Source organism: Lissotriton helveticus, chromosome 10, assembly GCF_964261635.1.
Source record: "Lissotriton helveticus chromosome 10, aLisHel1.1, whole genome shotgun sequence".
Lineage (NCBI taxonomy): Eukaryota > Metazoa > Chordata > Amphibia > Caudata > Salamandridae > Lissotriton > Lissotriton helveticus.
The window spans coordinates 650,858,621-650,930,709 of NC_136071.1; positions in this window are offsets into that span (position 1 = coordinate 650,858,621).

The window sequence follows — 72,089 nt, forward strand, 5'->3', positions numbered from 1 at the left end:
TAAAGTATGGGCACGCCCTAAACCAACACAAACAGACCTTCTTAGCAAATAATATAATATGTGTATTAGGGAGGGTGAGATATAAGCAGCCGCGGGCCGTGGAGGGAGTTACGGTGGGGCAGGGAGGCGGGGAGGGGGAGGGGCAGGGTGGAGCCCTCTCCACCCTGCCCCTCCCCCTCCCCGCCTCCCTGCCCCACCGTAACTCCCTCCACGGCCCGTGGCTTCTTATAAGTGTTGATAACTCTTATTCATTTACAGCATGTTAACATACTGTCACCATTCGCTTTTTATGTCCTAGTAACTATGCTGGTAATTTTGCTACTGATAATATGTGTACTTGTATTATCTAAGATACTACGCCTGAGAAGACGGCATTAGTAAATAAACATTTCAAATACACATGTGTTCTTCTTAACTCCATGTTCTGGTTTCTAAGAAATATATAACGACCGACTGTTCATGAGTTCCACGTATCCTGAGGTACTATAAGTTCATATTCTGGATTGTCTAAACATTGAGAGTTTGTTATATCCAATGTGACACTGTACCTAGCTTGCTAAGGGGTTTTTGAGTACTAAGGTGAGTTTTGGGGCACCCTAATTCGCCGAGGTTCCAATCCTCTGTCCACAGTTCTGTGTGAGAACAGAAACCCTGCGACAGGGGCACCCCCGACCCTTCCTGGAGCTTCATCACACTTGCGATACAACTCCAGCAATGCGCCACCTTTACGGCACAGTTACATCACGCATCTGTGCTGTTTTTGCCCCATGATGCGCCGCATTGTAAATGCAGCACACCATAGGTGATGGAACAGCGGCACAGAATGACTAACACATCCCTGGTGATGCGCCAGTCATCATAAATCTATCCCTATGCTTCTTATCTTGTTCGAGATGAACCGCCATATGTATCATCAAAGTTTTTTGCATTTCCTAAATAGCGAACTTTAAGGAATAAATAGCGATTCGTTACCATTCCTAGTTTGCGATGAGCTATTTGCTAATTACAAATTACCCATTCATTTCCTTCATTTCCATAGGGCGGTTGGACTCACTTTTAGCTCGATAGGCTGAATGGATTTCCACGAAACTTGGCAAAATTGTAGGGACTGGTAGCCCGATGTGCCTTTGCTATGTCTCAAGATATATGCTCCAGTGGTTTTTGCGAAAATTAACTTTGAAAAATATATATTGGGCTACATTGGCCTATATATATGTTGGAGCCCAAATGTAGCCCAATGTAGCCCAATGAAGCCCAATGAAGCCCAATGTAGCCCAATGTAGCCCAAAGATGGCCGCCAGAGACAAAAAAAACAAATGTAGCCCAAATATCAGCCAGATGTAGCCCAACTATAGCCCAGTGACAGAATGACCAATCAGCTTCGCAAACCTCCGTTACGCGAAGCGGAGCGCTGTTACAGATATATATCTTTTTTTGAACGTTAATTTCTCAAAATCCACTGGAGCACATATATTGAGACCTAGCAAAGGCACATCGGGCTACCAGTCCCTAATATTTTACCAAGTTTCGTGCAAATCCATTCAGCCGTTCGATTATTATTATTATTTTTTTTTTTGCCCCGCGGGGCCCTTTTAAAACCTCCACATCAAACCTAGGGGGTCAGCGAGGATCTACTATGCCCCCTTATGGTCATTTGCCCCTTCGCTTTGGCCTCCTCTTGTCTCTCGATCCTACCGAGAGACAAGATGGCGGCCGCTACGGACTGTTTGGAATGTTTACAGACGCCGGAGAACCAATCAGCTTCGCTTCACAAAGCTCCGTTGCGCGAAAAGTCCGCGAACCGGAGCGGTTCCCGGTCCGCTGTTACAGATATATATCTTTTTTTGAACGTTAATTTCTCAAAATCCACTGAAGCACATATATTGAGACCTACAAAAGGCACATCGGGCTACCAGTCCCTACAATTTTGCCAAGTTTCGTGCAAATCCATTCAGCCGTTCGGGCTAAAAGTGAGGCCAACCACCCTATGGAAAACTCAATGTTAAAAACACGTTTTGGCACCCCCATTTTTTCTCGACCCCCCCCTTGACAAACCCCCCCCCAAATTTTCAAGGGCTGCTCAGAAAGAAAATGTGCCATTTTCCTGAAAATTTCAGCCAATTCCGTCCACAAACGCCAAAGTTATTAGACATAGAATTTTCAAAAATCCCATAGAGAAAAAATCCTAACTATATATATATATATATATATATATATATATATATATACACATATATATATATTCACTGAAAAAACCATAGGTTTCACACATATTATAGTTAGCTGGAAATTTCACTCATACAAAACCATTGAAATTACCCCGTTATAGTTAGTTCAGCTAACTATAACTTGCGCGCCCGAAATGCACTGCTGATGACGTCACATATTACATCACTCATGACATGGTCAGTGACATCACTCATGACATCACTGATGACATCTCAAATGACATCACTGATGAAATCACTGATGACATCATCCAGTGAATGTGTGTCTTTCTGAAAAATAAATATTTTTTATATATGTATATCTAAAGGTCAATGGAAGAATAAATGGGTAAATAGGTGTATAAATGGATGTTTTTTTTTTAATTGATTGCATAACTGACTTATTAAGTGTATCTTAGTGAATACATGTATTAGCGAGTAATGTTTAAATATGTAAATATCTGTATTAGTTAGATTTTTGAGTATCAGAATGAGTGTCTGTATGGTTTGGTGGGGGTATTACTTAGCGCACAAATGAATGACTGACTCACTGTTTGTATGTGGTTTGAAGACAGCATGTGTGCAGGACTGTATGAGTGGATGAGTGTGTGTATGGGTGTGTTAGTGAGTGAATGACTGTCTCAATAGTATCTTTATGAGTAACTACATATGTTTTAAACTAGTATATGTGAGTATTGATGTATATAAGTGAGTATATGTGAGAGTGAGAGATTGGAAGAGTTCCTGTATAAATAAGTATGTGTTTCTATAAGTGATTGTTTAAGAGAGTAAGTATGTGTACGTTTCTGTAGAAGTAAGTGTAGTGGTGTGTGCATAGCTGTATATGCAAGTAAAAGGATGTTTGATAGTTTATTTGTATGTGTGAGTATGTGTGTGAGTAACTCTATGGATGAGTATTGGTGTGTATGAGGATGTATAGGTGTATGAGTGCATATGATGAGTGAGTACATGTATGAGTGACTATATAGAACTGTTGGTGAATTAGTGTATGTGTATGTAGATGTTTGAATTACTGAATAGGTTGTTGTAACTGGTATTGGTATCTCCATTTTTTGAAATTTTAGTTTCTATCTTTGAATGTGCGTATCAAAGGTTATTCTAGGGTGAGAGGAGGTCTGCCACTCTTTCACAAGGATGATGTCATCAGTGATGTCATCAGAGATATCATTTGAGATGTCATCAGTGATGTCATGAGTGATGTCACTGACCATGTCATGAATGATGTAATATGTGACATCATCAGCAGTGGATTGCGGGCGCGCGAGTTATAGTGAGTACAACTAACTATAATGGGGGAATTTCAATAGTTTTGTATGAGTAAAATGTCCAGCTAACTGTAACTGGTGTGAAACCTATGGTTTTTTCAGTGAATTTCAAAGGTTTTTTAAATTCTAATTCCTAACTATAACGAGAGTGAAACCTATGGGGCCTTATTTACGAGCCCCTTGCGCCCCTGGAACGTCACTTTTTGTGATGTTCCGGTGGCGCAGAAGACTGAGTGATATTTATCAGGCAGGACTAAGCCACTTTTTGTGGCGTAATCCTGCCTGATAAATATCAGTCCCTTTAACGCAGTGTCCTGCGTTAAAGGGGCGTGCAATGGGTGTTGCTGGGGGCGTTCCCAGCAGCATCTATGGACTTGAGTAATTTATAGCATCCTCAAAGTCAGTCTTTCAAAAATTCCAAAGTATAGGACATGATAATCCAAATCCAAATGTTTCTCAAGAAAAGTCATAAACCGTGTCCGTGGGTCATATCTGCCCAAACGCCGATATTCCGAACAATTGAAAATGACTTTTCTTGAGAAACATTTGGATTTGGATTATCATGTCCTATACTTTGGAATTATTGAAAGACTGATTTTGAGGATGCTATAAATTACTCAAGTCTGCCCAAATTGTGTGGGTAAAATTGATACCTAGTCACTTTGAATAAGAATGTACTTACGACTCGTCTAACATTTGGAAGAAATATCTAGTTATATGACAACAGGATACCGACATACTTGGGCTACATCTGGGGGGATATTTGTGCTACATTTGGGCTCTTTTGTCTATGGTGGCCATCTTTGGAAACTTATTTGTTATGAAGTTTCCTAATTTCCTCATTTACTACAGTCTCCTCAGTAGGAAATACTTTCAGTTTTCTACTTTGATTCCATCAAGAAGGCATTCAGATGTGACACACATTTGCCATGAATTCAGAATGTTAGCACGCTAGTTGCTTATTAGATCAATGTAGTAAAGCTACTGCTCACCAGGGAAGTCTGCTGCTGGTATTGAAAGTGCATGTTTCAGTCTGCATGTCAGAATTTTTTAATGAAATAGAAGAGGATTTGAGAAGTCACTCAAAATGTGCCCTAATTGTTTTTTCTGAAGCACTAATCATACTTTCCATGGCAAAATGAACCCTCATTTTGTTCCTTTTTAAATTAAATTTTTTCAGACTTACCACTTCATTCCAATCAAGATGGCTTCTGGTGTGCCATACTTTTGTCATAAGTAAGACTGTTAGCGCTCTAGTTGTTCTCTAGAACACTCTGGGACATTCTGTCATTGGGCTATACTCGGGAAGATTCGTCAAGCGGGGGCCGAGAATAAAGGGGGGGTCCCAAAATGTGTTTTCCCATGTTAATTTTCATAGGACGATTAGACACGGCTACAGCCCGAACCGCTGAACGGAATTACACTACATTTGGGAAAATGGTAGGGTCTGGTACGCAGATCACGCTTTTGGTTGAATGGTGTAAATCTCTCCAGTAGTTCCTGAGAAAATCAAAAGGAAAAATATATATGTATCTGGGCGGAGCCTAACCACACATCTCATCGTGAGATCTGATTGGCTGTCAGCACTTCATCCAAGAAGTGTTGGCAGTCATCTTGGGACCAATATACATGATAGCACCTCATTAAAAATCATTGTAGTTAATAGAGGGTTTTAGGACTTTAGTTACATTATAAATCATTTGTTGATGGTACCATACTCATTTTAGGAATTGTGGTGTGTTCTAAGGTGATTTTACCATGTGAAAAAGCCTTCTGCTGGGATATCATGAATCATGTTTGAAAGAAAACTATTATCTCATGCTTTTCCCACAGTGGTTTGGAAGGGGATCTATAAGCTAAACTGAAAGCATATTTTCTGTAAATTCACATTATTTTTCTCAGTCCTGTGAGAATGAAGTCTGACATTCTCAGTAAAACATGTACATCCAACAAGGACAGAGACTGTCAGTTGATTCCTTTGTGTTCTACTGCAGCATCCTAGAGTGTTCTAAAGAACAACTAGAGCGCTAACACTCCTACTTATTACAAAGGTATGGCACACCTGAAGCCATCTTGATTGGAATAAAGTGGTAACTCTTAAAACATTCAATTTAAAAAGGAACAAAATGAGGGGGTATATTTTGCCATAGAAAGTATGATTAGTGCTGCAGAAAGAAAAATTAGGGCACATTTTGAGTGACTTTTCAAATCCTCTTCGATTTCATTAAAACATTCTGACTTGCAGTCTCCCAAGATGGCCACCAGAGACAAAAGAGCCCAATGTAGCACAAATATCACCCAGATGTAGCCAAAGTACAGCCCAATGACAGAATGTTCCAGAGTGTTCTAAAGAACAACTAGAGCGCTAACAGTCTTACTTATGACAAAAGTATGGCACTCCAGAAGCCATCTTGATTGGAATGAAGTGGTAAGTCGGAAAACATTTAATTTAAAAAGGAACAAAATGAGGGGGTTCATTTTGCCATAGAAAGTATGATTAGCAGCAGACTTCCCTGGTGAGCAGTAGCTTTACTACAGTGATCTAATGAGCAACTAGAGTGCTAACATTCAGAATTCATGGCAAATGTGTGACACATCTGAATGCCTTCTTGATGGAACCAAAGTAAACAAGCATTGAAAATGCAGTAGATCTCGCCCTCGTTTAAGTTAAAGCCATTCTGTTTGTAATGAGGTGAGTTTTTAGCTTTGCTTTTATTAGTGTTTTTAAAACTTTCATGTAAATAACATGCATATGTATGCATATATGTATATGTATGCATGTATTTATATTTGTATTTATATAGATATGCAGAATAAATATGTTTATATATGTATGTATATATATATATACACAAATGCATATGCATATATATGCATATATATATGTGTATATGTGTGCGTGTAGAGAGAGGTAGAGAGGTAGAGGTGTAGAGGTAGAGAGGTAGAGGTAGAGAGGTAGAGACTAGTAGAGAAAGAAGTAGAGAGAGGTAGAGAGGTAGAGAGAAGAGAGTGAGTAATAGAGTATAGAGTGAGTAGTAGAGAGTAGTAGAGAGCAGTAGAGAGAGTAGCAGAGAGCGAGTAGTAGAGAGTAGTAGAGTGAATAGTAGAGTGAGTAGTAGAGAGTAGTAGAGAGTGAGTAGTAGAGAGTAGTAGAGAGTAAGTAGTAGAGTGAGTAGTAGAGAACAGTAGAGAGTGAGTAGTAGAGAGTAGTAAAGAGTGAGTAGTAGAGAGTAGTAGAGAGTGAGTAGCAGAGAGAGAGAATAGTAGAGAGTAGTAGAGAGTGAGTAGTAGAGTGAGTAGTAGAGAGTAGTAGAGAGAGAGTAGTAGAGAGTGAGTAGTAGAGAGTGAGTAGTAGAGAGTAGTAGATAGTGAGTAGTAAAGCGTGAGTAGTAGAGAGAGAGTAGTAGAGAGTGAGTAGTAGAGAGTAGAGTGTAGTAGAGAGTGAGTAGTAGAGAGTAGTAGATAGTGAGTAGTAGGGACTGAGTAGTAGAGAGAGAGTAGTAGAGAGTAGTAGAGGAGTAGAGAATGAGTAGTAGAGAGTGAGTATTAGAGAGTAGTGGAGTAGTAGAGAGTAGTGGAGAATATTCCAAAGTTTGGCACAGCACCACTTGCACAATAAGTCCAATCAAATCATATCACTTAGAGTCCTTATTGAAGCGCTGCATCTTGGTGCATATTCAAATGCTTTTATTTTCCTTAAGTTTATGTACCACAGCCAGGTGACGCGTTTCGTTCTGTACAACAGAACTTCTTCAGGGCGTTCTTACTTCCTTCAAGTTATGTCGGTATCCTGTTGTCATATAACTAGATATTTCTTCCAAATGTTAGACGAGTCGTAATTACATTCTTATTCAAAGTGACTAGGTATCAATTTTACCCACACAATTCGGGCAGACTTGAGTAATTTATAGCATCCTCAAAGTCAGTCTTTCAAAAATCCCAAAGTATAGGACATGATAATCCAAATCCAAATGTTTCTCAAGAAAAGTTATTTTTAATCGTTCGGAATTTCGGCGTTTGGGCAGATATGACCCAGGGACCCCCAGTATGCAAGGGGAATTAGTCCCCCCTCTGCAAACGCGCCAGTGGCCTGCGTTGCAGAGAGGTGTAAAAAGAGGCATAGCCTCATTACACCTCTGTGCAATGCAGCCCCCTGGCGCATACTGGAGGTTCCAGGTGGGCTAGTTGGCCCCCAGGGACCCCCAGTATGCAAGGATAATTAGTTCCCCCTCTTCAAACATGCACGGGGGCTGCGTTGCAGAGAGGTGTAAAAAAGGGTGTGGCCTCATTACACCTCTCAGCAATGCAGCCCCCTGGCGCATACTGGAGGCTCCTGGTGGGCTAGTTGACCCCCAGGGACCCCCAGTATGCAAGGGGAATTAGTTCCCCCTCTGCAAACGCGCCAGGGGGCTGCATTGCAGAGAGGTGTAACAAGGGGCATAGCCTCATTACACCTATGCAATGCAGCCCCCTGGCGCATACTGGAGGTTCAAGGTGGGCTAGTTGGCCCCCAGGGGCCCCCAGTATGCAAGGGGAATTAGTTCCCCCTCTTCAAACATGCACAGGGGCTGCGTTGCAGAGAGGTGTAAAAAGGGGCGTGGCTTCATTACACCTCTCTGCAATGCAGTCCCCTGGCGCATACTGGAGATTCCTGGTGGGCTTTCAGGTCTTATATAGTTAGGAATTAGCATTCAATGCAAATTTCTATATATATAATGCATATTTAAATAACGAAGCAAGCCACATTCACTGGATGATGTCATCAGTGATGTCATCAGTGATGTCATTTGAGATGTCATCAGTGATGTCACTGACCATGTCATGAATGATGTAATATGTGACATCATCAGCAGTGGATTGCGGGTGCGTGAAATATAGTTAGTAAAACTGACTACATAGGAGCAATTTCAATGGTTTTGTATGAGTGAAATGTCCAGCTAACTATAACACCCCTAAAACGTACAGTTTTTTGAGTGAATTTTAAAGGTTTTTTAAATGCTAATTCCTAACTATATAAGGCCTGAAACCTATGGTTTTTTCAGTGAATATATATATATATATATATATATATATATATATATATATATTACCTACTGGCGGTCGCCAGTAGGTATATATAGTTAGGATTTTTTCTCTATGGGATTTTTGAAAATTCTATGTCTAATAACTTTGCCGTTTGTGGACGGAATTGGCTGAAATTTTCAGGAAAATGGCACATTTTGTTTCTGAGCAGACTTTGAAAATTTGGGGGGGGTTCGTCAAGGGGGGGCCGAGAAAAAAGGGGGGTCCCAAAACGCGTTTTTCCCATGTTAATTTCCATAGGGCGGTTGGCCTCACTTTTAGCCCGAACGGCTGAATGGATTTGCACGAAACTTGGCAAAATTGTAGGGACTGGTAGCCCGATGTGCCTTTTGTAGGTCTCAATATATGTGCTCCAGTGGATTTTGAGAAATTAACGTTTAAAAAAAGATATATATCTGTAACAGCGGACCGGGCAGCGGCCTAGGACGCGTACTTTTCGCGCAACGGAGCTTTGTGAAGCGAAGCTGATTGGTTCTCCGGCGTCTGTCAACATTCCAAACAGTCCGTAGTGGCCGCAAACAGTCCGTAGTGGCCGCCATCTTGTCTCTCGGTAGGATCGAGAGACAAGAGGAGGCCAAAGCGAAGGGGCAAATGACCATAAGGGGGAATAGTAGATCCTCGCTGACCCCCTAGGTTTGATGTGGAGGTTTTAAAAGGGCCCCGCGGGGCAAAAAAAAAAAATTATAATAATAATCTTACGACTGAATGGATTTGCACGAAACTTGGCAAAATTGTAGGGACTGGTAGCCCGATGTGCCTTTGCTAGGTCTCAATATATGTGCTTCAGTGGATTTTGAGAAATTAACGTTCAAAAAAAGATATATATCTGTAACAGCGCACCGCTTCGCGTACTTTTCGCGTTACGGAGCTTTGCGAAGCGAAGCTGATTGGCTCTCCGGTGTCTGTAAACATTCCAAACAGTCCGTAGCGGCCGCCATCTTGTCTCTCGGTAGGATCGAGAGACAAGAGGAGGCCAAAGCGAAGGGGCAAATGACCATAAGGGGGCATAGTAGATCCTCGCTGATCCCCTAGGTTTGATGTGGAGGTTTTAAAAGGGCCCCGCGGGGCAAAAAAAATAAATAATAATAATAATCGAACGGCTGAATGGATTTGCACGAAACTTGGTAAAATATTAGGGACTGGTAGCCCGATATGCCTTTGCTAGGTCTCAATATATGTGCTTCAGTGCATTTTGAGAAATTAACGTTCAAAAACAAGATATATATCTGTAACAGCGCTCCGCTTCGCGGAGATAAAATTATATCTGTATTACCTAGCTGTTGCTAACACCAGTTAGCGACGGCTAGTAGGAGATAGCGACCATCTTGGGCCCCACTTTGCATGTGAGTGATATTTATCACTAATGACATGCAAAGTGGGCATGCCAAGATGTTAGCGACTGGAAACAGTCGCTAACATCGCTATCTCCTATTATCAACTTTTGGAAATATTCGAGATAAGCGCGAATATCTCCAAAAAGTAACAGCTGCCCTGAGCAGTTCTTAGCCATGTTATCCTATGGGAGGTGGATAACATGGCTAAGAGGATTAGCTCGGTAATGCATGAATATCGCTGAGTTTTCAGCGATATTAATGCATTGCGGTCGGTTTTTATCGTATTTGCGATAAACTTTGATAATAGCAAGGTTTATCTGCGATTATTTCTGACGGTAAAAAAATCTTTGCAATGCATCGTTAGGGATAAATATCGCTTAACTTTGGTAATATGCCCCAACGTCTGTTAACGTTCGATTCGAAGGAAATCAGGAAGTGTTGAAAAACATTGTCTGCGCCATCTTGTCTTTTTTCAAATGCCACACTTTTGTCGTGCACGGCAGCCATTTTAGATGCCTTGACCAGACCCACTCTGTGCACGCTGTCGATCCTTAGCATGGCTCCCCACCCTCGCAAGCATCTCCCCCAGGCAGTGGTCACCCCCGCTCTCTGTCTTATGCATGGGTAATAAACCTCCCCCCATCTGCGCTGCTCTTTCCTGAGAATCACACCCTGTGCCCGCCCGACACCTCCCTTTCGCCCTATTCACTACTGCACCCTCTGACACTCCTTTTCCTCTGTGTCCGATTGTCCAGGCTGGTCCTAGGGTATCAGCTAGCCCTGCAGATGTAGTTTATGGCCACAGCTGTAAAGATTCACCCCTCTTCAAAGGAGTTATAGTAGATCAAGGCCCACACTCGATGAGATCCGTCACAGCAGAAGCGTTGCTATTATCTGAAAACCATCCTGTATTGTGATTGGGGAGGGGACCGAGCGTGAAGCGGAAGATTCCAGGGATGACTCTTTGTACATCAAAGTTTTTACAATTATGTGTCACATTAAAAATATATAGCACTCCGACAAAGTAGTAAGATTATAAAACTTTAATAATTTATAAATATATACAAGAAAACAAAAATAGTAATAACATATAAACATTTTTAGGGAAAAACAACGAAGTAGCGGTCGGCTGTGCGAATAGTCCCAACGCAGCACAACGTCCAGATTTCCGGCGTGGGGCGGGTCATCAGTAGCAAACTGTTGTGCGAATAGTTCCAAGGCAGCAGAACGCGCTGAAATCTAGATGACACGAAAGTGATGTCTAGTAAGTTGCCACCCAGCAAATAACGGCGTGGGGCGTCGCGGGGGGTGGGTCTTCAGTAGCAAACTGTTGTGCGAATAGTTCCAAGGCAGCAGAACGATGGCACCAAGGTGATGTCCAGTAAGTTGCCGCACTGGTTTTGGTATCCTACAATGCTGCTCCGAATAACGGCGTGGGGCGCCCCGGGGGAGGCGGCGTGAACGGGCCTCTCCAGGTGGAGTGTCATCTGTTGTAGTGGGGCGCCCCTTTACCGTTTCAGTTGCCATTCCGTCCGTTTTTGGTCCACTGTGTCAAAAGCCGCAATTCAGCTGAGTTGCGCCCACTCTTGCGGTGCAGCGATAGGCGGCTGTCACAGGACTCTCAAAATGGCGGCAGGCTCTTTCCTTTTTGGGCCTGGTCCACTGAAATGGCCCTGGGACACCTTGGAAATCGGACGCTTGTCTGCTAGGTCTTGGACCCCATTCTCGAAAGCGTCCCCTCCGCCTTGAGAATTCATCAAAAGTTTTGGGGGCCCCGACTCCTGCAGGCTTCTGGTGGGGAGCGGCTGCCATGATTGCTCGCGGAATGACCACGACGGAGCTACGAGATGGTGGTGCTCTCATGCTGACGCCAGCTTCAGTCTGAAACATCCAGAAACAAGGTGGGGCTTTCATCGTTTGGAAAAAAAAAAAAGTTTTCATCCAATGAAAAGTGTTGTTTTTAGGTCATATGATCAAGCCTTCCATCATTAGGAAACCAAAAGTAAAATGAACCAATGAAAAGTTTTATAAACAAGTCACATGACCTGTTATGCGGCATAGGGTATAAAATGCGGAGAAAATACGTTGGCACGTGAGGCGGCGTCAGTAGCGGACCGATGTGCGAATAGGCCGAAGGCAACACAGCGCGCCAAGATCCGGATGGCACCGAGGTGGTGTCCAGCAAGTTGCAGCACTGGTGTGGCCATCCTACAATGTTGAAAGTCGGCGTGGGGCGCCCCGTTGGCCTGTGAGTTTGCGTCAGTAGTGGACCGATGTGCGAATAGGCCGAAGGCAGCACAACGCGCCAAGATCCGGATGGCACCGAGGTGGTGTCTAGTAAGTTGCCGCACTGGTGTGGCCATCCTACAATGCTGAAAGTCGGCGTGGGGCGCCCTGTTGGCCTGTGAGATGGTGTCAGTAGCGGACTGATGTGCGAATGGGGCCAAAGGCAGCGCAACAATATTTTCTGACTGACACCACAAGGCGCTGAGATGCCAAGATCCGGATGGCACCGAGGTGATGTCTAAGTTGCGGACTGATGTGCGAATGGGGCCAAAGGTAGCGTAACAATATTTTCTGTATGGAAGATACCACTAGGCGTTGAGATGCCAAGATTCGGATGGCACCGAGGTGATGTCTAGCAAGTTGCTGCACTGGTGTGGTCATCCTACAATGCTGAAACTCGGCGTGGGTCGCCCCATTAGCCTGTGAGATGGCGTCAGTAGCGGACCGATGTGCGAATAGGCCGAAGGCAGCACAACGCGCCAAGATCCGGATGTCACAGTGGTGGTTTCATAGTTGAGAGGCACTTCATCTGCAGTGGGGCGCCGAGATCCGGATGGCACCGAGGTGATGTCTAGCAAGTTGCTGTACTGGTGTGGTCATCCTACAATGCTGAAAGTCGGCGTGGGGCGCCCCATTAGCCTGTGAGATGGCGTCAGTAGCGGACTGATGTGCGAATGGGGCCAAAGGCAGCACAACGCGCCAAGATCCGGATGGCACCGAGGTGGTGTCCAGCAACTTGCCGCACTGGTGTGGCCATCCTACAATGCTGCGCCGAAAGTCGGCGTGGGGCGCCCCGTTGGCCTGTGAGTTCGCGTCAGTCAGTGGGGGCTGTTTGAGGATCTGACTGCATTGGAAAGCAATGTGATGCTGTGCGTCGCCCCCAAGATGGAGGTTCCTCGGCTGCAGTGGGGCGCCCCTTGGTGTTTCACTCGCTATGCAGCTGAGTTGCGTGCGCACTTGTGGCGAATAGGCCGAAGGCAGCACAACGCGCCGAGATCTGGATGGCACCGAGGTGGTGTCCAGCAATTTGCCGCACTGGTGTGGCCATCCTACAATGCTGCGCCGAAAGTCGGCGTGGGGTGCCCCGTTGGCCTGTGAGGTGGCGTCAGTAGCGGACCGATGTGTGAATAGGCCGGAACCAGCACAAGGCGCCAAGATCCGGATGGCACCGAGGTGGTGTCATAGTTGAGAGTTCTGAGCAGCGCTTGTAACACTGTCTGAAGCTTATTTGCACCTGCTGCAGCTTCACTATTGCCCTGGTGTGGCCTAAGATCGCCCATGACATAGGCGGCCACCTCCCGGGGTCCGGCGGAACTTTTTTCCTTTTCCTTTGTGCATCTTGTCCCACAATCCGTTTGACCTGAAGACACGACCAGGTCCCTGAATGTGTGCAGGGGGACGCTATTGATTGAATCAAAATGGCGGCTTCACACAAAGCTGACTCAAGCGTTGCTGCTGATGCTATACAGACAAAAACTGGTTTTCAGTTTGTACATTCTTCAGGATTTTTCCATCCAAGGCTGGTTGAGAGTTTGTATAACAATGGCTTCAGATTTTCAACATACTACTCTTCAACATTCTTCCTAAATGTAACAATGTGAGACTCACTAGGAGAACGGTGTAGTGAGGGCCACAAACGGCTGTTTGTCTTTCCTTTCAAAATGCTGCCAACAATATTTTCGGAATGGAAGACAACACAAGGCGCTGAGATTCGGTTGGCACCGAGGTGGTGTCCAGCAAGTTGCCGCACTGGTGTGGCCATCCTACAATGCTGCGCCGAAAGTCGGCGTGGGGTGTCCGAAGGGGGGGGGGGAGGCGGCGCAAACAAGCCTCTCCCGCTTCTCCATGTGGAGGCAGTTCATCTGCAGTGGGGCGCCGAGATCCGGATGGCACCGAGGTGGTGTCTAGCAAGTTGCCGCACTGGTGTGGCCATCCTACAATGCTGCGCCGAAAGACGGCGTGGGGTGCCCGAAGGAAGTGTCCTTATCCAGGGCATTATCGCTGTATCATGTCCTCCACTAAAATGGCCCTGGGACACCTTAGAACTCGGACGCTCGATTTTTTTTTCCTTTCCTGTACATGCAAAAAAAGGTAAATGCCCGGTACGTTACACGCTTCATCTGCCACGATGAACTCTCCAGAGGAACCGAAAAAAAATATAGTTGTGGTAACTATACCATGCATCGTCATATGGAGAGATGGCACCAATTAATTATAGTGCTGCATAAAAGAGAGATTTGGAGGAGAACCCCTGACCTGCTAGTACATTCATCAAAGAAGTGGCACTGAGAGCTTCAGAGGCAAGGGAAACGGTCCCAAATATTTAGAAGAACTTTGGAAAGATTAAAATGACATGTTTAGATTGTGGCAAATTAATTTCATGTGGACAGATGAGTGTTACTCTAATAAATACAGCATATGAACATCATCATAGTCGATGGTTGGTAGAGACATTTTGACTATATCCTGGACCTGCCCGTCCTCGCCCAAAATGGCGCCGGAATAAATGGGACTCGTAACTCCTTGTTGTGTACTGGTTGCAGAACCTTGAAATCACGAGATACGTATGCAGTTTTGAAGCACATGGCGGGCGGGGACGAGAATTGATTGAATATTTCGACATCCCTATTGATATTAAGTTCTGATGTGTTATTGATTACTGTACTGTTGAAAGTTCGAATTAACGTCACCCATGGTACTTGCCCGCAAATGTATATCTAGATAATTTTATTGTAACTGGCCCTGTCGTATTTTAATTATAAAATGTACGTCCACCGATTCCGTAACTGTTAGACACCTTAGTTCTTGCAACCTAATGGCCCGCCCGTTACGTTCCTCTACAGTGTAAATGTCTACTCATCACATACGATTACAGTTTGCTCCGTGGCCGGCCCACGTGGTTATAGGCTCGTATTTGTATAATGAAATTTTCACAATAAAGGTTTTTAAAAGAAAACATGGTAGTAGTATATACATTGGTAAAGTTTGTAATAATAGTCACTGTTTTAGAATCATTAAAAGGCAAGTGAAATAAAGCAGACCAATTACATGAAGGGTAAAAGGTATAATACGAAGGAACGCAGTAAAGATAAATGGTCAAGGGCTGTTGTGTTTTCTATTCCTGCAACATAAAGTGATCGATAAGAATCTCATATTCAGGCGTATCGGCGACTAAGACAGCAGGTCGACCCTCTTTTGCTCAACGGCTCCATCATGGGACGAAGAAACGCTCTTTTTCTCGAAAAAAGAATATATTTTACTTGCAGGACAGTTGTAAAATTTCCGGGAAAGTACATTAGCCTGGAACATTATAACATATATTTAAGAAAAAATAATGTTCGGAAGTAATGAAAAGCGTAATTTTTAGGTCATATGACCAAGCCTTTCATCATTACAATAAGAAAAGTAAAATGAACCAATGAAAAGTTTTATTAACAAGTCACATGACTTGTTATGCTTACGTTACGCGCTGCGCGCCCCGGATGACTTCCGGATGCGCTAACGCGGCGCGTCATATGACGCATTACGCGACAACGCAGGTCCAGAATATAGTCAAAATGTCTCCACCAACCAGCGGTCGGAACACAACCCCTTTCAGCAGGCTAAATAGTTCTGTTAAATGAGAACAGAAGGGACAGGCAACAAGAACCATCAGTCAAAGAGGGGAGGGCTAGTTCTTCTCTACCGGGTTACATTGGGGCGCTACCGGAACTGATCGAATTGGTAGTCTACAGTGTTTCTGGATGTTTCAGACTGAAGCTGGGGTTAGCATGAGAGCAGCATCATTTCGTAGCTCCGTCGTGGCCATTCCGCAACCAATCATGGCAGCCGCTCTTTATCGTTATTTTGGGCGGGGTGGGTGGCGGAGCCGAGCTGTTTTGCAGCCATCATTGTGTGGAGTTCAGTTCATCTCACTAGTTTTGTATTTGTCATGAGGGGTTGTTCCTAATGTTTCTATTTTAGCGAGGTCAAAAAGAGATCCCATTAGTGGCCTACTGATTTTGCTCGATTCCTTTTCTTTTTTTTTACACGATTTTTCGTTATCTGCAAAGACTAAACAGAGTATTGCGACTCTGTGTTTGTTTGTAAATAGAGAATGAACCAAAGAGAACTAATTCTAAAACAGTAAATACTTGGATAACAATCAATCAAATGGAGAGAGAAGCAGGCACGACGGATTACAACGGGGGCAAAGGCCTGCGTTAACTACCTTTCACTATCTGCAAAGAGAGAGTACTCCTAATAGAAATGAGGGGGGGGGGGCACCATTCAAAGCAGATCAGTGTGCATAAACACGAAAATGTTTTCACTTACCACGTACTTGACATTCGACAGCTTATGATATTTGCTATTAAAAAACCATTGAAATTCACTGAAAAAACCATAGGTTATAGACCATATATAGTTAGGAATTAGCATTTACAAAACCTTGAAAATTCACTGAAAAAACCATAGGTTATAGACCATATATAGTTAGGAATTAGCATTTAAAAAACCTTATTTTACTCACACAAAACCAATGAAATTCCATATATAGTTAGTTGCACTAACTATATATCGCGCACCCGCAATCCACTGCTGATGATGTCACATATTACATCATTCATGACATGGTCAGTGACATCACTGATGACATCACTGATGACATCTCAAATGACATCACTGATGACATCACTGATGACATCAGTGATGACATCATCCAGTGACTGTGTGTTTCTGTAAAGTTTAAATATGTTTGATATATTGAAGAATGAGTGGATGTATAAGTGTCTGGATGAAGGATTTAGTAGGTGCGTGACTGACTGTATGAGTGAGTGAATAAATGTGTCGTACTAAATGCATGGGTTAGTGACTAAACTGTCTGAATGTGTGCATCAGTATGTCTGTTGTGATGTAAACTGCTGCATGTGTTGATCATTAGCTATACGAGAGGCTATATGTGTTATTGATTGGTTGCCCAAGTATTTGTATGGGAGATTAAGTTTGTGTGGGGGTGGCTGGGAGGTGTGTGACTCTGTGCATAGATGTGTGAGCAGTTGATTTACTAGGTGTATGAGTTCAAGAGTGCATGTGGAAACAGCTACATGGGCGGTTGACTGTGTGCATGAGTGTATTGATGAGTGAATGGATATCTGAATGCTACATGTCATAGTAAGTACATATGTAAAACACAGTACATGTGAGAGTTGGCATATATAAATAACTGTGCATGAGAGCCACTGAATGTGTGAGTGGCTGTATGGATCATTGTGAACTTGTATCAGGGATTGTATAAGAGAGTAAATATGTGTTAGTATATGTTTGAATAAGTAAGGTGTGTATAACTGTATAGTTGAGGAAATGGAGGTGAGATTGTTTCTTTGCATGACTGACTAGGTGTGTGAGTAACTCCATGGATGAGTGACAGTGTGTGAGTGTCTGTATACACTGAGTGTATCTAAGGTTATATTAGAGTCTGAAGAGGTTCATCGTATTAGCACAAGAATGATGTCAAATGAGATGTCATCAGTGATGTCATTTGAGATGTCATCAGTGATGTCATCAGTGATGTCACTGACCATGTCATGAATGATGTAATATGTGACATCATCAGCAGTGGATTGCGGGTGCGCGATATATAGTTAGTGCAACTAACTATATATGGAATTTCATTGGTTTTGTGTGAGTAAAATAAGGTTTTTTAAATGCTAATTCCTAACTATATATGGTCTATAACCTATGGTTTTTTCAGTGAATTTTCAAGGTTTTGTAAATGCTAATTCCTAACTATATATGGTCTATAACCTATGGTTTTTTCAGTGATATATATATATATATATCTCAATCTGAGTCTCTCCACTGCATTTTGAATGTTTTAAATTTGGATTATCCAGTGAATTTTTTTAAGTGTATTGCTAAAAACGACAATATGGCATTAGCACTTTATTTACTGTTGTTTGCACATTGCTACACAGGTTGGAATCAGGGATTATCCCGTGATGAACTCTGCATTGATATGTTGTCTATGTCTATGACATTATTCATTTTACATGTGACCATGTTCCACCAATGAGTGTACACTAAAACCAGCACTAGTACTTTAAAAATTGCCTCCTCCCTAGCATGCGTCATGTGATCAAGGCCTCTGTGAAGGCCGAAACGTCATGCTGAGGTGTGCCGTCTCCCCGACGAAATAAAATACACTGCTCACCTGCACTTGGGTCTCCTCTCTTCTTCTGCGCTGCGGTATCCAGGATTGGGCTCCAGGTGAGAGCAAGCAGGGACTGTTTCATCTCTACAAACCGGCAGTGTGCTTCGCTGGTATTTGGATGACCCCTTCTCCTACAAGCGGCGGAGCAACAGGAAGCCAAGACCTCTGGTGATCCGGAAGTCGTTTGTCTCTCCCGTTAGGGAGTAATTGCTCCAGCCCCCGGCTACTGTGAACGCCGATCTGGTACACGGACCTGACGAGGAGCACGGAGAGCGTCCTGCTCTCTACGAGACAGCCGAAGTCGGGTTGCGGTGTTTCGAATCGTGCACAGATTACGCCGGTAAGAGTAGTGTGTGCCTGACTGCTCGGCGGCTCGCATTTGCTGAATTCGTTGAGTAGTTGTGAGAACGCATTGAGCGTTATACAAGCGGGGAAGCGGCATGTCGGCTGACGCATTGAAAGCAAGGGAACGGGTAGCGCTAAATGCGTTTGATGACTCCCCGGCTGGGGGGTCCTCTGTACCATCTGCACAAAATGTACCAGCAAATGAACTTGGCAGCGTTCGTGACAAATTCAAAAAATTGGAAAAACTAATGAAGCGACAACTCTCAAAGTGGTGGGAGCACCGCTCCCTGAGTAGGTACTTGGAGGTCAATAGGATACCGCGGGGTCTGCGTGTAATGCTGGCCCCAAGTTATGAAGACCCAGACCCAGAAATGCTCAGGGAGTGGGCGGACTGCAATTTGGAGTCATCGCGCAGATTAGTCCAGATACTAGTGCGCTATGCGGAGAGTGACCGTCTCAAAACGCAGACTAAAATCGAGGAGTTAAATCAGGACATTGAATCATCCAGTGGGGATTGTATGAGTGAATGTACCAAATTAAGAAGTGATATGATGGCAAGGCTCCAAAAAGAAGAGGAGGAAATCAGCAAAAGAAAGGCCTACAAATATCAAAGAGACAAGGCTGACTATGCGGAAGGGCGCATTTTGACTTTTGCAAAAAAATATGATGCCATCAAAGCCTCAAGACGACTTAAAGCTGTGGCAACAGTAAACCGCCCTACCCAAGGACATGGATCAGGGGCAGCACAGCAGGATGATTCTTCAGAGTCCAATTTAAGCTCTTGTGTAAATAGTGATTCGGACTCCAATTTGTCACAAACTGAGGGGCAATTGGGGTTTACCAAACTTACACCAGCAGAGGAACTCGACTGCATAAGGAAGGATTGGCGCGAGACTCTACGCCCGAGAACCCAGTTGCACTCCGGAATAAAATCCGCAACGCCAAGCGCTACCAACGCCGAAAGGCCAAATCAAGAGGAAGAAAAAAATCAGCAGAAAAAGAAGAAAAAAAGTACGAAAAGATGGAACAGGAAGTGAGCTCTCAATCAGGAGTAATAGACATTGCCCCCTCCATTATCAATCTGACTGACATGGTCTTATCAGAGACTGAACATCGCATTTTGTCAAAAGGCCTTACATTTTGTCCTCCATGCGACTTTAATTATGTGGACACTAGAATTGATTTATACAAATTTGTCCGCAAGATAAAGTTGCAGAAACATTTTATGGGTGGTAAAACACGTAGCACCCCAATGAGGACTGAATCAACCAATGAAGGGCTGCAAGTTCGTGATGCTCCTGGTCTGGAGGCTTTGGAATCCCTAAGAATAGAGCAATCAACATCCCAAGAAGCATCAGGATGTGAGCCAAATAGGGTAGGGGGGTTAACATCTTTTAAACCACGCTCCACCTATACTCCTGTGATGCTATACGATAACCTTGACATCTTTCATGATGCTGCTGTAAAGGACATCAAGTTGTTGCATTCAAAAGTGCTCAATTCTAAACGGAAGAAATACACACAGAATGATCAGTACCTGCGACTCATCCATAAGATCCAATCAAATGAGAATGTCATTGTCAGGCAATCTGATAAGGGAGGGAATATAGTTTTATGGCCGCGAAAACTATATTTGGAGGAAGCCCTCTCTCAGTTGAATGATTCAGACTGCTACAGACACAGTGACATCACCCTGATTAAGAAAGCCCAAGAAGATTTTTATTCTTTGTTGATGGGGTGGAGATCTTTTGGATTGTTGAGCATGTATGAGCTCAAGTACCTAAAAAATAACAACCCGGTCATGCCTGTTCTATACATAATCCCGAAGGTCCATAAGAACCCGGCAAAACCCCCTGGCAGACCAATAATAGCAGCTTGCGGGGGCTTACTTGAAAAGACAACTGTCTATGTGGACTTATTCTTACAGGAGTTCGTACAGAGCTTACCATCCTTTGTTCAGGACTCTAATGATTTTGTGAGGAAAATTGAAGATATCAAATGGGATTCGGATTCGTGGCTTATTACATTAGACGTCACGTCTTTATATACGAGTATCAACCATCAAGACGGACTGAGAGCCATAGAATTCTATTTAGGTTTGAGACCAATTATCATGGCTGACCATAACCGTATGTTACTATCTATGATTTCATTCTGTTTACACCATAATTTCTTTATGTTTAACAACAGATACTACCAGCAAGTCAGGGGTGTAGCCATGGGGGCCTGCTTCTCTCCCAGTTATGCCTGTCTCCACATGGGCTACTGGGAGAGACAGGTCCTCTTTGGCGAACACTCCGACATTGCTAGGCGGTCTATTACACGGTGGTATCGTTATATAGACGATGTGTTCCTAGTCTGGAAGGGCACTCGTCTAGAAGCTGAGCAATTTGTTGTTATGTTAAACTGTAATGATTACAACTTGAAGTTTACCTCGACAATCAGTAGAGACCAGGTACATTTTCTAGACATGACAGTTACACCAGGAGGAGAGAAACTTGAAACTAGGTTGTACCGAAAGCCAACGGCTGGAAATACAATACTCCATGCCAGCAGTCATCACCCTGCTCACCTCATACGCAGCATCCCGTATGGCGAGATGCTGCGTAACAGACGATTGAGCAGCACTGAATCTCAATGCCATCTAGCTCAGCAAGCCAGTAGGTCTAGATTTTTGGCAAGAGGGTACAAGGCTGCAGTGGTTGATAAGGCCATAACCAAGGCAAATGCCCTGTCACGTAGTCAGGCCTTGCAACGCAAGGTCGCGGTTGCGCCTACTGCTTCCCAGGATCAAAAAGTGAGACTGATCTGGGCGTACAATAGGCAGCATGGGGCGCTTGGCAAAATCATCTCTAAACACTGGGGCTTAATTAAATGTGACCCCGTGATAGGTGACAAAATTCCAATCACGCCATCAATCACCTATAGGAGAGCATATTCTATGCAAAATGCCTTAGTGAAATCCAGCCCAGAGGTTTCGACACGTAAGAATTGGCTGGATAAGAGTAAAGGCTTCAGGAAGTGCTCTTCCTGTAAGGCATGCCAGCATGGGTTAAACAAAACCGAATATGCAGTACCATTCACCCCCAGTGCGCGCAAGATCAAAAAACAGCTGACTTGTAAGAGTGAATATGTGGTTTATGTGCTGGAGTGTCCGTGTGCCCTGGGGTATGTGGGTAGTACCAAGCTGCAGGTGCACAAGAGGATACTCCAGCACATAAGGGCCATAAACACCAACGACCCGGCATACCCGGTGGCCCGCCATTTTAGGGAGCACCACAACAATGATAGCACCCTTCTACGTTACTATGCTGTAGATTGTGTAGGCCCTTTAAGGAGAGGAGGTGATAGGGATGGTGCACTTAGAAAATTGGAGACCAGGTACATACTGGAAATGGACAGTCGAGCCCCAGGGGGATTAAATTCCACAGAAGATTTTTACACTTGTCTTTGAATTACCTACAGAAGTGTAACGTGAGGTTCTATCCTATCCAGTAATAATTCATCTACCCAGGATTTCTGTCTGGTTATCCGACTGGCAGTGGTTATTTGATAATTTCTATCCATTGACCAGTACATGTCTAGATCTGCGGAAGGTTTCAGAGTGCAGTGCAGCCTAGGCTTAGGCTGCATGGTGTATCAAATGCTAAGTACAACATCGATAATGATAAAGCATGTTTGCATAAAAAATAAGAAGATCTTTAGATAAGAAAACTTTATAAAAACCGAAAAATATGTGCACATAAACTTTTTTTCACTTCTCACTCTTATGCTTATTACTGGAATGGTGTTGTTCAATTCATGGTCACTTGCTACAATATGGAGGTATGGGAGGTGAGGCAGCGATGTTCTCCAAACCTAGCGGTTGGTTAGCATCTCCTCTCCTCCCAACCCTCTAGCAGTACATAGACACATGATTGGCTAGTGCGTTGAATATAGTCAGGATGTTGCGACCTCGGTGTATAGGCTTAAAACGCATTTATGCAGCTATGGTTCCAGATCACTTAAGGTCTCATCCTGTGTAAACAGTGTATGTCTGGTGTATATATATTTATTGAGAATATGCTTGTACATTCGTGTTTTTATACATATATTTATATATGAATAACTTATAGTCTATATATATTTTTTTACACCTGATTTTAACATGATATTTCAAATCAAGTATATTTCTGATATTTATTACTATGACAATTGTTTACTAGACACTATTTGCACTTTATTGACGTGTTGAACATTGCCAATTTTGCACTGCATTTTGAATCTTTTAAATTTGGATTATCCAGTGAATTTTTTTAAGTGTATTGCTAAAAACGACAATATGGCATTAGCACTTTATTTACTGTTGTTTGCACATTGCAACACAGGTTGGAATCAGGGATTATCCCGTGATGAACTCTGCATTGATATGTTGTCTATGTCTATGATATTATTCATTTTACATGTGACCATGTTCCACCAATGAGTGTACACTAAAACCAGCACTAGTACTTTAAAAATTGCCTCCTCCCTAGCATGCGTCATGTGATCAAGGCCTCTGTGAAGGCCGAAACGTCATGCTGAGGTGTGCCGTCTCCCCGACGAAATAAAATACACTGCTCACCTGCACTTGGGTCTCCTCTCTTCTTCTGCGCTGCGGTATCCAGGATTGGGCTCCAGGCGAGAGCAAGCAGGGACTGTTTCATATATATATATATATATATATCTCAATCTGAGTCTCTCCATTATCCGCTCCCAATCTTCGGGGTGGTGTGAGACCGGCGGAGAACACCGGTAATTACTATCCACCAAAAAGCAGAGTCCCAATCACGCTCTCAGAGTCAGCCTGACACAGGAAATTCCAGGAAAGGTTCAAGCACATTGGGGGTTTATTCACAATATAAATATATATAATGTCTGCTAACGGTCGCCAGTAGGTAGTTATAGTTAGGACCTATTATCCCCCAGGTGTGCCAAGTCCCGGGGGCATCTCAGAAAATATTTGCGGGGGCCCCGGGGGGACCCTGGCAGCCCAGGGTACCGCCACCCCCTTGGGCTTTCTATAAATGTTTCCAGGGGGCACACAGCCCCACCGCAGCCCCGGGGACTGCCACCCCCTGGGGTTTCTTTTTTACATGTATGAGGGTCTCAAAGGCCCCCCAGCCCCGGGGACCGCCATCCCGGGGCTTTCATTCATTAGTGTGGGGGGGCACATGGCCCCCTGCTGTCCCAGGAACCGCCACCGAATTTTTTTTTTACCTGTGTGGGTGGCTCAAGTCCCCTCACACGCCTTGGGGACTGCCACCTCCCCGGGGCACTATTATGTAAATTTGGGGGTCTGTTAAGGTCCCCCAAGCCCCGGGGACCACCACCTCCCCGGGGCTGTGTAGATATTGGGAGGGTGCCACAAGGCCACCCTCCTGGAGCCTGTGATGGCCCTGGGGACCGCCACCCCCCAGGGCCGGCTCCTGCAGTGTCCCGGGGTGCCAAACCCCGGGACACTGCTGTTTGCTGTTTGCCTAGCGGCTCCTGCCCTGTCATAGCAAACACTGGTTTGATTTTGGGAGAGAGAGCAGGAAACCTGCTCTCTCTTCCAAAATCCAAACCAGATTGCGTTTCCACATGGGGAGCTGTATCTTAGCAGCTCCCCGTGTGGAAAAGCGATGCTGGCTTCCACAGGAGGCGGGGAGCCAGCTTAGAACGAGGGGGTATTGGGGCTCCGCCCAAGATCCCAACCAGGTGGCCAGTTTGCCCGGGAGGTGGGTCACGTGGCCGCCTCCCTCATTAGAAAAATAAATAAAAATGCAAAGTCCCGCCCGGAGGACAAAAAGGATGGCCAGGCCCCCCTCCCCCTCAAATTTTTTTTTAAAAAAGGCAGGCCCCTGGGGATGGGATCCCCGGGGCCAATAGAGGCCTTAGGAGGGGGGCCATGCATCCCCCCTTCCTATAATAAACAATATGTTTGGCCATGCCCCGGGGGATGGGGTCCCCGGGGCGGAATTGGCCACGGGAGGAAGGCCCATGCGCCCCCCTTCCCGCTCATTTTTTTTTTTTTTAAAAAGGGATCGGGCCCTAGGGGATGGGGTACCCAGTGCCCAAAAAAAGGGGAAGGAAGGGGGGCGTTTTAAATTGGGCAATTAATTCCCCTTCTATACTGGGGGTCCCTGGGGGCCAACTAGCCCACCAGGTACCTCCAGTAAGCATCACAGGGCTGCGTTGCAGTGAGGTGGTGCAGGCCACAACCCCTTTTAACACCTCTCTGCAAAGCAGCTCTGTGGCGCTTACTGGAGGTACCTGGTGGGCTTGTTGTACCTCAGAGACCCTTAGGATTCAAGTGGTGAAGGGAGGGGGCGGGGCCTGAGGTGACATGTGTGCAAACACGTCCTGTGGCGTGTTTTAAGTTGGGGAATTAATTCCTCTTCAATCCTGAGGGTCCCTGGGGGCCAATTAGCCCACCAGGTACCTCCAGTAAGCTACACAGAGCTGCGTTGCAGAGAGGTGTAAAAAGGGGTGTGTCCTCTGGACACCTCTCTGCAACGCAGCTCCCTGGCACATACTGGAGGTACCTGGTGGGTTAGTTGGCCCCCAGGGACACTCAGGATTGAAGAGGAATTAATTTCCCAACTTAAAACACGCAACAGGGCGTGTTTGCACACATGTCACCAGGGGGCCAACTAGCCCAGCAGGTGCTTCCAGTAAGCGCCACTGCGCTGCGTTGCAGAGCGGTGCTCCGGACTATGTCCCTTTTTACACCTCTCTGCAACGCAGCTCTGTGGCGCTTACTGGAGGTACCTGGTGGGCTAGTTGGACCCCAGGGAACCTCAGTATTCAAGGGGACTTAATCTCCCAACTTAAAACGCGCCACAGGGCGTGTTTGCGCAGTGGTGAAGGGAGGGGGCAGGGCCTGAGGTGACATGTGTGCAAACACGCCCTGTGGTGCGTTTTAAGTTGAGGAATTAATACCTCTTCAATTCTTTTTATTTTTTATTCATTTTTTTTACTTTTTTAATTTCAGGAAAGTTACACTGATTTCAAAGAATTACAGTCGTACAGCATAATACAATGACTGATACACAAAAAAAACAAAATGAAAACAAAAACAAGAAGCAAATAGCAAAAAGGAAAAAGAAAAATACAGAGAAACTTACAGGATGAACTTCGTAACCAAAAGAAGAGAAAGGGAAGGAAGAAGAAGCCCTATAAACTTCGGATATGTCTAAAGTAGACAGGGCTAGAAGGGGCCATTGAGTACAACCGATCAAAAGAACAGGGACTACAGATATTAAATCAAGCATTTGATTTCAACCCTGTCCTTGCTGCTCCACCAGAGGCCCCCAAATTTGCAGCCCTTTTTTCCTGGCTCTGCTCCCCTCACAATTATATAGTGCCATTTCCAAATTAAATATATGGAACAGTCTGGCATACCAAGCCTGAAATGTCGGGAGATCCTTATCCTTCCACTTAGAGGCGATCATTATGCGCAGAGTTGCTGTTACCATGAAACAAAAATAGACTTGTGTTAATTCTAACTGCAAGGACTCGTCACAGCCAAAAAGAATTAAAGTCGGAGTTAGTAAGTCTGATCGTCCTATGATCTTACACAGGAAGGTATCAATCCCCTGCTTTACCATACCCAGTTCGCAGCACTCCGCAAACATATGAACCAGGTCAGCAGGAACTTGCCCACACCTTGGACATTCATTAGACTCCCTTTTCCCCCATGCCCAGAGTTTGGCCGGTGTGAAATATAATCCTTATCTTGTTTTAAAATGTTGAGCCTTTAGATTGGCAGATATAAGAACCTTCTTAGACAATTCTAAGGACCTACATGAATCCACATCTCAATTTCCGAGTTTAACTGCCCAGCCACTTTCTATTTTGACTATATTGTCGTTGCTAGCTTCCATCAACAAAGCATATACTTCCTTCACTAGAGGTTGTTTACGAACCAGGATATCTAAAAGTGGAGAGCCAGAGTGGGTGGTAAAGTTTGGAATAACTAATTTAGTTTTTTCCCTGACCTGTAGATATTTGAATAAGCTTCGGGGATCTATCTCGAATCGGTCCTGGATCTCTGCAAATGTCATAATACCAAATTAATTTATAATGTCTCCAACAAAGTTAATTCCTGCCTGTTCCCACTTGCTACCAACTTTATCAAACAGGAAATCTGGAAAGAATGATGAGCGCCATAGTGACAGGTAGCGATGGATTTTCGGGATATTTAGTAATTTACTGGTTCTCTGCCACACACTCCAGGCTGCTCTAAGAGGTCATGTCTTCTTATAGTAACTACTCTCCAATTGTCTGAGTAATAGCCCTGGAGCGTGATTGTCCACAGCCAATTCAAAGATGGATGGTGGAGTCTCAACATCCAGTGTTTTAGGCTTTGGTCTAAATAATATAGTCATCTGTTGAAATATAATAGCCCAGTAGTGATATAAAATATTTGGGACAGCTAACCCCCCTCGATTTTGTGGAAGGGACAATAATTTCAAAGATGTCCTAACCTTCTTATATCCCCAGATAAACTGCGAGAAAATAGCCTCACCTTTTTAAAAAAAAAAAGATTTGGAGGCTCCAGTGGTATACAACGTAACAAATATAGGGCCTCATTTATGAGAAGTGACGCATCGCTGCGTGAAAACAGCAATTCGTCACTTCTCAGTGCGCCCTCCTTGCGACACGATTGATGCGTCATATTTACTGTATGACGCATCGTGTTGCAAGGAGTTACAGATACGGCAGTATTTCTGACGTATCTGTATGGCGCAAAAGTGACGCATTGCTAGAGTGTGTCACAAAAGTGACGCAACTCCAGCAATGTGTCCTTTCACATGGGGCAAGCCCCATGTGAAAGGGCTTGCGTCAGTCTTACGCCTGCTGTGAGGCAGGCATAAGATTTTGACACATTTGAGTCCTAGAAAGTGGCGCAGTGAAATCTGGTAGATTTCACTGTATCACTTCTACGACCTTTCTTGCGTGGGAACACCCCCCCTGCATACATTAAACCTGGCGCAGGTATAATGTAGCGCAGAGGTTTACAGAGTGGCGCATCTACCTAGATGCGTCACTTTGTAAATATGGTGCAACAAGGCACATTTTTTACACTGCTGGTGCGTTACAAAAAGTGACGCACCAGTGGTGCAAAAGTGACGCAAGGGATCATAAATGAGCCCCATAGTATTTTTGGAAACATAGTAATTTTTATGACATTTGCCCTACCAATGATAGATAAGTGTAGGTTATCCATTCTTTTTAAGTCAGCACTTATTTTACTGATAAGAGGGTCTGCATTGATATTCCAGATTGTATCAACATCTGCTGCAATTGAGATCCCTAAATAGGTTGCTACCTCTGTCCTCCTGGGATCCTGCCAGGAAACTGACTTAGAGCAAACAATCTTGGTTTTATCGGTATTTGGCCCATACCCAGATTCCTCCCCAAACACCCGAGCCAAGTTTTTGATTCTACCTATCGTCACCTAGGGGTCAGGGGTGACTACCGCGATGTCGTCTGCGTAGGCTAGATCCTTAGTACTATATCCCCTGACCACCACCGGCTTAATCACTGGATCGTTTAAGATCGCTCTGATCAACGGATCTATGTATAATGCAAAAAGAATAGGGGAGCATGGGCAGCCCTGCCTTGTCCCTCTTCCGATCTTAACCTGCCCTGACAGCCGCCCCATCAGTTCTATTTTTGCATATGATTGAACATACATGGCTCCTAGGGCTGTAAGTATATGTGGTCCGAAGCCATTTGATCTTAAATTCTGCCAGAGATACCCCCATTCCACATTATTAAACGCTTTTTGAGCATCCAATAGTATTAATGACTTCTGTTGCCCTGAGATCTCAGCAATATTAAATAATGAAATTATCCTTTGGATATGATCAGTCATACTTCTACCAGGTATAAAACTGTGTTGCCACGGGCTTACCAGAGAGTCGATGATCTTGGATAGCCTCCTCGCTAAGATTTTAGAATGAAGCTTCTCGTCAGCATTTATCAGCGTAATTTGTCTGTAGGAGGCTGGATCTTCCGTCGCCTTCCCCTTTTACAAGAAAATTACTATACTAGTCTGCTATGATTTGGGTGGGATCCCTTTCTGCTGAACTGCTAAAAACAGATCCAACAGGAGAGGGACAAGTTCCTTTTGCAATAACTTATAGATCTCCATGGGTAGCCCGTCTGGGCCTGATGCCTTCCCAGAAGCCATAGACAACAATACCTCGTTCACCTCTTCTAATGAGATGTCTTCTTCTAACTCTTGAATCAGAGGCTGGATTCTGGTACCGACACCTACTGGGGCGTTAAGCCTAGACTTATAAAGATCTTGATAAAAATCTTGAAAGATTCCCACTATCTCTTGAGGTTCATTAGAGATTGTGCCATCCTTTCTTTTCAACTTCGTAATACAGCTTGCCGCTATTCTTTGTCTAATCCGAAGTGCAAGATGTTTCCCTGTCTTTTCCCCATATTCATAAAGATCTTGCCGACCAGTTTGAAACCTTTCAGCTATAGCTTGATTATACACCCCATCTATCTTAGCCTTAGTACTGATTACTTTTAATTCGATCTCCAATTGCAGCTGAGTCTGTTTTTGTACGATGGTTACCATATGCTCTAACTTATATCTAATCAGCTCCTGCAATAGTAAAGCAATAGCCCCTTGCTGTTTTTTTCTTATGAAACCCTGCAAAACTGATTACCTCCCCTCTAAGCCCTGCCTTATAAGCGTCCCATACATTTTCCCTTGAAGTACTGTACCTATTAGCTTAATAAACCTGGATAGTCCAGCGCTTTATATGATCAATAAATCCATTAGTAGCTAATAGTTTCATATCAAAGGTCCATTTTACAGGGGGTTTTATATACCCTGGAATTTCAATGTCCAAAACCAAAGGGTTGTGGTCCGAGAGAACCTTGGGTAGCTTCCTTATTTGATAGTTTTTTACTAATGAAGTGGGAATAAAGAAGTAATCTAGCCTTACATATTTTCTGTGTGGGCATGAATATTATGTGTATCCTGGGTCTCCAATTTTATTTATAGGCCACATGTCTACCAGCCCATGGCTGTCGGCTAATGCCTGTACTGCTTGAAAAACTTGTGGCTTCCTACCTTGGTACCCACCCCTCCCCACCCCACTTGCATCAATATGAATGTTAAAATCCCCACATTTAATCAGTGGGGCAGGCCAGGAAGGGAGCTCTTCTTCTAATTCTGTCAGCAGATCTGCGTTGTCTAAATTCGACCCGTAAATAGTGCAAAGTGTGCCAAAGCTGGGAATTAAGGCAATTGCCCACCGGCTCCATTTGTCAGATAGTGTGCGTTTACTAGGTGGCAGCCGGTAAGAAACATGAATTGCCACCCCTCTGGTGTTAGAGGCCTGTGAAGAGCAGATTGCTTGTGTGAAGCCAGGAATGTGATTGAGACCTCCCTTCTGCCAGGGGATGTGAGTCTCCTGCTGACATATAAAATCCAAGCCCGTGGATTACAGCGCTTCACCAGTCCTGCCTCTCTTCACGCGATCATTCAGCCCCCCAATGTTGATCTTACAAAAGGATAGCTTACCCATCCCGATATTTTCCTTGGTACCAACTTTGCCTACTCTGCTTCTTGAACCAAGCCATCAAACTACCTCGAGCCCAAAATGTATTTGGTAACAGTAATTTACTTTCTTGAATTTGTTTTTTATTTTTCCCCCTCCTGCCCTCCTCCCTCTCCCCCCAGCCTCCCCTCCTGCCCCCCCGCCCTGTGTCAAGAAGCAACAGACATTTCTCGGTCTATGGGTGATGGTTAGTGGTGTTTCCTCACTAGAGTGACATATAAGAAAAAAGAACAAAAAAGAAAATGATGATTTTCCCCCTGCTTCTCTCACCCCCTCAGTTCCATTCCTGCACCTTCACTGACGCCCCCACCACATCAACATTAAATGGTCCCATACTAATGAGGAGAAAGAAAGAAAAAGATTTAGACAGTCTTGTGGCCGAGAAGGAGTGCTATAGAGTCCTGGTCAGTCTTGCTTGGGTATTATAATCCAACGCGTACCAAGTCCGCCTAACCCCTCACAAATCATTTGCCTCCACGGTCTAGAAACTCCTTAGCCTTGATTTCTGAGGTGAAGACTCTAACACGGTCCTTCCACACAACTTTCAACCGGGCCGATTTAATAGGATGGCTTGTGCCCCCTTTTCCTGGAACTGAGAAATCATTTGGCGTAGACGCCACCTTCGTTCCACAGTGATGTGGCATAAATCTGGCCTAGTGAAGAAGGAAAACCCATCCGAAGCCTGTTGTGCATCTGGTATAGCCTTCTCGAACACGTGTTGCCTCAATAGGAAATCCCCAAAATAGACTAAAATTGCCTGGGGTTTGGCATCGGGACGTATTGGCTGGCGTATATTGAATGGACCTCGGTGCGCCTGCTGGATTTCCTGGGACCACCTCCACCCTTCTAGATCTGGGAAGGAATTTTGCAACAACTCTACCATAAATTCTCTTGTATCTGATCCCTCCTTCCCTTCTGGGACCCTCAGGAATCATAAGTTGTTCCTTCTTTAGCGATTCTTGCTCTCTTCAAGCTTCCATTGGATGTCTACGAGTTGTGCCTCATGCGCCTCCACTTGCCCCTTTGATCCAGCGAAATCCACCTCTAGGGTTGCAGTTCTTGATTCTACTACGGTCATCCGGTCACAGATATTATTACAAGTTCTTTCAATTTTTCTGACAGCCCCCTGAAGTTTCCGAACTACATTTTGTGCACGTTTGCTCTCCATTCGGGCTTCCTCACGGTGTGCTACAACGCAGTGAAGAATTTATTCCAGTGTGGGGGGTGACTGGGTTACTACAGCTTCCTTAGTTAGATGTTTTTCAACCCCTACCAATTCATCCCCTAGAGAATAATCCCACCTTAGCTCATGCGGTCTGGAGATTTCTGTTCTGGGCGCTCTGGAATTTGGCTTTCGGGTAGCCGGAGTACTTTGCCTGCCGCTAGTTCCTTTGTCTGAGCCATTGTACTCGCTTGATTCAATATTAGATCCTGACTCTGATTCCAGCCCAGACCAAGTAGCATCTGACAACGAGTAAAAGTAATTTGCCTCAGAATCAACGTCCTTCTCCCCTGGCAACCTGTGTACTTTTGTAGACCCTGCGGGTTCTTTCTCTGCCCCCTTCTCGGGCCTTTTTATCCTTGATTCTTGCCCCTTAGGTATTTGCTCCTCAGGTATTGGCCGTCCCCCGCCAGTAGGATTAGTCGGGCTCCCCCCGGGCTCTCCTAGGGTCTCCCCTTTATTTATAGGCCCTCCCTGCACAGCGGGATCTTCTCCAACCTGTTGGGGCGCCCTGTCACCCTCGCTGCCTAACTGAGGGGTATTTAAGGGATTTGAGTTATTAGAGGCACTAGCAGGAGACACTATACTTTCAATTATACCCAGCCCGGCTGCGAGGGCCTCTATAGCGCCTCCCTGGGCTACTTCTAGGGCACCTGGCTCTCTCATAGATCCGATATCCCCTTTTAACTCAGAGGATAGCGCTAGCATAGTCTCAATTGATGCCCCCTGTGTAAGTGTCTCAGCATCGTGTACCACCTCCTTCGTCCCCGATGGTGGCTTACCAACAATTTTTCTTCTTTGTCCGCCAGTCCTTGCCTGCTCTTCCATCCGCTCTGTCTGAGCGCCGGGTCCCCGGAGCAAATCCATGATGGTCCGCTGCGGCTGGGGCTGCAAGTCCGAGCCCCTCCCCTTCCCGTCCAAGGGATTCTCCGTTCGGAGCCTTCGTCAGCGTTCCTATGCCACCACCGGAGTCGTCTCTGGCTCAACTGCATCTCTTCTGGGTGAGTAGAGGGGACCAGTCTGTGCGGTAACCCCTTTCCCTCTCGCACTGATTTTCGGTGGCATTGGGAAACCGGTTCATGCGCCACCAGACGCTGAGCCCTGAGTTCAGATCCGAGACAGCTCGCTCTCAAATGCCCCACAGCCAGCGATCAGCACCTCAGCAGCCACCGTTAATGCCGCTATCCACTCCTTGATACCAGGTAAGGGGGATTTGTTTTCTTCTGCGTAAAGTGCTTGCATTCTGGGGTGAAGAATAGCGGGGGATTATATCGTCTTAGACGAGTTCATGTCACCCCCTGTGGGAGCCACCAATGGCCGCCATCTTTGCTCATATCAGAACTCCTTCTCAGCTCAAGGTCATCTTGATTTACGGTTGACAGACCTCCGGCCCCTGCATTTCCAGCCACTGCCTCTGCCATCATACCTCTTCAATTCTGAGGGTCCATGGGGGCCAACACTCCACCAGGTACCTCCAGTAAGTGCCACAGAGCTGCGTTGCAGAGAGGTGGGCAGCCATGCCCCTTTTTACACCTTCTGCAATGCAGCTGTGTGGTGCTTACTGGCAGTGCCTGGTTGACTAGTTGGACCTCAGGGACCGTCAGGATTTACGGGGACTTAATATCCCAACTTAAACCAGCCACAGGGCTTGTTTGCACACATGTCACCTCAGGCCCCCCTCCCTTCACCACTGTGCAAACGGGCACCGTAACGCATTTTAAGAGGTAGTTTTAATCCCCCTGCCCTATTATGTACTAGGGTCTTACAGAGGGGGTCATGCTAATCACAGGGGGACCTCAACGCATAGTGTTCCCTAGTGTATGTAGGTGTGTTACCTTTATTCTAAGTGTCTGTTAGCATAGCACTGGCTCTAGGCCTGGTTAGTCAGAGTCAGTTACCACCAGTACCCGTCTGGAAAAGTTGTAGACACAGGATGATTTTGGAACAAGGCCTCTTTCTGCTCCTCTGTTGGTTCTTTCTGCACATGTCTTGCTTCTTCCTACACTTGTCTTTGTCTTTGTGGACTTCTGTTGCTTCTTTCTGCATTTCTTTTGCTTCTTTAGGTGCGTTTTTTCTTCTTTCTTCACATGTCCTGCCTCTGTAGGCTTGGTTAGAAACTAGCATTTGAAAAACCTTTGAAATTCACTGAAAAAAACATAGGTTTCAGGCACGGTATAGTTAGAAATTAGCATTTGAAAAACCTAGAAATTCACTGAAAAAAAACGTAGATTTCAGGGGTGTTATAGTTAGTTGGACATTTCAATTGTACAAAACTATAGAAATTCCTCTATGCTATAACTAGCGCCCCCGCAATGCACTGCTGATGATGTGACATATTATATCACTCATGACATGGTCAGTGACATCACTGATGACATCTCAAATGACATCACTGATGACATCATCCATGTGATAAATGTATGCATCTTCTCACGCCCTAATATAACCTTTGATAAACCCACTCTAAATTACAGACTGCCATTCTCAAAACTATAGACACTCCAACAGCAATAACTACATACACACTCACTGATTCTTAGGTTTACAAGCACATCCACTCACTCACCCGTACAGTCACTCATACTTATGGTCATTCAGTATAGGACTATCATATGTACTCATACACCTATATAAATATTCACATACCACCACTCATCCATAGAGGTACTCACACACCTAGTCAGTCATGCAAATAATTAATCACACTAACATTTACTCACCTATACAGTTATACACACACCAGCTCAATCACTCATACAAATACGAGCACAATCTTACATTCTTATACAATCACTGATACAAGCACACAGTCATCCATCCATCTACTCTCAGAATCACACACTCTCACTTATAGCCATTTATATTAAGTTTGGGCGTAAAATCCGTTCCGTTCGCGGAATTTGTGGATTTTTGGCAATTTCGCAGTCCGCGAATCCCACGAATTTGCCCAAAAATCCGTAAATTCGCAAGCTGGCGGATTTTTTTGCTTGGTCGCGCTTGAAAAATACAATATCGCCCGCGCGGCGTTGACTTACCATGATTCTGTGTTCGCCAAGTTGTTTTTCTCCCGGTTTGCGTGTGCTGCGCCATTTTGGATCTTGCTGCGTGATCGTGCGAGAGTTTTTGACCGCGATTATGTCATCGCGGCCCGCCATCTTGCACAGCGAGAGTTTGACAAAGCGAGTACGTCATAAGGGCCTGCGATCACGCATCGCGGGAGTAAACAATTGCGAACGCATAGATGCAGCGCGCAGCTGACTTCCGGCGGGAGATTTGAACAGCTCGCTTTCCCGAGCTTGCAAAAATTACAATTCTGCACAAGAAATCCACTGCAGGCAGCATAAACCTTCTGAAAATGTTGATTTTGATCAGAATAACTCCTCAGAATGACATTTGGCTGCACTTTTTGGTGCAAGGAGTCCATTTTTGGGGGGGGGGTGGGAGAAAGGAAGTGCCCCAGAGTCTCCAACTTCCTGTTCCTGTCCAGCAGGCTCCTCCCAGTGCTTTGTCCATGTCCTGGTCACTTTTGATTTGGATCTGGAGCTAGAAGGATTACTTGTAGTGGCTGCTGCTGGGTATTTGTATTTGAGGACTTTTTGGACTTTGGAGTTTGGATCACTTTTGGATTTGAGATTTTACAAGTAAGTTGGTGTTGTTTGTTTGGGGCATTGCAGTTGCTGCAACTACAATTTTAAAACTTTTTCACAACTTTAAAAAAATATATATTGTGGGTAGCCACAGTATCCAGTAGGCCCAGGGTTAGTCATGGGTGCATGATACAACTGTTTCTGTGAGTTTTTTTTAACTTAAATCTCATTTATGTCATGGAATTTTAGCTCACTGTTATATGTGGATTTTTTATTTTTATTTTGGGGTGCCTGTAAAGGCTCACTTGCCAGTAGGCCCAGGGGTAGTGAGTGGTGCATGGACCAAGTCTTCCTGTTGGGTGCCTTGAATTTAAACATCATTGAGGGCATGGATGGCATTGGATTGTGTTGATTTATGTGTGTTTTTCGACATTTCCGGGTGTTGTTGGGGCCTGGCCATGTGGATGGAGGCCATTTTGAGGCCTGGTCCAGGCAGGGCCTGTCCATGTGGTGGGGGTCAAGGGGCCATTTTGAAGGCAGGCAGTGTTCTCAGGCCTGCACCCAGTTTGCCTTGCGTTCAATCATTATGCCCAGGGGTGCTCAGTGGTCCATGGACCTATTCTTTCTGTGGGGTGCCTTGAATTTAAACCTCATTGAGGGCACGGATGGCATTGGATTGTGGTGATTTTTGTGTGTTTTTTTACTTTTTGGGTGCTGTTGGGGCCTGACCATGTGGGTGGGGGCCATTTTGAGGCCTGGTCCAGGCAGGGCCTTGCCATGTGGTGGGGGTCAAGGGGCCATTTTGAAGCCAGGCAGTGTGCTTAGGCCTGCACTCAGTTTGCCTTGCTTTCAACCATTATGCCCAGGAGTACTCAGTGGTCCATGGACCTAGTCTTCCTGTGGGGTATCTTGAATTTAAACATCATTGAGGGCATGGATGGCATTGGATTGTGGTGATATTTGTATGTTTTTTTACTTTTTGGGGTGGTGTTGTGGCCTGCCCATGTGGGTGGGGGCCATTTTGAGGCCTGGTCCAGGCAGGGTCTGGCCGTTTGGGTGGGGGTCAAGGGGCCATTTGAAGCCAGGCAGTGTGCTCAGGCCTGCACCCATTTTGCCTTGCTTTCATCCATTATGCCCAGGGGTACTCAGTTGTCCATGGACCTAGTCTTTCTGTGGGGTGTCTTGAATTTAAACATCATTGAGGGCATGGATGGCATTGGATTGTGGTGATTTTTGTGTGTTTTCTGACTTTTTGGGGTGTTTAACTGATATTCCTCTGGCTTCCTTTGCTTTTAGGTGCACAAGAGAACCACCAGTGCCAGGAAGAAGTCGTGCAGTGGTGTGTGCATCACAACGTCACGTCACGTGTGGCCACAGACAACTCTACAAATTGTGCAACTGCGGCCTGCTGTTCTGGCATCTGTAGAAGATGGGCCCAAAGAAAGGTGGCCGTAGCGCCTCTACGAAAAAAGTTGCCAGTGCCACTGCCAGTAAGAAGGAGCAGAAGAAGCAAGTGACACCACCTACCAAGGAGACTGGTGTGCCCACAGACACCTTTTTTGAGGGGAAAAAACAACTATGCCTGCAGCAGCAGTGGTGTCTGCCGGGGACCAAGCTGGGAGCAGCACCACCGCTTCATTGGGCTCAGTGCCACCACGCTGAGTTAGGTCCAAGCACATGAGTGTTGCAGAGGCAGCCACTTTAATTGTTCAATCATCATCGACCAGTGATGTTGGCTCATTGCAAGAAAGTAGCATCGAATCAACGCCGGGTGTAACTCAGCTGCAACGACAACCACAGGTGCAACTAGTACATGGGCAAAGAGAGGCGCAAGTACATGCGCAAGGAGAGGCGCAAGTACATGCGCAAGGAGAGGCGCAAGTACATGCGCAAGGAGAGGCGCAAGTACATGCGCAAGGAGAGGCGCAAGTAGAGGCGCAAGTAGTGGCGCAAGTAGAGGCACAAGTAGAGGCGCAATGAGAGGCGCAAGGAGAGGCGCAAGGAGAGGCGCGTCGAGAGGCGCATCGAGAGGCGCATCTAGAGGCGCAATTAGAGGCGCATGGAGCAGCACAACCGCCCACAATGCTTGTTCCTCCAGAAGTAGGGGCACATCAGGAAATCGAGATTGAAGCGGAGGTATCATCCGAGAAAGCCACTCCTCCTGATGGTGATCCATTGTCTTCCAGATCCCCAGCAAGAAAAAGGTCAAGGAGGGCTACTACAAGTTCTTCTTCAAGCCCCCTTCCTTCTGATGATCTTGATATTGATTGGAACCCACCAATGCAGTCTGAGAGTGAGGCACGCCATGAGCCGACAAAGGTAGCTATGCCTAAAAGGAAGATTCCCGCAAGGCTTCAACTTATGGGTGATGACGACGAACCCGAAGTGTTGTATTCTGCTGCTGATGAACAGGCTGACGATGACCCAGTCATCACAGTCGTCACTCCAGCCCCAGCGGGCATGCAGCAAGACATTTTGACCCTATCCCGAAATGCTGCTGAGCGGGATGTGGGCGGCGTGGCACTGGTACCACCACCAATGCAGTAACTACTACACCAACACGACCTACAGCTTCCATATTTTCTCGTCAGAAGGTCCGGCAGGGACCTGCATCCAGCTCGACCTCCATTACTTCAAGTAGTGGTGCTGTAAGTGCACAACAGAGTCAAATTCAGCCACGCCCATCCTCCACTTCATCTGGCATTGAAAGTAGCACCTCCACCACCAGCAGACATCTCCAGTCCCCAGTTTGGGACTTTTTTAGTGTTAGCAAAAAGGCGGAAAACATGGTCGTTTGTTCGATTTGTAAAGCTGTACTTAGTCGGGGTAAGCTTGGTACCAACTATGGTACCGGAGGCCAGAGAGGTTGTTGTGTACTTATCTAGGACCCTATTTAAATATTCCCAATTTATGCCCTTATGTGGTTATACCAAATCATATCCTTATAAAGGCATAAGAATCATATCCATATTTAGTCATAGCCAATGCAGTCCAAATACGGCAAGGCTACTCCCATAGACTCCTAGAAAGTACAACGCGTTCTTAAACAAACCAAGCCTCCAGCAGCCCGGGAATTCCCCCTGCTTCTGTTTTTATTTGTCCAAGAACTCCTGGAGTCCTAAAAGAACTGCGAGTTCTTAGTGACGTCTTATGTCCAACCTTACGTCAAACTCGGCACCTTCCAGGTATAAATATACCAGCATCTGCCTTAGCAAACACACGGTAGTTTGGAGCAGATCGGCTATCTACTTGCCCGACGCCCAGCTGAAACGAGTGCCGAAGGAAGCCGAACCTCCCATTGACGCACTGAGAGAGACGCTGTCTTTTCTCCTGCCGAGAAATCCAGCTCCAGTGTTTTCCGGTCACCCTTGCAGGTTACTAGGAAATCGAGTCCTGAGAGAGAGATACAAGACCTCCTTCATTCTATAACCAAGGTACGGAGCTGATTAGACCCTTAGAGAATTCTTGATTCAGATTCTTGGCAAAAACAATCTTAACTCAAATTTCCTCTCACTTACTCCTTCCCACGTACTAGGCTTAGGTTAGGTACACCGGGGTAGTTGTATTTTAGAAGCACCAGTTGAGTACGTTTAGTCAACTTTTATCATTGTATGTTTTTTATCCGTTTTAAGTATCTTATGGCTTAGAAACCATATCAATGCTTTTACAGTATTATTTCATAATACTCCTTTTACTGTACACACTTTACTTTATGACAAGTATTGCAATTGTGGCAATTCACTTCTCTTGCATGAGAAAGAAGACTGCTCAATAAATAACCACTTTTATTGAAAACGCCAGTCTTTCTATTTCTCTGCACTCCTGGTGAAACTAAGTATGCACGATTGACTGAGTGAAATAACTATCTATTGCTTCCGCAACTCTGGAGATATACTCCTTATTCTGGAGGGAGCAAAAGTTGTCATGTTTATGCAGTTGTCAGAAACTAATCTCTTCTTGTCTCTTCAGGAAAGTTAACGCCTTCCTGTTCACTCGAGAAAGTTTCTAGTGACCTCTGAGCTAGCTGGCATACCTTATTAAGTCTAACATATTCAATAGAGACATAGTCGACCTCAGTCCTACGTCTAAACTATTGTTTATGTTATTTCAATGCGCAGAGCCTATTGGGAAAATAGGGACTACACTACAAGGTCATCTCCAAAAACACCGAACTATCATTTGGGAGGCGCACATGAGCAAGATCCGGGAAACCACACGTAAAACAAATCCAAATGTATCCATTCATATTGCATCTGATTATGACGAGGGGCTGATCGTGCATTGGGGAAGTGAAGAAGCGACAGACATTTTTTCTGGTACACCCAGTACCCCTGGCAACAGCACTGCAGTGGTAGCGCCCACACCCTCTACCCCAGCAACATCTATGAGACACACTAAGAGTCTGGGAGAGACACCAATGCAAAAAAGTACATCAATGAGCCTAACTGGTTTGAAGAGGTCTGCATCATCATCATCACGTAAAACGGTCCAGCCCACCATTAGAAGCATGTTTTGGTCGGATGCACCATTTGAACACAACCACCCAACGGCACGTCTGTATAACGCAAAGCTGGCTAAAATGCTAGCGCTGGACCTTCTCCCTTTTTCTTTCGTGGAAGGGGTGGGTTTTCTAGAATTTGTGGCAACAGACTGCCCTAAATGGAAGGTTCCTAGCCGGTTCTATTTTGCCAGAGTTGCTGTTCCAGCACTACATCAAGATGTGCTGGAGGTGATTGGCGCAGCTATTCAGAAGAGTGCTGTTCACACTATCCACCTGACAACAGACATGTGGACCAGTTGCCAAGCCCTTGATTACATGTGAATCACTGCACACTGGGTCTCTTTTGCAGGGGTTAAAGACAAGTTAAAAGCAGGTGTTGACACAGACATAGTTTTTCAAGCTACTCGGAAACATGCAACAGTAGCCATGTTTGCCATGGAGAAATCTCATACTGCACCTAACCTTTTGGAGGAGTTTGACAGGAAGGTCTATGAATGGCTGCATCCAAGAAATCGCATGATTGGTTAAGTTTCCACGGATAATGGCAGTAATATAGTTAAGGCCATGCAGCAAGGTGGCTATTTCAGAGTGCCGTGTTTGGCGCACAGTATTAACATTGTTGTGCAAGATTTCTTAAAAAAACAAATCACAGTCAGCAAGTTACCGACCACCTGCCGAAGAATCTGCACACATTTCAGCCATTCTTTTAAGGCCCGGAAGAAGCTGAGGAGCATGCAACATGAACGTAGACTGCCAGTCAAAGGACTCATCCAGGAGGTGGCAACACGTTGGAACTCAACCTTCTACATGCTTGAGTGTCTGTCTGAGCAGTGGGGGGGAAATCAATGAGTATGTCTATAAACTGGGTTCTACTATGAAAGACATGAGGCAATAGTTGGAGGAATGGAAGCTAGTTGCAAGCCTGACAGACATGCTTCGTACTTTTGAGGTCTTCACGCGTGAAGTCAGCAGGGAGGACTGTTCTTTGGGCAAAGCTATCCCATTGTTGCGCATGCTAGAGCACCAAGTGAAGGCGGGGTCTTCAACGTTCCGAGATGATGCTGAAAAGCAAGACGCATATCAGTTGGCGGAGAGGTTATTAAGCCGCCTAGTTGCCAATGAAAGCCTTAAAAACATACATACAGAACAACATTACATTTGTGCCACTATTCTGGATCCACGGTACAAAAAGGCCGTGGCCAGCAAAGCATTCATTCCTTTTGATGAAGCAGTTGTTTCAAAGTACAAACATTGGCTAGCTCTCTCAGCCACTCGTTCGAAAAAGAGCGGCAGAAAAATTAAGGAACCGGCAGAAGTACTACTGAATCAGCAGACCATACGGCGTCAAGTTCCACTTCTGAATCTGTGGCCGAAGGGAGTCACTTTCCCTCACAGCCGTTAACGACACCAGCAACCGTATGATCATCCTCACCTGCACCAGGCCCAGCCATAATATTGTCGGAAGCGGATTAGCTAACTCATCAAGGGTTTGCTCGTTCCAGTGAAGCAAAGGCCACAGATGGTACGCAAAGTGGAGCAACCCTGGAGAACCTTGAGTCGATGGTGCAGGCCTATCTGGATGACCCAACAGAGGTTGTTGTTAATCATAACCCATTGCTGTATTGGTATGGAAAAGGCCTCTATGGCGACTGATCACCAACCTGGCTCTAAATTATTTGTCTTGCCCACTCGCAAGCGTGTCTTCTGAACGTGTTTTCAGTGCTGCTGGTGCCATTGTAACTTCAAAAAGGACCCGCCTCTCGCCCAAAAATGTAGAGAGATTAACACTGATCAAGATGAATCAGCACTTCATACCACCAGATTACAAAATACGTGAATGCACGCAGGAAGAAGAGGACACCGACTTAGGTGACTGAATTTCTTCTCTGTTAGCTGACCTACTCCCGTCTCAATTCATAGAGTTTGAGAACGAGCTCTACTTTCCTGACACCGAGGCCTGAAAATGACTACCTTTTTTTTCGTCCTTATTCACTTTTATTTCTGTGTGTCTTTCTTTGTTTTAGCACAACAAAACTCTAATCACCTAATCACAACACGTCCATCAGCAGCACTGTCTTCATCTTATTTCCTTATTGATTTGAAGGTGCCGCAGTCTGCATTCCTGAGGTTCACAATTTCACAACTCAATCATATTCCTCTATCCTCCTACTCTAGACTCCCCCTATCCATTTCCCTCAAGGCAGATGGCTGGATTACGCAGAATAAAGAAACGTTGTCTTTGTAGATGAGTCCCCTCAAGTGGGACTGGAATTACTGACTACATGCTTGCTGATTGCTGACAGTTTCTTCTGAAATTGACAGGAGAGGCTGCCCTGTGGGCCCTCACTTTCAGAAGAAGATGCGGACAAAAAGTGGAACAGGTAATGAATAATGAGAAGAAGATGGCATGCAGTGGACAGCAATGGCTGTCTGGCTCTGATGAAAGCAATTGCTATTTAATCTTTTACACACTAAATGTAACTCAAGTCTACTCTGCTTTTTTTAACCTTGTTTAATTCAAATTGTACTTCAACTGCAGGGGCCACTACGTTGCATTTTCCAATATGCAAAATGTCCTTGAACTTATTGTTTTCCAATATACCATGATGATTGATTAAATAATATATCTTTTTTCTTTACAGTCACTCACTGGGATGGATGGATCATCAGCGTAGGTTTAAGGAAGAACTATGGCCAATTTGTGAGTGACAAAGAGGTAAACCAGTCTACAACAACTACTACAGCAGAACTACATGTCTGTCTAGTCGTGGTATGGGGTGGTCGAGGCAGTGTAGTGTTGTTATGCCAGGCAGAGTCCAGACAGCAGTTCATGTAAAATTGGGGCTATGTTGCTTGCTGCATACAGTTAGATATGCTTTGTCTGTCTGTGACAAAGAGCATAGGTATGCTTCATCAGGTTGCTTCACTCAGTGGTGCCTGCCTTGACCATCTGCATGGCCCTGCCCATGGGCCAAAAATCCGTTACGCTCACGAAATTTGCTGTTTTTCGGCGGCAAATTCGCAATCCGCGAATCTCGCGAAATTGCCGAAAATTCGCAAATTCTTGAGCGTAACGGATTTTTGGCCCATGCTTGCGGCAGGGCCATGCAGACGGTCAAGGCAGGCACCACTGAGTGAAGCAACCTGATGTAGCATACCTAGGCTCTTTGACACAGACAGACAAAGCATATCTAGGGTTTAGGGTTCAGTGTGGTTTACTAGGGTTTTTGGGTTTAATTTGGTAGGGTTCCCGCGGAGTCTAGGGCTAAGGGCCTGATGCAGGCTCGTTCATAATGATGTTGGCAAGGTTTTAGGGGGGGTTTGGAGTTTTTGGGTCCAGAATTGACCGGATTTTGGCCTTTTTGGTGTTTTGCGGGCGCGTGTGTTTGGGTGAAAAGTAGTAGTACACCTCCCAGGGGATCGATTTTGTTCTGCCTTGCTGAGATTCTTGGGAATCGCTGGAACAAGTGTCCTGGTAAGTTTCAAGAGGATTGAAGTAGTGGAAGTGCTGAAAACAGCAATTTTTTGTTAACGGCGCGATTTACCATGTTTTGGGGATTCCAGTATTGCATGTTTTTGGGGACTGTTTGGGGGTGTTCTAGATTTTTGGGGGTGGGTTGAGGGGTCTGGGAGCACTGCTAGGAAGATCTAATTTTGCAATTGGTTTGAAGAAAATCCATGGTGGGAAAGGGGGGTTTGGGCCTAGTTGCAAAGAGCGTTTTGACACGATTGTAAGTTAGGCCTAGCAGTATTGGATGTTTTTGGGGGGCTGTTTGGGGGGGTTCTAGATGTTTGGGAGTGGGTTTATGGGTCTGAGCGCACTGCTGGGAAGGTCTAATTTTGATTGCAAGTAGTTTGAAAAAAATCCATGGTGGGAAAAGGGGGTTTGGGTCTAGTTGCAGACAGCGTTTTGGCACGATTTAAACTGAGGCCTAGGAGTATTGCATGTTTTTGGGGGCTGCTTGGGGGTGTTCTAGATTTTTGGGGGTGGGTTGAGCGGTCTGGGAGCACTGCTGGGAAGGTCTAATTTTGATTGCAAGTGGTTTGAAGAAAATCCATGGTGGAAAATGTGGTTTTTTCAGCAGTATTGCATGTTTTTGGGGGGCTGTTTGGGGGGTTCTAGAATTTTGGGGGTGGGTTAAGGGGTGTGGGAGCACTGATGGGAAGGTCTAATTTGATTGCAATTGGTTTGAAGAAAATCCATGGTGGGAAAGGGGAGTTTGGGCCTAGTTGCCGACAGCGTTTTGGCACGATTTAAACTGAGGCCTAGCTGTATTGCACAGTTTTGGGGGGCTGCTTGGGGTGTTCTAGATTTTTGGGGGTGGGTTAAGGGGTCTGGGAGCACGGCTGGGAAGGTCTAATTTTTATTGCAAGTGGTTTGAAGAAAATCCATGTTGGAAAAAGGGGGTTTGGGCCTAGTTGCAGAGAGCGTTTTGGCACGATTTTAAGTTAGGCCTAGCAGTAGTGCATGTTTTTGGGGGGCTGTTTGGGGGGGGGTTCTAGATGTTTGGGAGTGGGTTCATGGGTCTGGGAGCACTGTTGGGAAGGTATAATTTTGATTGCAAGTGGTTTGAAGAAAATCCATGGTGGAAAAGGGGGGTTGGGGCCTAGTTGTAGACAGCGTTTTGGCACGATTTAAACTGAGGCCTAGTAGTATTGCATGTTTTTGGGGGGCTGCTTGGGGGTGTTCTAGATTTTTGGGGGTGGGTTGAGGTGTCTGGGAGCACTGCTGGGAAGGTCTAATTTTGATTGCAAGTGGTTTGAAGAAAATCAATGGTGGGAAAGGGGGGTTTAGGCCTAGTTGCAGACAGCGTTTTGGCACGATCCGCAAATATCGCCCATAGTTACTAATTACTATCCTTTTAAAGGAGACTCAGAGTACGCACTTTCGAAATGATGATTATATGTAATACTGTCACCTCTGAAACTGAAAGTGTTATTTTTGCACTACACAGCATACCTTATATTTTTTTCACCGTGGTGTTTTAATATCACTTCCTGTTTTTCCATCAACAATTACAGGCCGGCTTTCACCCTGTGCCATGGAACAAACGATTAACTCAGGCTTACCATTAGCGATCCGCAATTCCGCATTAGGCAGGCAGTGGACAGTGTGTCTGGTCACCAAGATTGATCGACGGAGTGTCAGATGGAATGGAGGAGTACCCCAAATAAGAGGAATGGCTGGATGCATGCAACTTCACAAATTCAACAGGACAACTACAACATACAGTTATAGTATCCTCTTAACTTCTCCTTATCTTTTAAACGTTATTGTTGTGAACTTGAACTTCTACGAGTGTGATTCTGTGCGTTTGTTTGCTCTCTGCTTCAAATTCATCCCTCCAGCTATTTGATGAGTTTCTTTGCTATTTTTAAAACTAATTTAAAGTACTATATGTGTTTATTCTCTCTGAGGGCAGAGAGGCAAGTGAAATTGCGTAATTATAATTATTACTGCAGCCCTGTACTGTCAAATTGTTTTTTCATAGTTACTAGTAAGTTGTAGTAAGTACTACTTTTCCGTAACCTAACCATCCAGTTAGCAAAAAACTTCATGCATGCAATACTGCACTTCCTTTAAGTCCCTTAAAAGATTTATGGATATTCTGGAATCCAAAGATTTGTTTTTCTTCATTTGTTGTTTGTCCATGCTGTGTTTTTTTTCCTTTCTCCACAAAACTTTCCCAAAAACCCCCATTCCCATCCAATTTTCAAACCCTAACCCTCTTCCCCCGGGCTGTGTGGTTTTTCTTTGAGGTGTGACTAAATGACAACAATAACTTCCACACACTTGCTGGGGAGGATAAGGTCAAAGCAACAGAAAAATCATTCTAATCAGAATTTCATGTGCGCCATCGTGGATTGATCATCAACAACATCCTCCTCCTACACTTGACGAATCGAATGCTTAATGCTTACGTTGCTTTGTCCTTTGCCTTAATACTATTTCTTATAGAAGCCATACTCCACGCAACTAGTACTTAGTTATCTTTTGAATACTTTAGCACTGCTTAGGCTACAATTTATGGCACCGTACTATCTATCGTACTGTTTCTAATGCTACGCTCAGGCCACTCAATGTTTCATTTCCTTTTTTTTCATATGCTGCTATTGCCAGTGTGTACCACTACTACTACCAGCACAACAATGATATTTCAACAATCCAGGATTCAAGTCAACACCCAACCTTAATCGCCATTTGCCATGCATCCAGCCCTGTGCGTAGCCCTATTCTCAAACACGAATCACAGGTAAGATAAGCATTTTGGGGAGGTAGAATAATGGGCTAGGACTCCGAGGAGAGGAGAGGAGAGACTGACAGTGTCACAGTAGTACTAGTAAAGTACTAGTAGGGCAATTTAATTCACTAACTCTGTTAGTGGCACTTTTGTACATGTTTGGACGTTTAGATAAATCATGCTGGTAAGTTTGAAGAAAGCAAACGTACAGTAACCCCCGCCCACCACCACACAAAATAATATGAATGCGTATACTATGTTTAAGTATGTAAAATAAATGAACATATTTCCCCTAACAAAAATAAATTAACCCAACTCACCCCCCTCCCTAACCACAACCAATGTCCAAATGTCCTTCAAGTCCCTTTCCCCAATGCCAAATTCCCACCCCCCAAGAGTCTTTAAAAAAGGGGCAAGAGAAAGTCACTTCCTCCGGCGGTGTCCTCCTGTGGACAGGTCCGCACCTCTTTGAGGAGGTCCCGGAGCAGGCGCTGTTGCTTCTCTGCCAATCGCTCCAGGTAGTCCACTCGCTTTCGGAGGCAGCGCAGACGTGCCATCCAGGCTCTGGGGGGGCAGCTGTTGTTCTTGCTGCTGTGCGGCGGCGGCGGGAGGATGTCGGGCCACGGCGTCGTTTCACTGGAGGCTGCTGGCTGGTGGACCCGGGGGCACTGGAGGAGGATGCAGTAGTTGCCGTCTCCTCCTGCTCCCGAGCCCACAGCCACCGATATTCAATGCAAATGGCCTCCAGCTTACTTGCCCTGGCCCGGACAGCCATCTCCTTGCGGGTGAGCTTTTTAGGAGCATTTATATGAAGAAAGAAAGACAAATACTGTAGCCAATAGTCTTTAACGTTAAGTCAAAATAATTCAACAGAAAGTTGTCTCACAGTAACCCTAGCAACTTGCAAGAACAGTATACCATTTTGGCATGTATTTTTCCGCAGTCTTTGTATGCCTGTGACTTTAGTGGGCGTTTCAGGAATTCTACTAGCAGCACTATGGACTCACTACTACATAGTCAGAGAGTCAGAGACTACACCAGTCTTCTTCTTTTTTTCTCTTGTTTTGCAAAAGAAATTACTTGTACGTGAACTTGTGGTAGCCGGCATAATGCCAGCTCACTCAGCTTACACCCAAGAAATAGAGACACAAGCCATGATGACGCAGACTCGCATTACTTTAAGCAGTATTTGCAGGTGGGGATAGGAAGCTCTTACTTTTCTATAGGGGTGGCACTGGCCATACCCGGTTACATCAAGGGCTACTGCTCAATGTAATTTATATTTCGCACTGCCCCCCCAGGCCTTGACTACTACAAAAGGAAAATGAAGATTAATCATTTCTGATCATATATCCTGCCGATCAAATGATCTTTGCTTATATGATGGATGACTTTAGGTGCTTTTTTTGATAGATTGAGTGAACAACAGCAATAGTCCATCCATGACACAGCTGAAAGAAAATTATTAACATAGGGAGTGAGTGTGGTACCCATAATTGCCGGACGAAGGGACTTGACTTGATATAATGTCAACTCTACAATACATACACAATATATGCTGTGCTTGCAAAGTAAACTACTGTACTGTTAGTCAAGGGAGTATTTAAATTTTATGAACAATCACAACTTCTAGTATTTGGATTTCCTCAGCTTTGCTACTCTGGCACGGACATGCTGTTCAAAGTAACACTGTTCATCCGCTGAGTGTCTGCTCTACTACATACACCTCTGCTATCTATGAGGAAGAAGAAGATACCATCCAGGCATTCAAAGTAAACATCTATCATTCTTCTTAATGTCTCAACTTGCACCAAGTTTACTTTTTCTCAACAACCAACTAACACCCTTTTCATTTTTTTGGGTAAACCACCGTCTTGACTTGCATTTGAGATTGACCCAAATGATATATTGCAATGCACACCACACATGCATTTTCTGATTCACCCACACAGGCAGTCATCTTTTCTTTCCCCTCCAACCATCCTTGCTTCAAGCAGCCATGCATCTGATTCCTTCCTATCAGGCACCTCTGTCTGCATTCAAAAACACGTATCATTCTTTACAGTCATAAATGTTACGACTCGCTCGTCCTTCCTTTCACCCTTCTTTCCCTTTTCATTCTTCACATCCCTCAAGATCATCTGATATGACTTGCCTTCACGATAAAAGTTTCCCAGCTGAGTTGAAGTCAAATAGAGGGGGCCATTGCTTACCCGAGAACTGCAGCCGCTAATGCTATTACTAAGTCAAGGTTGACTGGCTTCTCCGTGATTGCCAAAAATTTGGTTCTAAATTAGTAAGTGTTCTTAACAGTACAGTGTACTTGTAATAGTGTACTGTCTAATGTACAGTACATCATACACTCCTTTGCGAGCCTACTCTAAAATGTCAATAAGTAAGGAGTATAATAACTTACCACCGTCCGCCGCTGCTGAGCCATCCCCCTCAGCTGCTCCTGGTGGCACTTGTGGCGCCGCCGCATCCGCCCCTGGAGTGGACCCCTCCGCGCTGCTCGCCCTGGCACTGGTGGTGGGTAGTGCCGCATCCGATGTTGTGACGCCTAGAAAAAACATGTCATATGTCTAGATGCCATACACCACCCCCTATTTCATCTCGTAATGGAAGAGAAAATGTTAATACATATACAATTTTTAATTATTGGGACTGAAGAAAAGTCACGGTTTTGGGGAGGGTGTTAACTTATATGCTTAGCCATACCATGCAACACTTTTTGGCACAACTCGTGAATGCTTGCTTTTTAACGTGCAATATTCTTCTAATTACAGACAAAACAAACTACTCCTCATCACCACCAGGAGGATTTGAAGTTCCAACAAGGTGAGGGCTCCCGAGTCCCGCACAGTTACTTCTGACTGAGGTATGTGGAAAGTCGAACTGCACCTATCATCAACAATGTCCTATTTCTCTTGTCCATACTTCTGTATGTGCAGAATAGTCCCTGAAACACTAGCGGTATGGTATGTGCTACAATCAAATCAAAAGGCCAACTACTAGCTTATTCTTGGTTGACATTGACATTTTTTTGTTGGAAATTGTCAAAGCACTAACATTAAGAAGACTGGAATACACAGCAAGGGCAACCCAGAGGACTGCACTCAGTGCCTCTAGAGCTATTGCTGGATCAGAGTTTTGTTTAACACTGTTTGCCGACTGGGCCAGCTTAGCTACCTACACGAACCGACTCATAATAATAGTAAATAGTAGTAGCACAGAGAGTGATGGTAGAGAGGCAGGATGAGAATGTAGAAACAGTCTACAGGAAGATCAAAGACTATTTTGTAAAAAATAGAATTAGGAAACAGTTTGGAATGAATAGGAGCTGTAAAAGTTAGGGAAGTATAATTATATTAACAACAGAACAACTTACTGGGGCCAGCAGAAGAGCCTGCAGAGGACCGTTCCTGCCCACTTTGTTCCGCCGGAGTCTCAGTAGTCTTCTTGCCCCTGGGAGGTGCTGATGATCATGAAATAAACACAAACATGGATGATTGTTTTTTTGAAATATTTGATTTCTTTGACCACAATCTAAAATTATCTCGGGGAAACTAATTACCAACAATTGCACTACATGTATTGACCTATCTGATCTGGTCGACTAGGAGGATAAAAATTACAGTATTGCTGGATTCGCAGACCGTCTACTTGGAAAGTTATGGAAATCACTAATTAAACCAACAACAAAAAGGTACTACTACGACTGCCAGCACTCAGCAGCACGCGACGTGACAGACACAGTCCGTCATCATGATTGCAGGCCACTAAAAAATGTCCTACTACTAATAACAAGTCATAATATACTCAACCTATCAATCCAACACTATCTCTTCTTCTTAGTGGCAGCAGGAGTACAAAGGAAGGACTAGACCTGAGTCTCTAGTCTCTCTAGCATTACGCAGTTCTGTAAAGTACTACACTCATACATGTTCAGGCCAAATGAGCACAAAGTTGCAAACAAGTAAGCATAGTAGCAACGCCACTGAGGAGGCGAGCACCTGCAATCGCAGAAGCTATTTAAACATAATTTTACCTGCAATGTATTAGAATCTGCAGCATTCTTGCTCTTCGGGAAAAACATATATTAGCAATATAACACAGAGCAGAAGAAAACAAAGTAGTTATTAAATAGCTACTAACCAAGGCCAGGGATCTCCACGCCTAGCAGGTGGACTAGGTCCTGCTCCCGGTCAAGGACGTCTGCCCACTGGTGCGTCACTTTATCATAGGTGTGCTGGACCCCGACTCCCTACGCATGGCCCGGCACACCTTATCCCACAGCTGGCGGCGCTCCTGGAGGCCATACCCTTGCCCGGGCCTGCCCCATCCTGCCACGGTCTTCGGGAGGTGGCGCTGAACATAAAATATAAGTGCGGCCACCTTCACCACGCTGAAAACCTCCCTGGCCACTACATCCAATCGCCCACAAGGGAGCCGGGTAGGGGTGCGGGACCCTTCCCCTTGCTCTTCCCGGCTCCCTTTGCCATAGTCCTGGTCAGCTGGAAAAAAAAATAGGAAAGAATAGGGAAGAAGTAAAGAAAAGAAAAGAGTTTAAAAAAGTAGCTTGAAAGTAACCAAAAGTAGAAAAAAAACACAAAATATAGATGTAGAAAAAGAGAGGGATAGATAATGAGTAAAAAAGATCCAAAAAAAGTTCAAAGGATTGCAAAGATTAGGGGAGGATTGAAAAAGCATGCCCAGAACCATAGCAATGAATGAAAAACAAGATGGCCACGCCCATTGAGGACCGCGTGGGTAAGTTTGCGTGATATTTCCCCCGCGAGCACGCAAAAACGCACGCAAACTCGTAATCGCGCCCCGCGCACAACGCGAGCTTGCAAATAGCGCCCAGAAACTGAACTACGCAACGCGGACAAGTTGGCCACGCCCATGTACGACCGCATGGGTAACTTCGCGGTCGATGCGCTGCAAGCAGCCCGTGAACACACAAAAAGCCCAGCGAACACGCAAAAAAATCTGCAAATTTGCACGAATTCGCGGATTATGCGTACCACTGATTCGCGCATTTCACCCATACTTAATTTATATACTCCAACACACATATATACTGCCTTTCACATATGTAGTTACTCACACATGTACCACTGAGATATACATTCACTCACTAACACACATATACACACACTCACCCACCCATACAGTCCATCACAGATGCACTCCTGAAACCATGCACCCAGTGAATCACCCACTCACACATCTTTGCACAGAGTCACACACACCCCACCCACATAAACACTCAGGCACCCATACAGATACTCAGACAACCAATCAATAACACATATGGGGCCAGATGTAGGTCGGTCGGTAACGGCCGAAAATCGGTATTTTCGGCCGTTACCGACCGGTATTTCAGAAATGGTATGTAGGGCCCTTTATTTTACAGAATCGGTAAATTTACCGATCGGTAAATTTACCGAATCTGTAAAATACCAAATCGGTATTTTTACCGATTCGGTAAATTTGAGATGTAGGTGGGACTCTCCTGAGTCCCAGAGACCCTACAAAATCGGTATTTTACCATCAAATCCAATTTGATGGTAAAATACCGATTTCAGGTGTGCATGCACATGTGTGCATGCACACCTAGCCATGTGACAGACAGACATGCCCTTAGGGCATGTCTGTGTGCCACATGGCGCACATGCCTATTTTTGGGGTGCCAGAGGGTGTCAAAGTGACACCCCCTGCACCCTTGCTAAAATCGGTATTTACCGATTCTGTAATTACAGAATCAGTATTGCCCATTGATTCCTATGGGCTTCACAGCCCATAGGAATCAATAGGAAATACCCATTCGGTATTTCCAGATTCGGTAAATATCGAATCTTAAAGATTCGGTATTTACACATCTGGAAATACCTACATCTCCCCCCTTCATATTTACCACTTCTTAAATACCGAATCGGTAAAATTCGGTATTTAAGAAGTGGTAATTAAGAATTACCTACATCGGGCCCCATAGACACTCATGTAGCTATTCATAAACCCATATAGCCAGTTACACACCAACATACAGATGGATACAGACATTCACACAGTTTAGACACTATCCCATGCATTCAGTAAGAGTTTAATCACTCACTTATAGAGTTAGTCACTCACCTACTAAATCATCCATTCAGACACTTATACACCCACTCAATCTTCAATACGCCTTTCCCTATATTTATTAAACATATTTAAACTTTACAGAAACACACAGTCACTGGATGATGTCATCAGTTATGTCATTTGAGATGTCATCAGTGATGTCACTGACCATGTCATGAGTGATGTAATATGTGACATCATCAGCAGTGCAATGCGGCGGCGTGAGTTATAGTTAGCAGAACTAACTATAACGGAGGAATTTCTATGGTTTTGTACGATTGAAATGTCCAACTAATATAACACCCATGAAACCTATGTTTTTTTCAGTGAATTTCTAACGTTTTTTAAATGCTAATTTCTAACTATAACGTGCCAGAAACCTATGTTTTTTTCAGTGAGAATATATATATATATATATATATATATATATATATATATATATATATATATTACCTACTGGCGGTCGCCAGTAGGTATATATAGTTAGGATTTTTTCCCTATGGGTTTTTTGAAAATTCTATGTCTAATAACTTTGGCGTTTGTGGACGGAATTGGCTGAAATTTTCAGGAAAATGGCACATTTTGTTTCTGAGCAGCCCCTGAAAATTTTGGGGGGGTTCGTCAAGGGGGGGCCGAGAAAAAAGGGGGGTCCCAAAACGCGTTTTTCCCATGTTAATTTCCATAGGGCGGTTGGCCTCACTTTTAGCCCGAACGGCTGAATGGATTTGCACGAAACTTGGCAAAATTGTAGGGACTGGTAGCCCGATGTGCCTTTTGTAGGTCTCAATATATGTGCTCCAGTGGATTTTGAGAAATTAACGTTTAAAAAAAGATATATATCTGTAACAGCGGACCGGGCAGCGCTCCAGGACGCGTACTTTTCGCGCAACGGAGCTTTGTGAAGCGAAGCTGATTGGTTCTCTGGCGTCTGTCAACATTCCAAAAAGTCCGTAGCTGCCGCCATCTTGTCTCTCGGTAGGATCGAGAGACAAGAGGAGGCCAAAACAAAGGGGCAAATAACCATAAGGGGGCATAGTAGATCCTCCCTGACCCCCTAGGTTTAATGTGGAGGCTTTAAAACGGCCCCGCGGGGCAAAAAAAAAAAGCTTTCTGGGCAGCGTACTGCAATGAAAAATGAATGATAGACTTTTCAAATACTGTTGTTAATTGATTGTTGGTTTTGTTGATTATTTTTTATTTTTTTTTATTTTTTAAGGATTGTTTATTGTGTTTAATAATTTATTAAACTTTCTAACGCGGCGCGTCATATGACGCATTACGCGACAACGCAGGTCCAGAATATAGTGAAAATGTCTCCACCAACCAGCGGACGGCACACAACCCCTTTCAGCAGGCTAAATAGTTCTGTTAAATGACAACAGAAGGGACAGGCAACAAGAACCATCAGTCAAAGAGGGGAGGGCAAGTTCTTCTCTACCGGGTCACGTTGGAGCGCTACCGGAACTGATCGAATTGGTAGTCTACAGTGTTTCTGGATGTTTCAGACTGAAGCTGGCGTTAGCATGAGAGCACCACCATTTCGTAGCTCCGTCGTGGCCATTCCACGAGCAATCATGCTAGGCGCTCCCCACCAGAAGCCTGCGGGAGTCGGGGGCCCCCAAGACTTTTGTAGAATCTTCAAGGATGAGGGGACGGTTTCGAGAATGGAGCCCAAGCTCTAGCAGACAAGCGTCCGAGTTCCAAGGTGTCGCAGGCCCATTTTAGTGGACCACGCCCAAATCTGAAGAGATGGCCGCCATTTTGAGAGTCCTGTGGCAGCCGCCTATCGCTGCACCGCAAGAGCGGGAGCAACTCAACTACATGGTGAGCGAGACGCTGTAGTCGAAAGAGCGGGCGGTAAACAGCTGAATAGCGGAAGAGGCACAGTGTAGCAAAAGCGGGCTGAATGGCAAATGAAATGGAAAAGGGGTGCCCCACTACAGCGTGTCTTTAGGTGAAACGGATTGTGGGACAAGGTGAAGAATGGAAGAGTCACCAAAAGGAAAAAAGTTCCGCTTGACCCCGGGAGCCGGCCACCTATGTCGGGGGCGATCTCAGGCCACACCAGGGCAACACGACTTGGGGAGGGGGCCGGAGCCAAGCGCCCCCTCCGAGTCCGCGACATGACACCGTCCCTCGGGGGCCTCCGTCAAGCGGTTCAGGGTGGCACCGCATCACAACAGCCCCCACTTACTTTAAGAATAGTGAAGATGAAGCAATTGCAAATAGGCTTCAGACAATGTTACAAGCACTCCTCAAAACTTTGAACTTTCAGAGTGCATGAGTTGGGACAGCGAGGGGTGATTTGGTTTCTCGGACTGTTTTTCTGGTCTCTCACCACTGGCATACTTTAACGTTTTCTTGTTTCTAGGACATTAATAGGTTTTATCATTACGTTATGTTATCGTTTCTTTGTTTGTTGTTTAATAAAAGTTCATGTTCATCAGTGGCCTACTGATTTTCGTTTTCCTATTTTTTTCTTTCCAGGTTGTTTCATGGTAAAGTTTCTGTTAACAGGATACAGTGATCACTTCGTTATTATTGCATATGTCCTTTTCACTAGGGGTGCTCTCTGGTCGGGCCAGATGACGTATCTCTAGTAAATGGTCCGGGTGAAAAAGGTGCATCAATCAGTGGGGAGTAGATAGGCATGACAGATTACAACGGGGGAGAAAGGTCCGCATTACGTACCCTTTCACTACTTGCAAAGATTTTCCTACGTTTATATGCAAACAGGGAATACCTCCAAAAAGAACTAATTCCCAAACAGTCAATGTTCGGACAATCAATCAATCAATGAGGAATGAAATAGGTACGACGTGTTAAAGGCTTGCGTTACCTACCCTTCACTATCTGCAAAGGGAGAGAGAATATTCCTATTCTTCCTCGTTTGCAGGTAGAGAAGATCCTTAAGAGAATTAACTTCGAACAATTCAATGCTCGATTGAAACAATCAACAAGGGGTACTGTGAACACAAATGAACGCCGCTTATGTACATACGCATTGCTATTTTCAACAGGTTGTTCCTAATGTTTCTATTTTAGCGAGGTCAAAAAGAGATCCCATTAGTGGCCTACTGATTTTGCTCGATTCCTTTTGTTTTTTTACACGATTTTTCGCTATCTGCAAAGACTAAACAGAGTATTGCGACTCTGTGCTTGTTTGTAAATAGAGAATGAACCAAAGAGAACAATCAATCAAATGGAGAGAGAAGCAGGCACGACGTATTACAAAGGGGGCAAAGGGCTGCGTTAACTACCCTTCACTATCTGCAAAGAGAGAGTACTCCTAATAGAAATGAGGGGTGGGGGGCAGTATTCAAAGCAGATCAGTGTGCATAAACACGAAAATGTTTTTACTTACCACGTACTTGACATTCGACAGCTTATGATATTTGCTATTAAAAAACCATTGAAATTCACTGAAAAAACCATAGGTTATAGACCATATATAGTTAGGAATTAGCATTTACAAAACCTTGAAAATTCACTGAAAAAACCATAGGTTATAGACCATATATAGTTAGGAATTAGCATTTAAAAAACCTTATTTTACTCACACAAAACCATTGAAATTCCATATATAGTTAGTTGCACTAACTATATATCGCGCACCCGCAATCCACTGCTGATCATGTCACATATTACATCATTCATGACATGGTCAGTGACATCACTGATGACATCACTGATGACATCTCAAATGACATCACTGATGACATCACTGATGACATCTCATTTGACATCATTCTTGTGCTAATACGATAAACCTCTTCAGACTCTAATATAACCTTAGATACACTCAGTGTAAACAGACACTCACACACTGCCACTCATCCATGGAGTTACTCACACACCCAGTCAGTCATGCAAAGAAACAATCTCACCTCCATTTCTTCAACTATACAGTTAAACACACCTTACTTATTGAAACATATACTAACACATATTTACTCTCTTATACAATCCCTGATACAAGTTCACAATGATCGATACAACCACTCACTCATTCAGTGGCTCTCATGCACAGTTATTTATATATGCCAACTCTCACATGTACTGTGTTTTACATATGTACTTACTATGACATGTAGCATTGAGATATCCATTCACTCATCAATACACTCATGCACACAGTCAACTGCCCATGTAGCTGTTTCCACATGCACTCTTGAACTCATACACCTAGTGAATAAACTGCTCACACATCTATGCATAGAGTCACACACCTTACAGCCACCCCCACACAAACTCAATCTCCCATAGAAATACTTGGGCAACCAATTAATAACACATATAGCCTCTCGTATAGCTAATGATCAACACATGCAGCAGTTTACAGAACAACAGACATAATGATGCACAAATTAAGACAGTTTAGTCACTAACCCATGCATTCAGTGAGACACATTTAATCACTCACTCATACAGTCAGTCATGCACCTACTAAATCCTTCATCCAGACACTTATACATCCACTCAAGACATATTTTAACTTTACAGAAAAATACAGTCACTGGATGTTGTCATCAGTGATGTCATCAGTGATGTCATTTGAGATGTCATCAGTGATGTCATCAGTGATGTCACTGACCATGTCATGAATGATGTAATATGTGACATGATCAGCAGTGGATTGCGGGTGCGCGATATATAGTTAGTGCAACTAACTATATATGGAATTTCAATGGTTTTGTGTGAGTAAAATAAGGTTTTTTAAATGCTAATTCCTAACTATATATGGTCTATAACCTATGGTTTTTTCAGTGAATATATATATATATATATCACACGAACACCAATGACTTGGTAATGAAAACGCACTCACTGGAGTTCTTCTTTCCAAGATTACAGCTTAATTTTTTTAAGGTTTATCGACCACAAAGCCCAATGCGTTTCACCTCAGCCTGAGGCTTGATCACGGGATATATATATATATATATATATATATATATATGCGATTAACGCTCCCCAGATGCACCGAACAAACAGCACTCCCAGGAAGAGAAACGGACACCAATCCGGTAAATTCTGCAGCAAAATTTCTTTTTATTTTTTAATTAATGCAGTGTCAAAGGTGCCGCGATCCGACGCGCGTTTCGGCGATCCTGTCGCCTTGCTCACCAAATATATATATATATATATATATATATATATACATCCATACAGGTAAGCCCCAAAGGAGTGGAGCCACAAGAAGATGAGTAGCTCACTTAATTTATTGACAACTTGCAAGCAGGAAACCCTCCAGGTACAGGCATCACTGATAGTCCTTATGCCAGACGCGTTTTAGGAGTTTTTTATCCCTTCTTCAGTGTCATTGTTAAGAAGAATGAAAGCACGATTACTTGTGCACGGTTTAAATTTCAACTGCCTGCCACAGTGGGCGTGGCCATCCTCACTGCCTTCTGGGCATTGTAGTGCTCTAGAGGTATTCCCCTGTGCGTCTGCTTGTCATTTCTTCAATAAAACACACAGTTTTTGCCCCAGTGGGTAGATGCACAGTCCTGGCGGAAGCCTGCCCCGCTTTCCAGACGCCAATGCGAGCATCAAGCCAGCACCACCCTGCAATGGCGCAAATTTGCCTTCCTCCCGTCGATTCCAGCACCACCTTGGAGCCAGCACGGACCCGCAGACCAGCGGTGGGCCTCCCTCCCCAACTGGGCAAACAGTTGTGTTATATCCATCCATACAGGTAAGCTCCAAAGGAGTGAAGCCACAAAAAGATGAGTAGCTCACGTAATTTATTGACATCTTGCAAGCAGGCAACCCTCTGGGTACAGGCATCAATGATAGTCCTTACGCCAGACGCGTTTCAGGAGTTTCTTTATCCCTTCTTCAGTGGCGTTGTTAAGAAGAAAGAAAGCACGATTACTTGTGCACGGTTTAAATTTCAAATGCCTGACACAGTGGGCGTGGCCGTTCTCACGGCCTTCTGGGCATTGTAGTGCGCTAAAGGTATTCCCCTGTGGGTCTGCTTACCATTTCTTGAATAAAACACCCTATTCGATATTGTGTCTTCAATATTCCCTACCAGAATCCTTCTCAACTGCAATACCAATCAGTCCTAAATAAGAACTCTGCGGTTAATTTAGGATAAAGGACTCTCCAGCCTCATGAGTAATTAATTAATGATGATTTACCAATAATACAGTGATCTACGCGTGGAAAGGCATTTCAGTGTCTTCTTTTCTGGATACCCGTCAATACACAGAAAGTACAGACATCATACGAGCACAGCACAGCTTCCGCTTCTCCAATATATTTTAAATTATCATGATAAATTGTTACATGTGACTCTGAAGTGGCTGCCTTGTTTCTTTATCAGTGGTTTTCTATGATATAATAAGTATGTTGTGTGGTTTAGATATGAGTATGCCTGTTCAATTTATTCAGGCGAAAATAAGCATTTCAGCAGGTTTCCATGACAACAATCCTCGAATCCTTGCCTTCATACACGAGTTATTGCTCTTATACTTTCATACTCCAGGCAACGGAGACATGGAAATGATGTGGGTCTGAAAACACAATGAAATCGTTAATGCCTTCCAGTTCCCATCCCATAGATGAACAGTATATGCGACTGCAATATTCTTGAGAAAAGTGCTTTAAAGCAGAAATAAGAAATGTATGCAAAGGTCTAGCGGATCCCATATTAACATTAAATATCATTTTTGTTATAATTTAAATAATAATTTAACTGATCATTTGCAAGTGTTGGCAGATTCACAGGAAGGCAGCAAAACACAATTTCAAACTACATAGACGAGATCTTTGAGAACGATTCCAGTTTCTGCCTATCTATTTGTGGAGCGGACTTCGCCTTTAATTGGGACAGCAAACAGACAAGCGTTAGATCATGGCACCCTATTGATTTAGAAAGCATAATCCACTACACATCCCCTATTTACACTCATGAGGTTGTACCAATGCCTCTGATTATGGCACAATTGTTGTGAGCTGGAGCAGAGTATGGGACTCGACATTGCCATCTTGACCATGTCACCACAATTTCACCCAAGTTACATGTATTTTATTATATAGATTTTGCCAGCTGTTTGTGTGAAAATTGTATGCAAGGGCATACTCCACAAATACAAATTACGTGAGTTCCCAGAGGGAGACTAATTTCAGCAGTAGATATCTCACAGCTATAGCACACATTCTCTCAGAGTAACCAGGGGAAAACAAAAATTACTCAAACTGCGAAAAATTCAGCAATCGGGAATTAATTGAGATTGTCTCTGAGAAGTTGGTGACTTGGTGCTCCAACTTGAAAGAAGCAGCAGAAAAGGAACGGTGGCCACCGCGTTCGGATACCCAGGATGGCAATCTCCTTAGGCTGGCTCCAATTTTGTGAGGCAACGCCACCTTTGTAAGCCAGTGAAAGCATGGATATGGAGGGGACTGCCCCAGTGAAGCTAATCATCTAAACTAGGCTGGTGGCGATAGTCCAGAGATCAAGAAGACAAGAAGAAGTGAAGTTCAGCGATGAAAAAGCCATGATGGTGACTATCCAGGACGAGAATGGTGTTGAAGAGGATCCCCGAAGGAGGTCCCTGAGTGCCTGTGCCCTACCTACTGAGACTCTGACCCTATGGAGTGGGTCAGTGACTACAGATTTGGGGGCCTCATTTATGAGGCCGTGCGTCACTTTTACGCCGCTGGTGCGTCACTTTTTGTGACGCACCAGTGACGTAAAAAATACGCCTTGTTGGGCCATATTTACAAAGTGACGCATCTAGGTAGATGCGTCACTTGGTAAACCCCTGTGCATCATTATACCTGCGACGGGTGTAATATATGCAGGGGGGGGCGTTCTGACGCAAGAAAGGGTCATAGAAGTGACTCAGTGAAACCTATGAGATTTAACTGCGCCACTTCTAGGACTCAAATGCGTCAATTTCTTACACCTGCCTCACAGCAGGCGTAAGACTGACGCAGGCACATTAAAGGACGCATGCCTGGAGTTGCGTCACTCTTGTGAAACACTCCAGCAATGCGTCACTTTTGCGCCATACAGATACGTCAGAAATATTGACGTATCTAACTCCTTGCACAATGATGCGTCATACTGTAAATATGACGCATCATTGGTGTCGCAAGGAGGGCGCAATGAAAAGTGACGCATCGCTGTTTTCACGCAGCGATGCGTCACTTTTCATAAATGAGGCCCTGGGTCTTCCAGAGGGCGAGGAGCTATCCATCTGATCCAGGTGAGCCACTGAAGAGGAACCGGGGCCCGACGCCCCACAGAACTGCAGACCACTTGTTGTCTGGACACCCGAGATTACTGCACACAATTACATTGTGCACAGTTGTACAGGGTGGAGATCCGCACCCAGTAAAACCTTAGGCAGCAGGTCTGTGAGCTGAGGCATAGTCCTTCCACAATGGGGAACACATCCCTGCACCAGCATTCCAGGAGGCTGTCCTGCCCATGACGGCCTCCCAAACACCTTCAACTCGCTGATACCTGCTGTGCCCCGCCCTCACCCTCTGATTTATCACCTGGTCAGAGCAGGAATAAACAGTGAAAAAGAGTGAAGAAATTCTAGGTCCTTAATGTTATCCCCCATTTCAGAGACACAATCTTGTAGTAGCAAGATTTTGACACGAAGGTACCAGCCGGAATCATTAATCCTGTCCCTGGTATTTCCCTCCGATGAATCTGGAAAATCTATAATGGGGGCTCAGAGACTGCCATCAGCAGAAGCAATGTTACTACGAATCACCCAAGATTTTGTTTATACAGAATGAAGTCCTGCCTTCATAAAAGCAATCGTATAAAATGTTTAATATCGGCATTACAAATCCAGTCGAACTAATACTTATTACATGCTGCTTTCATCGCTTTCTGTAAGCTGATAAGCAGCTTTTAAATTCAGTTTTCTTTCCGGTTTCTGGTATCATAATGTTTCCGCCATGCTCTCTCAGCTCAGGGCAGGCAGCTGATCTAAGAGCCCTGGAGACTAGTTAGGTCTTGGATTTGATCTTTGCCGGTTGATTCTGTGAATTATACTGCAACAATCTTCCATGGGGTGTGCAGGTGTAAAATGGCATTCTAAGACCCATCAAATAAAGTTCATTGTTTACAACATGCGGCTTTCATTGAGGGACGAGTTTTTTAGTGCAGTCTTTATTTAACAAGCTGTTTGGCTTAACGAGCAAAGCAAACAATGTTGTTAAAAGAAACAGCCATGCCTGTTTCAGAATGCAAATATAACCATGCGCTAGAAAAAGCACCACACTTGAAAAGGTTGAAATTAAATGCAATAAAATACATTTAAATTCAATGCAGTTAACACTAATACAAAAGTGGCCTGAACAATCATGACAGGCCAAAGAAACTGTTTAAAAGAAGAGATCCGCTATTAGTTCATCAGGGGTAACATGTAAATGAGGCAACCATTAGGTGTGTGGTTTAGTTGTAGAGAGCAAATGTAAAGAGGAAACAAGCATCACAAAAACCCAACTCTGAAGAGAAAAATTGACAAATCTCCACGAAATTAAAGTGCTGCTTCATGTGAGGAGACAAACCCCCGCAAGGGTATCCTGAGGCTGAGCATCTTTGTGTGCTTAACCCTGCCTAGGTAGGTTGGTTAATTGAAAAGCCGGGTCTTCAGCTTTTCGCAGAATTCAGCAGGAGAGGAGGAGGCTTTGGAGTGGAGTGGGAGATCATTCAGTATTCCTACAAACACAAGCGCTGAGCACCAGTCATATCGTTAAATCAGAAAGAAAAGTGCATCGTGTAATGTCAATGCGACAATGACCTGGGATGAAGTGATCCGTTTTAGGAACAGTTTCACTCTATTGTCTTGCAATGTATAGCCACATTATACACAATATTGGAAACCTGCCTCACGTATGTAAAACTCACCCTATTCAGACATTTCTGTTTTCATGGCACACAACCGGCATTCCTTCTGCGAGGTAGGGCCAACTATTGCCACTATTAGGACAACACTCACTATGGGGGAGTAGGTTGGGTAGCCCTCCTTAGTAGAAGGTGCAAGCTATAAAAAAAACGTAGGCACTAGAAAGTGTGAAAAACCATTAATGCCCTTTATCCTGCTGAATGCTGCCACACAGGAACACCTTCAAAAAGTTGCACAATACAGTAACATCAAATTATATACTATTTAATCCTAAATAATCAGCCTGTGGTGAGGTGCCATCTGTAGACAATTTTGAAAGAGCATTCCACATATTTCTCATTTATACAAAAGAGGGCAGCTCTGCATAAGAGGAGGTGAGGCACCATGTGTTGTTTTATCTGGGCCTCTCCAAGGTCCTCTCCTAATCTGATATGAGCCTGGAAAAGTCCGCAGCAAAAAAGACAAAAGTATCATCATACCTTTTTTTGCATTCATCCCTAACAAAATCTCCAGATGGCAATTTTTTCTCTGTTACGTTTGTTTACCTTCAAAGTACAATCTTTTTTCACTTTAATTTTAAGTATCCTGGAACACGTTCTTCATTCCTTTTGGGCAGCCTAACTCTGACTTCATCCTACACAGCAGGGGAAAGGGGCCTGTGCAAGTCACAAGGATCAATGTGGCTAGACTTCTAACAGCATAATGTTCTTATTCATTCCTCTGGAAGGAAGCGACGTGACAGTGAAGCCGGGTAAACACAAATTGCGTATAGTATAGATAGGGAATACAGCAAATCTAATACTGAGGCACACAATCACTCAGGGGACTTATACGTGCGAAACCCTGACCTCCGCCAAAAGTTCACTGAAGCCCTGACATGTCACCTTTAATGCTTGACACAGAGGAGTGTTGTCAGGGGTCAGTTCAGGATGGGACTCTGCTAAGGCAGAAGGTCACAGCAAATATGCAGAAATGAGTGCTTGCATCAATTTTTTACACGAACATGTGTGTTTTCGGTTTTGAGAATGGGTGAAGGGAATGCAAGAAACTTTCAATTGGTGGATTCTTGGATGGATGAGTGAGTGCATGGAAGGAGGAACAGGTTAGTTACTGGGTGCATGTTTGGAATAATGAATGAGCGAGTGAGTGAATCAGCAGGTGCATGGAAGAAGGACTGAGGGCATGACAGAATGAATGGTTAAGTGGAAGAAGTAAGGGATGGATGAATGTATTAATGGTTGAGTGAGTGCATGGGCAGATAGTTGAATACAAGGATGAATAGGTGAACTAATGAGTGTTCTTAAGATTCTGTGTTCCTGTTGCAGTCTTTATTGTATTTGCAATAGGATTCCTTACACTTTAAACACCCTAGCTTATGTGTCTACCCCAGGTGCCTTCCACTCTAACTAGTTTCCTCATTTAGGCTTTACCAATATCAAAAGTGTATCAAAGTTCAAAAGCCAAAAACTCCATGCTGAATTATAAATCTTTATATTACTTTCTCTATTTATGAATTATTTCTTTTGAAGTAACAAACTAACCATTTTATCAAACCACTGTGTTCTAATTAGCATTTTTCAGTGTAAAAGGTGTGCTTTCTGGGCCTACTGTTTAATGAGAGCATCAGCTGGTTCTGGAAACTCTTGAAGGGTCCACAGTACCAATACAAGGTTCCAGAATCTCTGAGTTGCCCCTTGGGAAGTTGGAACTACAGGACCCACAATGCACCTGGCCAATTCCTTAAAAGTCCTCTGAACGCTATCCAGCTGGGTTCTTGTTGATGGAGATGATGCAGGTGGAGCTCTTTTAACCTGTTGATTTTAGGCAGCCCACTCCTCAAACTTTTAGAGTCAGGCAAAAGTCTTCTTTTGCTAAAGCCCAAAGTGTACAGCAGGTTCATTCCTTCTGAGTGCAGTCCTCATGGTGCAGGCTAGGCGTTCAGCAGGGCAGTCCTTCTTCTTCTTCTTTCTTCCAGGCAGGGATCTGAGTTGCTGGGCAGATCTGCCATTTTTATCTAGGTTTCTAGGCTGGCAAGCAACCCCCCCAGTCAATGTGATGCAGGTTGCCACCCTCAATGATGACCTAATCCCCTGGAGTGTGTCACATTATTGTTCCAGAAAGCACTGTTCTTTAAAAACAAAAATGGAGAAAATCTCTCCGGGAGCTTCAGGTTTTTCTATCCCTACCTACGGGGTTGGCTACCTTTCCCTAATAGTCCCCTTCTAACCCCTTTGCTAATTCAATTAAGCTGAATTAGCCAATCATTTGGCTAATTCAGCCAAATGATTTGCTGGGGGTGCAGGAAGTGGGGGTGGGTCTGGGTCCTGTCCTAAGTGTCTTTCCCTCTTTGAAGACCAGTTTGGCTACCCAGCTACCTTCTTGCCTTTTGCGCTGCAGCTTACGGATGTCCTCCCACCAGATGTCTCTTTGTTTCCTTGCAGGTCACTTCTCACCTTGTCGGAGCTGTTTGGCTCAGCCTGTCAAAGGCTGGCCAATCAGGAGAGGCTGCTGTAGAACTGGATTCGGGCACATCAGAAAAGCAAGCTCTTTAACTTCTTTTCTGTGATAGTTATAATAAATCTAACCATGGCAAATTTTTGGATTTATTCTATTATTTAGAGCCTTAGAATTATTATTTTAGCTCACTCCTGTCAATAGTTAGACTTTATTAAAGTTTAATAAAACCTTCCCATGTTAGTCTATGAAGCTAATGCACAACAATGGGGAAAACCAACATTGGCAGTTTTTCCCTCACCATGGCTTATAAATCATCTTTCATAATGTCCCTTTTTATTTGAATATAGCACCCTACCCTTGGGGCACATAGGGTAGATCTTCGGGGTGACTTATATGTAAAAATGAGGCTGTTTAAGACTTTGGAAGTACTTAGAATTCCAAAGTTGAATTTGGGCATAGTTCTATTTTAAAAGCAGCTTGCAAAGTAAGGATGGCATTTGAAATGACAGCAGGCAACACAGCAGTGCATACTTAAGTGCATTACATTTGCTGGGCCTCTAAACCTACATGCCCTAACATATACTAGGGGCTTACAAGTAGATTGTCATACCAATTGTAATTACAGCTAATTACCATATTGCTTACTGGTCCCGGGCCTGGTTAGCAAGGCCCAGTTCACAATCTGAGTCAGTAACCACCAGTATCTGTGAAAATATGAGGGTGGTCAGGGTAAAAAGGATGACTTTCTCACAATAATGCATACCACTGCAAGGTGAGTTCACCTTTTGAAAACATAAGCATTTATGTTCCAACTTTTTGGGGAAGGATTATAAGTCTCAGCAATTCTTTGATAGTCCATGAACATGCATACCTTTGTCCAGCAGAATCTTCATTGTGCAGTAACTTTCAGGCCTGGTCATTTTAACCAGGATTTTCTCATTTGGAGAATTGAGAGTCAAAGGGAAATCTGGCCAGGCTGGATGATGCTTTCATTCTCCTAGATCTCTTCTTCTGGATGTGTTCTAATTGATGAATATTGTTGCCCTATGAAATTTGGTCTGTCTAATCTGTCTTTTTGCTTCAGAGAAGCAGATAAGTATAATTACTCTATAAACAGGCGTGCAAAACTAGATCTGGGGTAATGCAACTAAATTAAGTATGTAATCAATGGTGCTCATAGGGGAAGAAGGTTGGTTACCTCCACAAGCTTGCCTTTAAGCATGGGCGGATTTTGCGGATCCACGATTCGCGGATTTGCGTATTCACGGATCTTGGATCCGCAAAATCCGCGGATTTTGCGGATTTGCGTATCCGCGGATTTGGGGCGGGGCTTCCATGCGAGTGCACATGCCTCTTGTGTGTATTAAAGGTCAGAGACCGATCAGAGCAGCAGATGAAGATACAGAAGCTCCTGGCCACAGGAACAGCACGAGGATTGCGCTCGTGAAAGTCATTGGATGCAAAGGCCTCTGTCCAGCTTCACAGCTGATTTTCGATGGTATATTTGGGAAGAAGGCACATCTGCCCAGCCTTGACAACGCTCACGATTGTTTTTTGGGCCGATGAATGAGTCACTGAATTTAAGCTTCAACTAGGGCACATGCTTAATTGATATCTGTAAGTGCTTCCGGTTGAGTTTAATTTTTGTGCCAGGACCATCGTGCCAGAATGAACCCTGCCCTTCATATTTATTCAAGAAGACGCCACCGTTTTGTGCCATACCTCGTTGGGTAAATGTATAGTGCTTTTACTACACTACAGCTGCCTAAAGTGCCAGAGAGTTGTCTACAGCGACCAGGTGTGTGTTACTATGCAATCGCGCCGAAGGGCGCAGGGGTCCCTAGAGTGAGCTATCATAGTGGGTAAATGGCGGGAAGACGGTGCCCACCGCGAGTGTGTGGGCGGGGCCAAACGGACGGGGCTTCCATGCGAGTGCACATGCCTCTTGTGTGCATTAAAGGTCAGAGACCGATCAGAGCAGCAGATGAAGATACAGAAGCTCCTGGCCACAGGAACAGCATGAGGATTGCGCTCGTGAAATTCATTGGATGCAAAGGCCTCTGTCCAGCATCACAGCTGATTTTCGATGGTATATTTGGGAAGAAGGCACATCTGCCCAGCCTTGACAACGCTCACGATTGTTTTTTGGGCCGATGAATGAGTCACTGAATTTAAGCTTCAACTAGGGCACATGCTTAATTGATATCTGTAAGTGCTTCCGGTTGAGATTTAATTTTTGTGCCAGGACCATCGTGCCAGAATGAACCCTGCCCTTCATATTTATTCAAGAAGACGCCACCGTTTTGTGCCATACCTCGTTGCGTAAATGTATAGTGCTTTTAAATGTAAATGTAAATGTAAATGTATTGCGACTTATATAGCGCACGTATCACCCAAAGGTATCAAGGCGCTTGCTTAGGGAACCCGTCCTGGTATTCCCCTGTGAGATACCCCGGCAGGGTATCCACAAGGTGAAAGCCAGGCATCCCGCCGCGAGGGGCCGTAGTGGAGATTAAGCAAGCTAATGCCCAGAGTCGCAGAGTGTGACCCCGTGAGTCGAGTAGGCACCGGAGCGAGAATTGTCGAGTCCGTGGAATTTTGAGCCCGAGACCCGCCGAGGCGGGGAATCGAACCCTGGTCCACGGCCGATCTCAGCTTCTGGGTCTGCCGCCTCTAACCACTGAGTCACGCTTTACTACACTACAGCTGCCTAAAGTGCCAGAGAGTTGTCTACAGCGACCAGGTGTGTGTTACTATGCAATCGCGCCGAAGGGCGCATGGGTCCCTAGAGTGAGCTATCATAGTGGGTAAATGGCGGGAAGACGGTGCCCACCGCGAGTGTGTGGGCGGGGCCAAATGGACGGGGCTTCCATGCGAGTGCACATGCCTCTTGTGTGTATTAAAGGTCAGAGACCGATCAGAGCAGCAGATGAAGATACAGAAGCTCCTGGCGACAGGAACAGCACGAGGATTGCGCTCGTGAAAGTCAAGGATGCAAAGGCCTCTGTCCAGCATCACAGCTGATTTTCGATGGTATATTTGGGAAGAAGGCACACCTGCCTGGCCTGTTGTTACTATTTTACGATGGCGCCGGCAAGCTGCCAGCGCCATCCTAAACTAGTTACTAAATTAGCTTCAACAGGAAGCTCGAATAGATAAAATAAAGCAGATGCACGAGCACCTGCTTCATTTTATCTAGTAGTGCTTCCTGTTGAAGCTAATTTAGTAACTATTTTAGGATGGCGCTGGCAGCTTGCTGGCACCATCGTAAAATAGTTACAACAGGCCAGCGAGGCTTGAACTCTTGCCCTCGGAATCCGCCGCTCGCGGATTTGCGAATTTGCGGTAAATTTGTGGGAGTTCGCGGATCGCGAATTTACCGAAAATTCGCAAAATCCGTAACGGATTTTGCGCTCATGCTTACTTGCCTTTACCCTCTGAAAAGGGTAACAAAACAAATTTAAGAGTAACCTACCCGAGCACTCAAGCTTATAACAAAAATCAATAGTCAATTGGGAATTTCATAAATTCGTGCAAATCCAAATGATTTACGTCTCAATGTCCATAGCATTATACATTTTCTTCAAATAAGGTATTCTTTTCTTGGCACAGAAAATTGTCCATATCCAAATATCCAAAGATTCAAAATGATAATTCTTCAGTATATACAAACACAAAGCAGCCAACACGTGTTTTCTCATGCAACATAATGCATCATTGACTTCTTCAGGGCTGCAAACCCAAATAAAACAAAATTACTTCTAAAGTTTTGTAAATGAGCAAGTATTAACCATAATCAAGTTAAGGTATTCAAATAAAATATGAAAGTGTGGGTAGACAGTCATTGGATTTGAATTTTCACGAGTACATGAAGTGGTGCGGCACCTTTAAATGCATTATATAACTATTTGAGATGGATGTTACAAATATAAATAGTTTTTGAAATTAGGATTTGATACAGTTGATATTGTTTGTTCTAATTGGAGTTATGCCCTTTAGATCTTTTTTTTGATAACTTGATTCTGACTTTACAGATTCAGTATTAGGCGTTCGATACAAGAGGGAATACATAGCTTCTGTACAATTGACTCTCATATTATAGGTGACTGGAATATATAAGCAAATCTTATTTATCTCTAACCTCTGCTCTTGGGCTTTTATGTCTTCTCGGTGTTTGTGGCTGGGTCTATTTGTGTTTTTTTTATTTCACTATTCTTACAGGGACTTGGCTCTATTTGCACTTTGGGTGATGGTACAACTAATCAATCTGACTGTCTACCCACACTTTCATATTTCTTTGAATACCTTAACTTGATTATGGTTAATACCTGCTCATTTGCAAAGCTTTGGAAGTAATTTTGTTTTATTTGGGTTTGCAGCCCTGAAGAAGTCAATGATGCATTATGTTGCATGACGAAACACGTGTTGGCTGATTCGCGTTTGTATATACTGAAGAATCATCATATTGAATCTATGGATATAGACAATTTGCTGTGCCAAGAAAAGAATACCTTATTTGAAGAAAATTAATAAACCTATGGACAATGAGACGTGAATCATTTGGATTTGCACAAATTTTTGAAATTACCAATTGACTATTGATTTTTGTTATAGGCTTGAGTGCTCTGGGAGGGTACTGTTATATAAGTATCAGTATAACTTAGTGTTTACAATCTTTCTAGATCACTGCATAACCAGCTTGAATGGGAAATTCTGTCTAATCTCTGTGAATCACAAACACTTTTTACATGCATGTTCTACAGCCAGTGCAACATTACCATGCCCAATTAATTATGGAGAAAGGGTAACTTGACAAGGAGTACCTGTGTAATGAATGATACCGCATAGCCATACAAGTTTCAGAATTCCTCATACAACACGACCCAACAGCTCTGAAAAGGTATCATCATCTACCTTCCCTTTAATGGCCTGTCACAAGGCAGTGAGAATGGGAGGCCCCCAAAGAAAACCGATACATCTTCCAAAGTGGTATGCTGACACAGTTGGAAAAAGTTGGGTATTAGAACAAAGAAAAGGTGTGCGACACTCCAGGAAAGTTTAAGGAAGCTGGTGCTGACAAGGCCTTTCTCATTCCAGCATAACTTTCACACCTGTAACCAAGGTACCTCAAAGCTTCTTGAAGCCATGAGAATGATAAGTCACTTTTGTGCTGAAATGGAGCTTGCATTGGAAATCTCCAGTAGACTGAGATTGTCTTCACAGTGCATTGAGTGGGGAATGTGAAAAAAAGGTTGTGCAGTATTCAACTGGCCTTTTGGGAAATCGAGCACAGCCTGTTGGGCTAGTATTAAATGACCAACATGTGTGGCTTTTTTTTGTTCTGTCACACAAAATAGTACCAAAAAATGGCTCCCACAATGGAGCTTTCAAGCTGGCCCACTTGGAAATACTGGAGTGTCCGAAAGGCCAGTCCAAAACTGTGGTTCTGCATTTCATGAATCACTTAAGGCACCCTTTGCGTGTGGAAATGGGTATGACTACTGCACAGTAAAAATCTGAGGAATGTCCACTTGACTGCTCCTAAAGCGATGTTACTGTTTTGACCTGAAAATAAAATAATGGGAAAGAACGGCAGGAGGTGGTTATAGGGAGAGGTTCTAGCAACAATGACCCAAAAAAACGAGACTGAAACTTAAACCCCAGGACTACCTCTATCCCAGAATAGTATGAAGGAATAATGGCTAGCGCGGAGGAGGGGGGCATGAGGCATGTGGCCGCAGAACTTCACCTAAAACCCTCAAAGCCCTTATCAATGATCATAAAGAAGAAATTATAATTATTGTGACATTAAGTACATTGATGTAATATAACAGATAGCGTGGCCTGCTAAAAAGGGTTAAGGTACCCCTGGGAGCCTCACGCCAAGCGTAGGAACACATGCACATGTCCAAAAGCAGGGGGCAATAATTATTTTGTCAATATATCCAAAAATGTGAGTAGCTTGCTGTCATTCTAGTAGTTGCTCACTAAAGCATAGACAATACCTATATGTTTATGAGGTCTTATCGCCTCCCCCAGTAGCGGGGTGAGTGCCCACGGTAGAGTTCTGTATGCTACTGTATATCATACATTTAATTTTTCCATAGCCACTTAGCTGCCTTTAGGTCATGAGAGCAAGTTTATTACTCCATTGTAACCTTCTGTAACGCACAAGTATTGGGATATGCGTATTTCATGTATTTTATTTTTATTTGCACATTTACACTTAAAATTTTAATTTCACTCACTGGAGACTGGTTTAAGGAGAACATGTCTTTCAGAAACTGTAACACCGGGGGGAATATTTATAATATTCTATGTGAATTTCTAATCCTGCTGCCTGTTTGCCTGCTAAAGTGCTCTGGTGAACACCCAAACTGAAAGGGTTAAGAAGTGAGAGCTAGTCCTTCTTTTCATGTTTGTCTAATAACATGTTAATGAAAATGACATATAATCGGTGCATACTTATATCCAAGTATGACTTTATCTTTAGATTGATCATAATTAGTAATTTTATATTAATGATTAATCATAGTTATAGTGTTTTCACTTTAACTTAGCCTTAGTCACTATTGGCTTTGATTTGAAAGGCCACCATGTTGAAGGAACTGTCCTTTTAGAAGCCAAGTTGCAATAGCATGCTCATTAGAACAGTGATGTAACTGGTAAATTTTGTGTTCAGTTCATTGAATTTGTCTTTTAAGAAGCTGAACAATAAATCTTAACACCTGCTCATGAAACAGACCTGTTGAGACGCATCCTCCTTTGCACATGTTCTATGAAGGCCATGAAGCTGGAATCTTCCATTCTGTAAGTCATGAAAAGAGGGCCGACTCCAGGGGTTTGCAAATGCTATGTTTTGATTGGTTCGTTCTTTGTGGGAGCAGTAAAGAATGTCTAAATTGTTGACTTCTATGTTTTAACTGTGCATCACAAAGTTAGACTTGCTAAATTTACTTCCTATCCACCTTTGAAGATGGATGCCCCTCTGTCTCTCTTGAGGGCCTTTGCTTATTTTTATTTCTGTCCATAGAGTTAATTACTTGAGCAAACACATTTATTTGTTTGATTGGGACCCTCGTGTGGTTCTGCCTTAAAGGCTTTATTTGCTGACACAAACTTCTAAATTTCACTGACTTCACATCTGAAACCTTAGCTTGGCATTAGGCAGTTTCCATTCAGGTGAGCTGAATCTTTCGTGATTTGCCTAGAATAACCTTTAAATAACCTGTATTTGTTTTTTGCTGCACGTACATGCTTAAAGTATATTGGCCCATGCTGTAAAAAGGTGACAATTGATTTATGACTAATTGGACTGATGTGACGTTGTAACTTGCTGATAAATCTTTATGGTTTGCAAACCTATTATTCTCTTTCATTCTTGTGGGGCAAAATGTGCATCACTGTTATTGATATGCTATTGAACTGTTAAAGTTAAGCGTCATCCACTCTAGTATGGTTGGGACTCAAAATGTGCACCTAGGCTTGGCACGGTGCAAACCCCATGCTTCTGCTCCATCAATCAATCAATCAGTGGCATTTATAGAGCGCGCTACATACCCGTAGGGTCTCAAGGCGCTGGGGGGGGGGGGGTGCCGCTACTGCTCGAACAGCCAGGTCTTCAGCTTCTTCCTGAAGGAGAGGTGGTCTTGGGTCAGGCGCAGGTCGGTCGGGAGGGAGTTCCAGGTCTTGGCGGCCAGGTAGGAGAAGGACCTTCCTCCTGTAGTCGCTCTTCGGATGCGGGGGACGGCG